A 72,089-nucleotide genomic window follows, 5' to 3' on the forward strand; every position below is an offset into this window, starting at 1 on the left:
CGACAGTAATGGCCCTATCCCTACTGTAGAGACCAACCGCACTGGACCATCCAGGGGTTTTTCAATCAAGGACTTTATGTTGTGCAAGCCTTTAGAATTTAACGGGTCGGAAGGACGAATGGGTTAGTGAAATGGTTAGAGAAAATAGAATCAGTGGTAAATATCAGCAACTGTCCCGAGGATTGTGTCGTTAAGTACGCCACCTGTACGTTCACAAGACCATGCCTTGACATGGTGGAACACCATAGTACAGACTCGAGGTCAGGCGGCGACAAACCGCATGACCTGGGGCAGAGCTTAAGGATCTTGTTTTGAAACATTTCTGCCAAAGAATGAATTGCAGAAACTGGAACATGAGTTGTGGAACCTAGAGATGCATGGGGCGGACCACTTGGGATATACCAACCGGTTTAATGAACTGTCACGATTAGTGCCGTGGTTGGTCACCCCAGAGTCAAAGAGGGTGGAACGTTATATTTGGGGACTTACTCCAGTAGTGAGGAGTATAGTTAACGCGGAGGGCACCAGACGTATGAGGTGCAGTGACACAGGCTGGTATTGTCACGTATGATTTCTTAAGGAGCGGATCGATAAAGACGACGGGAGAGTCGGCTGGGGGAAAGCGAGGTACGTATGACAATAGGATCCGAGAGAAACAGCAAGGTAAACGAGCTAGGCCCGCTGCCCAGAGCTATGCCATGACTAGTTCGGGCGGAAGGCAAGAACCGCAGAAGGGAACGTTTCCTAAATGTGGGAAATGTGGTTACCACCATAGTGGCGTGTGCAAGGAGGTGGTGTGCCACCGGTGTGGCAGGGTTGGACACTACGCACCAAATTGTAAGACAAATCTGAACAACCTGAACCGTCAACCGCAACCTATTCGTGCGCAACCATTTAGAACTCAACCAGCCCGACAGCAGAACCCGCAAGGAAACCAGATGGTGACCACTAGCCGTGCTTGCTACGAATGCGGCAGCACGGATCACTTCAAAAGGAACTGCCCGAAACTGAATCAGGGAGGAAACGGGAGACAACTCGCGGGTCAGCCATCGGCGTCCAATCCGGCGCGAGGCCGAGCATTTGTGATGGGAGCGAACGAGGCGCGCCAGGACCCCAGCGTAGTGACAGGTACCTTCCTCGTCTCTGATCATTACGCTTCTGTATTATTTGATACAGGCGCCGATAGAAGTTTTGTCTCCGTTAGATTCCTTTCGATAGCAAACCTTCCTATTGGTGAAACCATAGAACCTTACACCGTAGAGGTCGCTAACGGTAAAACCATGATAGTTAATCGGATTGTTCGGAATTGCCCTTTTATTCTAAGCAAACAATCCTTCCTGATTGACTTGTTACCGGTAGAATTGGGTAGTTTTGACGTGATAGTGGGAATGGATTGGTTGGCACGTAACAGGGTAGAAATAAATTGCGAAAAGAAAACCGTCAAGATCCGGGTGTCGGATGACGAGGAGGTATTAGTGCAGGGAGAAAAATCCGGCACCATGATACCATTTATATCCCACCTCAAGGTGTTGAAATATATACGTCAGGGATGTGTGGCGTATCTAGCGAGCATGACGGCCGCTGATTCTGAGGAAAAACGGGTGGACGATATTCCCGTGGTACGCGAATTTCCACAAGTTTTTCCAGAGGAACTTCCTGGATTACCGCCAACCCGACAGGTCGAATTCAGAATCGATCTGTTACCACAAGCTGGCCCTGTTGCTAAGGCCCCTTACAGACTTGCACCGTCCGAGATGCAAGAACTATCCAACCAGTTGCAGGAATTGTTGGATAAGGGGTTTATACGTCCCAGTTATTCCCCGTGGGGTGCACCTGTACTATTTGTGAAAAAGAAGGACGGAAGCCTTCGAATGTGCATTGACTATAGGGAATTGAACAAATTAACCATCAAAAATAGATATCCTCTTCCCCGAATCGATGATTTGTTCGACCAACTACAAGGTGCGAGCTATTTCTCAAAAATTGATCTTAGATCGGGATACCACCAAGTTAGAATTCAAGAGGAGGATATCCCAAAAACCGCGTTTCGGACTCGCTACGGCCACTACGAATTTTTAGTTATGCCTTTTGGGCTAACAAATGCGCCAGCGGTGTTCATGGATCTCATGAACCGAGTCTGTAAACCCTATCTCGACAAGTTCGTCATTGTATTTATTGACGATATTTTGATATACTCGAAGAGTAAAGAGGAGCACGAGCAACACTTAAAGTTAGTTTTAGAGCTCCTGGATCAGGAGAAGTTATATGCAAAATTCTCCAAGTGTAACTTCTGGTTACAAGAGGTGCAATTCCTCGGTCATGTTATAAACCACCAAGGAATACACGTTGATCCGAGTAAGGTTGAAGCTATTAAGAATTGGCAAGCGCCTAAATCTCCGAAAGAAATCCGCCAATTCTTAGGCTTAGCTGGATACTATCGTCGATTTATAGAGAACTTTTCCAGCATCGCCCAACCTTTAACCCTCCTGACTCAAAAGGATCGGAAATATGAATGGGGTGAAGAGCAGGAAACGGCTTTTCAAACGCTAAAACAAAGATTGTGCCAAGCGCCAATCTTAAGTCTCCCCGACGGAGACGATGGATTTGTTGTATATTGTGACGCATCCCGTAAAGGGTTAGGATGCGTGTTAATGCAAAATAAAAAGGTCATAGCCTATGCGTCTCGACAGTTAAAAGTTCATGAGAAAAACTACACTACTCATGACTTGGAACTGGGAGCAGTCATCTTTGCACTTAAAATCTGGAGACACTATCTCTACGGTACAAAGTGCACCATATTCACTGATCATAAAAGTTTGCAACACATATTCGATCAGAAAGAACTGAATATGAGGCAACGAAGATGGGTCGAGTTGCTGAGTGACTATGACTGTGTCATACGATATCACCCCGGCAAGGCTAACGTTGTAGCCGATGCCTTGAGTAGGAAAGATCGAGTTAAGCCACTACGCGTGCGAGCGTTGGGAATGGTAGTCCAATCGAGCCTTTCGGATTTGATTCGAGTCGCTCAACGCGAGGCGTTGAAAGAGGACCAATTGGATAAAGAAGGACTTTTCGGGAATGAGAAGAATTTCGAACGGCGTGTAGACGAAATTCTCTATTTCAAAAGTCGGATTTGGATTCCGACCCTCCATGACCTTCGTGAATTAATCATGGACGAAGCGCATAAATCGAAATATTCCATACATCCGGGATCGGATAAAATGTACAAGGATGTGAAAGAATTTTACTGGTGGCCAGGAATGAAAAAGGATATAGCCACATACGTCGGCAAGTGTACGACGTGTGCGAGGGTTAAGGCGGAGCACCAGAAACCTTCGGGAATGTTGCAACAACCGGAAATTCCGGAATGGAAGTGGGAGCAGATCACAATGGATTTTGTGACACACCTCCCCAAGACGCCCCGAGGTCATGATGCGATTTGGGTAATCGTGGATCGATTAACCAAATCGGCACATTTTATTCCAATTAGGAATACTTTTAACACTGAGAGACTTGCGCAAATTTATATAAATGAAATAGTGTCTCGTCATGGCATCCCCATCTCGATCATCTCCGATAGGGATAGCCATTTCACCTCCAAACTTTGGCAAGCTGTCCAAGAAGCATTGGGAACACGTATTGACCTAAGCACAGCTTACCACCCTCAGACCGATGGTCAGTCTGAGAGGACCATTCAAACTTTGGAGGATTTGCTTCGTGCTTGCGTACTGGACTTTAAGGGAAATTGGGATCAACATCTCCCACTCGTTGAATTTTCCTATAATAACAGTTATCACAGCAGTATAAAGGCAGCACCTTATGAAGCATTGTATGGGCGGAAGTACCGATCACCACTTTGCTGGTCTGAAGTGGGTGACTCGCAGGTCATTAGATCGGATCTGGTCCAGGAGACGACCAGCAAGATTCTTGAAATTAAGAACAACCTGAAAGCCGCGCGGGATCGGCAGAAGAGTTATGCTGATACCCGTCGAAAACCGTTGTCATTTGAGAAGGGTGAAAAGGTATACTTGAAAGTATCACCCTGGAAAGGAGTGGTAAGATTTGGAAAGGCGGGGAAGTTGGCCCCTAGATACATTGGACCATTCATTATTACTGCAAAGATCGGTCCGGTAGCTTACCGACTAAAACTGCCTGAGGAACTAAGTGCAGTTCATAACGTGTTTCATGTGTCGAATTTGAAAAGATGTCTGGCGGATGAGACATCGGTGTTACCCTTAGAGGGTGTTCAAATAAGTGATAGGCTCAACTTCGTAGAGGAGCCCATCGAAATAGTGGACGGTAAAATCAAGCAGCTTAGACACAATAAGATCTCGTTGGTCAAAGTTAGATGGAATTCGCAACGAGGCCCAGAATTTACTTGGGAACGAAAGGACGAATTTCGGAAGAAATACCCCCACCTATTTCCTCAAAAGGAAGTAGTTGACGCGTAAAATTTCGAGGATGAAATTTTTATAACGGGGGGAGAATGTAACGATTCCGGCAAATTCAGGTATACCCTAGCCGGAATATACTATTTACGTGTTATTTAATATTGATTATATGAGTTATAGCACGTTTATACGAATATATATGGTTCACAGTATGAATCATACTCAATTATATAGTGAATCATATTGGAATTACAATTAACCAATGAACGATTATTGAAACCCGAACGAATCGGGAATTACATTATAGACGAAGTATATAATGTTTAGTGATATTTACGAGGTATTAATGCCTCGGGATAAGTGAATTATAGCACAGAAAAAGGATTTCGATTTATTAGTACGTCGGTACGATAAACGAAACCTTTAACACCAAACCAAGCAAGAGACGATCAATCAAGCCGAAAAAGATGCGTAATTATTAATGATATGATGTTTTAATGTCATGGGTTAAGTTTTGAAATTTTTTAAATCAGTTTTATGAAAATTTTACTTTAACCCGAAAAACGACCATTTTAATTTCGTTTCAAGCCGAATTACGAGTTTAAACGAGAAACGAACTGAACCAGATTATCCACAACATTATCCGGATTGTGTAATCCAAATGTGTGGACAATATTTGAGATGTGGGCCCCCCACACACCCCCTTTAGGCCGGCCACCCACACCTCCTTTACACATTACATTTCCTTTTTTTTTCACATCAATTCTCTCAAACTCTCTCAACCTTCAAACATCCATCCATTTTCTTGATCTCTCCAACCAAAGATTTGAAGGTATAAAACATGTTTTTATGGTTGATTCTTGGTTTTGATTCTATAATATGGAGAAAAGGAGGTTTCATGTGAAAAATGGGTGAAAACCCGAGATGAAACCGATTCTTGTGTGATCAAAGGATGTATACAAGTTATACAAAGGATTTTGATCTAAGTAATTAGTTAAAAGAGTTTAGAATGAAATTTTACGGTTAAAATCTTGTGAAAATGAGTTTTCATGTGAAAGACGGGTGAAAACCCGAGATGAAACCGACTCTTGCATGATCAAGAGATGTATACATGTTATACAAGGGATCTTGGTCCAAGAAAGGAGTAAAAAGAGTCGAGAACGGATTTTTACGGTCAAAATCGTTGTTTTGATGTTTTAACCGACACTAGGAAAGAAATGGCTTGATTGTGGGTAGAACTTGCTTGGTGTGGTGTTGATGTGCTTGTAAGTGTTGTATCTAGCGGCTAGCAAAGGCTAGAAACCGAGATCCTTGCGATCTAAAGCTAGAAAACACAAAATAGTTCGGTTTTCGTGTGTTTATGAAAAATGGACAGATTGTTGTGTGCTTAGAGTTGGGTCACGAAATTTCACAGAGATGATCTACACATGAAAATATGAGATCTATGAATTTTTGGTAATTTTTGGATAAAAGATGAATATTTGGTGAATTTAATGCTCGGTTTTGGCCAAAACTAGTGAAAAATAGCAAAACATGATGAAAAATTCTGGAAAATTTAAGATAAGCTTTTTATAACATATAAAAGTCACCCACAAAATTTGAGCTCAGTTGGAAAAGTCTAAGTAGGCTTTTCGGTGAAACGAGTTCTAGGGCTTTCTAGCTCGGTTTTGGGTGAAAATGGCTTGAAAAATAAGTTTTAAATTCTGGAAAAATTCCAGGAAGTTATGAGGATGATAGAGATCATCCCAGAAAAATTTGGGATTTTTCTAAAGTGTTTTGGTATTTTTGATATATTTAGTGTTTTAATAAGATCTAAAAAAATAGATAAATAAATGTAAATATAGGAAAATAAATCTGGGAAAATTCCAGAAAGTTATGAGGATGATAGAGATCATCCCAGAAAAATTTGGGATTTTTCTAAAGTGTTTTGGTATTTTTGATATATTTAGTATTTTAATAAGATCTAAAAAATAGATAAATAAATGTAAATATAGGAAAATAAATCTGGGAAAATTCCAGAAAGTTATGAGGATGATAGAGATCATCCCAGAAAAATTTGGGATTTTTCTAAAGTGTTTTGGTATTTTTGATATATTTAGTGTTTTAATAAGATTTAAAAATAGATAAATAAATGTAAATATAAGAAAATAAATCTGGAAAATTTTTACAAAATTCCTTACTGTCAAATTAAGTTTTGTACAAAATTTCAAGACCCGAGACTAATCGGGTAATTATTTGTGCTAAAAAGAACATAAAAACAAGTTTTTAAAGCTTAAAACGTGTAAACCGGCAAGGTTCGCTTAAGCGAGCTGACTGGTACATGAAAACTCTAAAAATGGACTATTTCATAAATCTAAGTAAATTAAGTAAAAATAAATCATCCGAAAATAATTCGGATGATTTGGGTAATTTTACCCGATTATACCGTTTCCGGCACCGAAATACCGGAAACGGGCCCCACGGCCAAACGGGGTGTCAAACCGAGCTATAATTTCATCACTTTAACTAAATTGACTGTCAAACTCTAAGCAATGTCACAATCTGAGTCCTTAGAAGTGTCACGGGGTTAACATTGTCCCCGAATCGAGTACAGTACTGGGTTAACAATGTTCCCAGATGTACCGATTGATACGTATTTAAGTTATGGGAATTATATAGTAACGACTAGATATTATATTACAGATCCAGGCACGTAGCTGTTCCTTATATTACTCACCGACTCACAAAAAGGTGAGTTTTCACGAGCCCCTTTTAATGAATTGTTTTAATTATATTTTCCCGGGGCGGAAAACATGTCTTATTTAAAGTATTTAAGTACATACCGATCGTATGGAAATACTTGTACATTCATATATATATGGTCTGATGCACAGAATATATAAAATGTTTATCATGTGTTATTGTTCTGGGGTAACATAGTTCCCAGGGGTTATTATTGTTCTGGGGTAACATAGTTCCCAGGGGTTATTATTGTTCTGGGGTAACATAGTTCCCAGGGGTTATTATTGTTCTGGGGTAACATAGTTCCCAGGGGTTATCATTGTTCTGGGGTAACATAGTTCCCAGAAAGTTAATGGAAATGTCCTGGGGTAACATAGTTCCCAGCATGATTATATTGTTAATAAATGATTATTAAAATGATTTGTCAGTGTTTATTTAAATTAGTGAAACTCACCAACTATTCGTAGTTGACCCGTTTTCTTTACATGTTTTCTAGGTATGACCAAGTTGGAATGATTGATATGTGCTTAACTATCTGTGCTACCTGTTGGAAGCTTGCTGCTCTATGTTTTGTAATGAATTTATTAATGTTTTATTGGTAATATATGTGTGTAACACCTAGACAGTAACGCAACTCGCAACAATGTAATATGTTATAAATTAATGTAGTGGTATTTTCTTTATAAGCAATGCTGTTGATATCAGATGTGTCTGTTGCATCCCGTGTACGTTTCCGCTGCGGTTACGGGGTGTTACAAGTATACCTTAGGTTACTGGAATAAAAAACTTATTTATTGTTTCGATGAAGTGTTTCTTTTTATTTTTATTTATGAATAATTGTGTAATTGTTACGTTACGAAATGAAATAAATATAATTATTGACGCTTATATAGTGTTACGAGTTATGAGTGATATGTATGTTACACCCAGACGTGTTCCGCTTAAAACCGGGGTGTTACAAATGGCATATATGTAATGGTCCATATTTGTTGATTTTCTCTCTCGCATGTAAGTCACATATCAATTCACCCTATCATTTTAAAACATCCATAACTTCTCATACAATACTTATTTTTTTAAAAAATCACCATAATAACAAGCATTTTTAATCTTTAATATGAGTACTGTATTGTTGTAAAAAAATTTAAAAAAATTAGTGGGTTTTTATTGTCACACCCTAGTTGTAATTTTATTAGTTTACTTGGTTAAAACATAAATCTTTAAATTATAATATATAAATATATTATATAAGTAAAATACATCTTTAACAATATTATTAGTTTCTTAATTCGCTTAAAAGTAAAATATAATATATAAATTTAATTAAGTAAAATAAATTCATATAAGTATAAAAATTTACATTTTTATTAAATCGATAAATCTAAGATATTAAATACGCGGTATTATTTTTAAATATATTTACATACATATATGCTTATATGTATACACACACGAACGAAAACGTGAGAAAAGCGAGTATTATGAAGTCGGTTTTTTATTAAAATGGTTTTAATCAATTATTATTATTAACATTATAGTTATTAAGTTATTAAATAAAAGATAACAAAAAATATACTAAAAATCCGGGGTGCAGAGGGTCAAACCTGCGACCTCCACCACGTGAATCATGTGTTTAACCAGCTGGGCTAACCAGCACATGCGTTAGATCTTAGGATCAAATTAATATAAACAAAACAGAAAGGATCCCCAACTGCTAATGAACACTAAAAATTTAAATTGATCAATCCGTTTACAATGAATCAAATCAAGTTTAGGGCTTTTGATCTACATGTAAATGCGATTGTAACCATATCCTCAATTACCTCTTATGATGAACGGAAGTGGGTTAATGACGAACGACAGTGGGCGGCAATGAGAAGATCAAGAACAGCAATCAATTGAACACGAAGAAGCAATTAAGTTTAGGGTTATAATTGGCGACGGCTCGGGGTTAGTGGCTGCGAGTTTAATTGGGTTTATAACATCGTTTATGTAGTAAATCGAATTAGGGTTCTAGATAGGTTAATTTTGGGTGATTTGATCAATTTGGCTTTAATTGATCAATTATCCGTGTCATGGAGTCGGATATACGACGAATATGCTTATCTCCATATCGAATTCGATGTTTAAACACGTTTTGATTGTTAATTGGGGAATACGGGTCGCGTGATGGGTCATGGGTCGGGTTTTCGGGTTTTAAATTTGACGAATGTTACAGTATTCACAACTTTTTGAAAATTTCGTCCCGAAATTATAGAAAAACATAACATAAACAAAGAAGGTAATTGTCAAGAGAATTTTATTTATTTATTTATTTATTTATATATATATATATATATATATATATATATAACACAGATCTTCAGGTGACCCAAATAACGCTACAAACGGAAGGCATGATAAGGACACTTATATATAGGATGTACCAGCGGCATATCCACCATGCCCTTATCACATCGATATTTGTACCGTTACCCAAAATCACCCTAGGTTCTGAGTTATGAAACACAACCGCATTCACCATGAGTTCCATGCGAAGATTTCGATAATTATGTGTGCACTCATAAGTATTTAGATCGTCGCATGATGCACATGGTTCGTCATTTGATCAAGAAAACTCCTTTTTTTTAAAAAAAACATTGGTAAAAGTAAACTCCTTTTTTTGAAAACATTGGTTACATAATTTGATCAAGAGCAATGAACATATATATAAATATGGGAATAGATAGAGGAAAATTATACAAGTAACTTAAGGGAAATTTAACGAAATTGTATTTAAATAATTATGTGTGCATAACTCAAAAAAAGGAGTTGTCAAGAGAAATACATGTGAATCCCCTAAACTCCTTCTTTTTGAAAACATTGGTAAAAGAAAACTCCTTTTTTTTGTATTTAAATATAATCAATTGATCAAGAGCAATGAACATATATATAAATATGGGAAATATAATGATCATAAATAACTAGTAAATAATCTTAAGAATAATAATAATAATAAATAAATAAAATAAAATAAAAATTAACGAAATTGTTGAAGTTAACCATCGAAAGTGATAGCAACAAAATGAAATAAATAGATAGAGGAAAATTGTATAAGTAACTTACACATACGATGTAGAGAAAATACTTGTGACGATGACAAAATTCACGCAACAATCGGTTCACACAACAAACGAATCACATGACTTATGAATATAATAATAGTTGAGGGTTGAAACCAAGATTATAAAATCGATGGGATGAGATAAGAGTACCATGAGAATGTGGTGAGTTTGGAAGGTTTGGGTAGCCATGTATTAAAATATCGAAATAAAATTTGTACATGTGACTCCTATTAGATAACTATGTACAACACATGTTCATAGTTCCAATTTCCAAAATGTTTATAGGAATCGGTCATAGGTAGTTCATTATATAAATAAGGTGCTATTATATAACCATGCGCATAGCCATGCACATAGTCCCGATAAACAACCGGTCATAGACCACTTAAATCATGATAATAAATTGTGTAACAATAAATAGTGCAATATGCGACAAGATATGAATAAATGAGAGATTGAATACCATTATAAATAACCATAATTCTTATTCATAACCAAACTGGAGATTTAATGAAGTCAATACATTAGATTTAAATGAAAAGAACTAAATAAAATAAGCGTCTTTTGCGTAGCATGTCTTCATAAAGGGTTAGGCTTAGACTTGGGAACTGTTGATGTAACACACTTGTCCTTGAGTATCTTGGTTACTTGAGGTTGATTAGTTGATCGGGGTTTGGTTGACTTGAATTGGTTGAATGGGTTGGGCTTGAATTTCTTGGATGGGTTGAGCTTGGATTGGTTGAAGTTGATTTACTTGGTCTTGGTAAGCTTGATATTGAGCGGTTTGGGTTGGGTAGGATTGAATTTGGTTCATGTGTGCGAGTCTTGGGCATGTATTGCGATAATGGTTAGGGTCTCCACAATTGTAGCAATCTGTAATAGTTGAGGGTGATTGAGTAAACGGTTGAGCATAGGGTAAAGTTTGGGGTTGAGTAAGAGGTGAGGTAAATTGTTGCATCATGAGTTGGTTGCGTTCACGACATGTGGTAAAGAGGTGACCAAGTCAATTGCAATGGGTGCATTTTCGACACTTGAAGTTAGGCGAATGGTGAAAGTTACACGTATCACATAATGGGTGGGAACCTGTTTAGGGCTTCTTGGTGGGTTGGGTTTGCGATTGGGCCATGACATAGTTTTGGGAATTGGACTTTCTTTTATTGTTGCGGTAGTGGGGGAGAGTCGTTGTTGTTGTGCTTGAAGCATTCAGGCTTAGAAGACTTGGGTTTGGGAGATTCGGGCTTAGGTTCTTTGGTGGGCTCGGATGCAGACTTATCATTGGGCTTCTTGGAATTTTTCCGCATCAAGGTCCCGGCCTTAACGTGGTTTTCGGTGAGGGTATCGGTTATGGTGATGGCATCATGGAGGGTTTGAGGGTCACGACTTAGGACGGAATCTTGGATTTGCATAGGCAAACCCGAGATGTACTTGTAGATTGAACGTTCAACGGGAGTGACCATGTGAGGGATGAGAAGGCTCATTTCATGGAAACGATCGTTGTAGATGGCGTCATTTCCACTTTCTTGTTTCAAATTCCAAAACTTCTCTTCCAACTTCCGAAGCTCATGTTTCGGGAAAAACTTCTTAAGCATGAGTTTCTTGAGGTCATCCCATGGCAAGGCTATGGCAACCTCAGCGCCAAGCGTGCGCTTCTCACCGTTCCACCAATTGAGGGCATTCTTCTTGAGCATGCTCGAGGCGTAAGTGGTTTTCTTGTCCTCAGGACATTCACAATGGAGGATATGCTCTCCATTTCTTCGAACCATTGGAGGAGAATGGTAGCTACGTTAATACCGAAGTATTCTGGTGGGTTGGCACTCTTGAATTGTTTGAGGGGGTAAGCAATTGGGTTCGGAGTTGTGGATGATGAAGAATCATTAACAGTTTGCAATTGAGAGATATCGTTAGGAGGGCTTTCACGATACCTTTATCAATGCGGGACGACATGCTGTGGCCAGAGTTGCCGATGCGACGGCTACGGTTGAGGAGGCGAGAAGACATACTGCAGGGGTAGAAGGTTTAGAATTCGTAAGACTTGGGTGAATGTTGCAAGTATAATTAATTGACGAAATATAGTAATCGTACATTGAGGTTGGGATTGTGTTTGAGGTTGAGAATTTTCATTACTTACGAGACTTGATTATATAACAATTTATCATCTTAAACATTATAAGAAAAATAAATAAATAAATATATATAACAACATAACTTTGTAAGGCCCCGTTACCGGTAGCCCTACTTTCATGTTGAATTTACTCATAAACGCAGTTCTAAATATCAGAGTTAATTAAAACATTCGCGGAATATAAAAGCTTTTATAAAACATTTCATAACAAAACACCTCTTGTCTTAAAACAACATCTTGTCTTTCAAAATAAACAAGACATTAAACTTAAACGTTTTGAGTCTTCCGATGCCAGCCCCTTATTCAGTGCCACGTGTCTCCTCAAACGAGCTGCTTCATTTTACTCACCTGCGTGCATACTAAAAGTCAGCTACGCTGAGTGAGTTCTAGTTAATCACATAATCATACAATACCTTCTTACATTTCATACTTAACCTCTTAACTTTCTTACATACACACGTAAGTGCATATACTTTCATTCTTACCTTCATACTTCCTTTACATTCATAATCATACGTTTTAAAGAGCCTTTAGCCCTATAACCTCACAGATATTATAAGGGTCTGGTCCCTTACATCACAGATATTATAAGGGTCTGGTCCCTAACATCACAGATATTATTAGGGTCTGGTCCCTAACATCACAGATATTATTAGGGTCTGGTCCCTTTGATTCGTGTAACTGTACCGTACCTGTTCATACATACTTTCCTTGACAATACGTGCAATCTCCGAAGAGCGTTCACGTACCATCATCATAACATACATACATTATGCATACATCATATATTCATACATACATCCTATCTTTCATCATACTTATCAATCATATCTTAACTACCACCTGACGGTACATGCAATATCCGAAGATCGTTCACGCACCGTCAAACAATCATCATAGATAAATCATACAAGGCATACACTTACCACTTAAGATAAGTGTATTAACTATCACATCGAGTATGCGCACAGCCCCGAAAACATAACAAGGAAGTGGGGCTAGAAACTCACCTCAATGCGGTTGCGTTCACCGTTTACGGTTATTCCCTTCTTGAGCTGTGCCCGACTAACTGTATAATAATTATACGTTTCAGTAAATTATCACTACATATATCGCCTTTCTAGTTTAATTATTACCCTCAACGAACGGGGGTCCGTGGGCAGCGCCCCTGGCAGCGGGGTTCTAGGGGCGGCAGCCCCTAGCGGGGTCCAGGGGGCAGAGCCCCTGGCTGGGGTTAAGCACATTTTCCATTAGGGTTTTGAATCCTTAAATAATTTGCTACTTAAAGTCCAAGGGCTTCTTTGTAATTAAATCGTTCTTTTCTAAGTCCAGGGACTGTTATTGTCATTCAGTTAAACTTCTAATTCGTTGTTGGTTCATAGCGAATTGGATTATCCTAGCGAACTGGTTCTTATAACGAATTGAACCCTTAACAAACTGGACTCCTTAACGAATCAGTCCATATAGCGAATTGTACCTTCTAATTCGTTATTTCTTTTAACGAACTAATCATAACGAATTAAGGGTAATTCGTTACCCTTTTCCCTTAACGAATCAGAGACGAATCATAGACGAACTAGAGCTAGTTCGTTGTGCTCCCTAAAGCGAATCAACTAACGAATCACCTTCAATTCGTTAAGTACCCATAGCGAACTAGGGTTAGGTCAGGGAATGTCAGAACATTCCCTGACATTACTTATCCTCGTACCACTATTCCGGCGACGCCTTTCCGGCGCCGCCTTTGCCGGAAAGCCGCCGGAAAACCGCGAACACGTCGGTTAACTCGTTTTTCACCGTTTTTCGTCCCGTTCGATCCAGATCTGAGCTAGGGTGACCCCTAAGCTCATCATAGGTTCGGTTTATACCCGATTCCACCCGGATCTCGTGACTTAAACGGTTTAACGGTGTCGGCTCGTCGTTTAGTGACCATAACTAACGGATTTAAGCTCATACAACCAAAATACTATCATACCTTGGGTCGGGATCCGATTCTTCTTCTATATTTCGGCTAGAGAGAGGCTAGAGAGAGAGAGAGAGCTTAAGTGTGTGTGTTTGAGAGGTGTAAGGGATATGCGTAAATGAATTAAATGGAGGATTAAGGGTATATATATTTTTGATCATGGGCTTAAGCCCATGGTCTTTCCTTCATTCCTCCATAACCCAAGTCCATAACCCGTATCCATTTACCCAACACAAGTCCATCTCGTATTCTATTCAACTAAACCGATAACGACCCGCTATAAAATAAGCGAACTTTATTTTATTAATATAACCGAAAGTAGGATGTTACAAACTTGAATAAAAATAGATGGGTTAATTTGCCGGTTAGGGATTCATGAACCACCATGGGTCCTTCCAACAAATGAAAAATATCGAACATCAATTAAATAAAATCAATCGAAAATCGAATTTGAGGGGGAGTTGAGGTAAATGGTTGAAGTAGTTCGGGAACCACCCCATTGTACATACTTCATCCATCCGATCAACAAAACACAATACGGAAAAACCGAGTTTAGCCACGAATCACCGTGAATTCGGTTATAAATTTAAGGATGTGATCGTCACATGACCATGTTGATACAGAGTGAGGCATAGCCTTGGATTAAGTGTGTGCTTTTGCGTACATGAATATTTTTAAATCATTAAATAGTATTTTAGCTACTGTAATCAATAGTATAATTCAGGGTGCTAACACATAAAGGCATATCAAGTATAGGGACCCTAAGCATGCTACTAGGCCGTTAAATCTAACCACCTATCTTATAGCCTTCGGCTCTGATATCAATCTGTCACACCCCGACCAAAGGCGGAACATGCCGGGGCATAACTTATTGATTGGACCGTAGCTCAAAAGACACTAATTAAAGTGACAATAATTATTTCATTAATATCAAAACAAGTACACAATTATAATAATCAAAACGATTACATCATATTTATTGTTTGAATAAATAACCTAGGTTAAAAACTAATATCATCAATGTTGATCAATGTAAATTACTTGTACCTGTAGCATGTATAAAATAGAGTTTGTCAACACGAATGTTGGTGAGAATACATAAGTTTTAGTTAAGATATATATTAATAAAAAGCACAATTCAAATGTAAGTGATGAGTATTACAATTTTTATGGAAATGTAAACAACTAAATAGATGTGGACCCGTTCTTATTATACGATATCAAAGTATTTGGGTAAATGTATGATCATACTAGATGATGATAGATGAGGATGAGATACCAACCACCATACATAAAATAAACAATTAAGCACATAGAAAATAATCATAGAGCATGCAATAATCACACATAAACATATATTAAATTGTGTTATAATTAGATAAATAAAAAAAATGAGTAATTTAAATAGGGTATACATGTCACCCCGAAAATTTAAAAGATGAAAAAGGGGGATACGTAAACTCACTTCGATAGACAGACAACAATGATTTAGAAAATGAGAAGAAGGGAAAAGTCACACGCGAACGTTAAAGCCTAAGAGAATCGAGAGTAACGGATACGCTTAAGTCAAGATTCACTAGTTAAATAATATCAATATAATAATACATTTTTAAGGATTTTCATTATATAAAACAAATATTTTAATTTATGAAAAACATAACTCAATAAATAGTAGTTGTAATTTTATTAGTTTACTTGATTAAAACATAAATCTTAAAATTATAATATATAAAGATATTATATAAGTAAAATACATCTTTAACAGTATTATTAGTTTCTTAATTCACTTAAAATTACAATATAGTATATTAATTTAATTAAGTAAAATAAATTCGTATAGGTATAAAAATTTACGTTTTTATTAAATCGATAAATCTAAGATATTAAATACGCGGTATTATTTATAAATATAAATATATACATACATATATGCTTATATGTACATACACACGAACGAAAACGTGAGAAAAGCGAGTATTATGAAGTTGGTTTTTTTTATTAAAATGGTTTTAATCAATTATTATTATTAATATTATAGTTATTAAGTAATTAAATAGAAGATAACAAAAAATATACTAAAATCCGGGGTGCAGAGGGTCTAACCCGCGACCTCCACCCCCTGAATCATGTGTTTAACCAGCTGGGCTAGCCAGTACATGCGTTAGATCTTAGGACCAAATTAATATAAACAAAACAGAAAGGATCCCCAATTCCTAATGAACCCTAAAAACTTAAATTGATCAATCCGTTTACAATGAATCAAATCAAGTTTAGGGCTTTTGATCTACATGTAAATGCGATTGTAACCATATCTTCAATTACCTCTTCTGATGAACGGAGGTGGGGTAATGACGAATGACAGTGGACGGCAATGAGAAGATCAAGAACAACAATCAATTGAACACGAAGAAGAAATTAAGTTTAGGGTAATGATTGACGACGGCTCGGGGTTTGTGGCTGTGAGTTTAATTGGGTTTATAACATCGTTTATATAGTAAATCGAATTAGGGTTCTAGATAGGTTAATTTTGGGTGATTTGATCAATTTGGCTGTAATTGATCAATTATCCACGTCATGGAGTCGGATATATTACGAATATGCTTATTTCCATATTGAATTCGAAGTTTAAATGCGTTTTGATTGTTAATTTGGGAATACGAATTGCGCGATAGGTCATGGGTCGGGTTTTCGTCTTTTGAATTTGACGAATGTTACATTTATACATTGTGGTTTTTTAATTGAGTTTTCTATATTGTGTTATAGGTTATGGTCATTGTGTTTTACAAATGTTACACATATTAAAGATTTAATTTAAAACAAAAGGTACGTCATTGTACCTTTTGCTCATTATTGTGTCTTTATGTTAATCATATTGTCTATTGTTCGTTATTGTGTCATTATACTCATTATTGTGTTTTAGTCAATGTGTATTACATTCGTTGTGTATTATGTTAAGGTCAATATATATTATCTATTTACCATTGTGTTTAAAGTTTCAGATCACTGTTTAATAATATGAATTCACCATTGTGTAACATCCTACTTTCGGTTATAATAATAAATGAAATGTCATTTATTCAATAATGTGACATGCATCGGTTTAGATAATAAAATATAAGAGGGCGGGCTTGGACTTTAGAAGATGGAATAAGAGATGGAATTGGCCTTAGGTCCATGGGCTTAAGGGAGTATAAATACCCCTTAAACCCTAATCCTTTCCACTTTTATCAATCTCTACACCATCAAAAACACACACAAACACCATCCTATATCTCGAGCCAAGATCCGAAGGTGGAAACCTGAACCCATTGGTGCTAGAATGTTGTGACAAACCAAAACAACATCAAGACTAGACCGTGTTCGTAAACTGACTCGTTTAAGGTACGTTTATAATGAGAACTTGTTCGTTTAGGTTCGGATTTCGTTTAGAAATCATGGATCTGCTTGAGTATGGTAAAAAACAAATCTAATGCAACAAATCTTATTGAAATTCATTAGGAATTTGATAGATTAATCGAGGGTAAATGAGTCGTATGCATATGTGCATAAATCGCACAATGTAAAACATAGTATTTGGGTGATTGAGAGATTGGGGTTTGTAGGCGAGGTAAATCCGAGTTCAATGGTACCAAATTGGTGTTGTTTCGTTGAGAATCGAAGGTTTATTGCAGATCTGATGAAGGTTGACTGCGTATGTTCTTTTCAATTTTGACTTTGACCCCTTTTGTCAAAGTTTGGATAAGAACAGATGCTCATTCGTTATGATAAACGAATCACCGGTAATTTGTTACGCACTCATAACGAATGGGACTCAGTCGTGTGACTTAATAACGAATGCACCAATAATTCGTTATCTATCCATTCGCTAGGTTAAGATAACGAATCATGTCATTCGTTATATGCTCATTCGTTAGGACAGGATAACGAATCAGGATAACGAATTAGGTTGTGTTCAGATAACGAATTAGGCTTAATTCGACCCCAGCCAAGGGCTCTGCCCCTTGGACTCTGCTAGGGGCTGCCGCCCCTAGAACCTCGCTGCCAGGGGCGCTGCCCCCAGACCCTCGTTCGTTGAGGGTTATAATTAAACAAGAAACACGATATGGGTAGTGATAGTCAATTGATATGTGTAATTGTTATACAGTTAGCCGTGCACAACTAAAGAAAGGGATAACCATTAACGGCGAACGTAACCGAGTTCAGGTGAGTTTCTAGCCCCATTCCTTGTTATTTTTTCAGGGTTGTGTGCATACTCGATGTGATTAGTTAATGCACTTACCTTAAGTGGTAAGTGTATGACCTATATGATTTATGTATGAATGAATGCTTGACAGTGCGTGAACGATCTTTGGATATTGCAGGTACCGCCACGTGATAGTTTGCAGATATGATTGTTATATATGATGCATAAATTATGTATGTATGTATGAAAGTTATATGTATGTATGTATGTATGAAAGTTATATAATTATGAATATATAGAAAGGTATGGTATGGTTGTATGGAAGAAATGGAACCGAGCCCTAATAATTCTCAAGTCAGAAAGGGAACCGAGCCTAATAATTCTCGAGGCAGAAAGGGAACCGAGCCCTAATAATTCTTGGGGCAGAAAGGGAACTGTCACACCCTCAAAATCCACTAACGGAGTTTTACCGTCAGAGGGTGTGAACTGGCAGGATCGGATTCATTAGTTATAACCAAACCAAAGAAAAACGTTTAAATGAAAGTAAATGCGGAAGCGTAAAACCTTAATTCAAAAGTTGCGTCACGCAGGACGACTTAAAACCAAATGTAACTGTTAAAATTAAGTTTGCAGAATAAAAGTGTTTTCATTAATGCATGCTCCTAAACCGCGCGCCCGCCTCGGCTACCTGAGAATAACATACTAAAAGGGGTCAACACGAGGTTGGTGAGTTCACAAGTTATATAAGATAAATCGTTTAGCGTTTGAGTTCAGCGTTTTCGTTAAGTGTTTTGCGTAACCACGTTACGGCGTTTAAAAGTTTTGCGTAACCACGTTACGGCGTTTAAATGTTTTGCGTAACCACGTTACGGCGTTTAAGTGTGTAACCACGTTACAGCGTTTAAGTGTGTAACCACGTTACAGCGTTTAAGTGTGTAACCACGTTACAGCGTTTAAGTGTGTAACCACGTTACAGCGTTTAAGTGTTACCAGATAATGTTATGTCAAATTATATATCGATAGGTAGCTAATCTATACAACAAGTATTACTAAGTGGTTCGAGACCGAAGCTGACTGTTTATCAAGTGCCCGTCACCAGGTCAACCCAGACCATGGTAAGTGTTAGCCAAAAATTACACCCACTCAACCTCCAGTTGAGCTTAGCGTCGGGTGGGGTTTGTCAAACCCAGTAGTACTACTCAACAGTGACTCGCTATTCCAAATATTAACCGGTTCGATGCGTGGGACTTCAAGGGTTACGTGCCGCTTAGCCTCTACAAGTGATATATATAATTTATAACAAAATCTTAAATATGTGTTTATCTCAAAAATGCGTTTATCGGAGTATGTTATCTCCCCCAAGTGAAAAACGTTTGAAAACAGTTCAAAGAGCGGGGTAAGTGAACTCACTGTTTGCGAAGAATATTCCAAATTAGATCACCGAGTGATGCGCGTCGTAGAAAACTCTCTAGCGTTCTAAAATAACAAAGAGATTTTCTAAGTATCGGAACGTTTAACGAGTCTCTAGACTCGGCACATAATACCTATGCACGTATCATGTTTCGTGTTTCGTTTGTGAACCGTGTGTGATTTAAACAAGTACAATTGTGATACGATACACGAGTGAGCAATTACTTTCGTGTCATGTATTAATAACATACTTACAAGCAATTATTCCCGTAAGGGCATTTCGGTCAACAAACAAAGACTAACTAACCATTATTCCCCATAAGGGCAATTTGGTCAATTCATGGCAATCAAACTAGCAACTATTCCCCGCAAGGGTATTTTGGTCAAAATACAACAATTATATAAAAACTATCATATTTCATGCATTCCTACACAACTCAGCAGCTAGTTTCATTGTGACAGAATTTCTACTTGAAAGATTGTACTATTTCACCGATCATATCATCTCAATTAATTCACCAAAAATCACCACTGAAACATACATGTCTTAGGTTTCCAGAACATATTTTATATTATTTTTATTCCATATAGATTTCTCATAATGATCAAAACACTACAGTAAACTCATATCAGTCAGATTCATGCACAACAGAATGTTATTTGCAATTCCCGGTAAACGAAAAATCCAATAAATGCAAGACCACTTGGGTTTGGTTCCTAACTCAGTGAGTCAACTTCCAGAAGTGAAACCAACCCAATTGGCCTCGTAGTTCATGAGATATAGAATTTACAATATAACCTAACAGCAGGTCTAACAGCTCAGCTTTGCATCACGTTTTTGTAAAATCATAAAAGTATACTTCCACTTATCCAAAAATTACGAATTTATACTTTATAGAAACTAGACTCAACCTAGTTTACTGCAGTACTCACAATCTCAATCAATTTTCACGTTTACACTTCGTTACAGTCAGTTAAACATCGTATATATATTCTGTCCAGAATCTGTTCACATCAAAACTCAACATCATAACAATCTATGAACTATCATGCATCCATATAACCCTCTAGACACCATAACTACTATCCATGCATATAAATCACACCATACATACAAGATTAGGGTTTGTGTTTTAATTCAAATCAAGAACAACAATCAATCATGCAACAACATCAATCTAGTTATCAATCTATTATCCAACTAACAACTATCATATTGATCACATACATACATATAATCGGCTGAGTTAGGGTTTACATACAACCCATTAAACATCAAAATTACACAACAAGGAGGTAAGAGATGATCAAGTATACCTTCCTAGCACCTAGTTCTTGGATTAATCTCTTGATTGATGTGTGTGTGTGTGATGAAGGTGGACGGCAGCCGTGGATCAAGAGAGGGAGAGAGAGCCGATTTAGGGTTGTAGGTTAATAATAAGTTAGGGTTTGTTTATTAGTGATGTATTTATAATAATACAAGTTACACTCTAGTCCCTCTTCTTTCCAAGGGTTGTTTTTCTAGAACATTCCATCATACTTGCCCAATAAGTTAACATGACCATAGTTTTATCACATAGCACATAATCCTAACACATAATAATCACATAATTATTGTTTTTACGTTTATCGTTTATTTATCAATCGTTTGCGTCAACTCGTTTGCGTTTCGGTGCAAATCCCGAAAGACTACACATGTAGTAAGTGTTACGCGTCATTTAAACCCTAGTTTAAATGTAATGAAGTGTGCGTTATAGATTCAACGATCTTAAAGTTTGAATTGACGGAGTTGAGTTAACGGAGTTAACCTGGAATTGACGATTGTCACATCATTCCCTTGTTAAAGAATTTTCGTCCCGAAAATTTGAGTCAAGTCGTGATGAGAGTCTGAAAGAGTAAGAAGAAAAATTTCAGTTTGTCATATCATCCCCTAGTAAAAAGAAATTTCGTCCCAAAATTTAATTCATACCTCCGGTGATGTTTGACGATTTGCCGGGTTTCGCGGTTTTCGGTGTTTGGTTAGCCCTTCAAAAAGGTGGGGATACTTTTTCATCATTTGATCCTCGCGTTCCCACGTGAACTCCGGTCCACGTCTCGAGTTCCAACGAACCTTAACGATTGGAATTTTTGCTGTGTTTGAGTGTTTTGGTTTCCCAATCCAAAACTTCGACTGGTTCCTCAATGAACCGTAACTGTTCATCAACTTGCAGTTCCTCCAAAGGGACTACTTGGGTTTCATCAGATAGGCATTTCTTCAAATTTGATACGTGGAATACATCGTGTACGCCACTGAGTTCTGTTGGTAGGTCCAGTCGGTACGCCACCGGACCAATGCGCTCAGTTATCCGGTACGGACCAACATACCGTGGGTTGAGTTTGTTTCGCTTACCAAAGCGAACTACACCTTTCCAAGGTGAGACTTTGAGTAACACCCGATCGTTCACTTTAAATTCGAGAGGTTTTCGGCGCTTGTCGGCGTAACTCTTTTGGCGATCCCGTGCTGCTGCCATGTGATTTCGGATTTGAACAATCTTTTCCGAGGTTTCGAGTACCAGTTCTGGACCAGTGATTTGGCTGTCACCCACCTCTGCCCAGCAGAGTGGTGATCGACACTTCCGTCCGTACAGCGCTTCAAACGGCGCTGCCTTAATACTTGCGTGGTAGCTGTTATTATATGAAAACTCTACCAAGGGTAAGTGGGGTTCCCAACTTTTTCCGAAATCTAAAACGCATGCACGCAACATATCCTCCAGGGTCTGAATAGTCCGTTCACTTTGCCCATCCGTCTGAGGATGGTATGCTGTACTCATATCGAGACGTGTGCCCAGTGCGCTTTGCAGCGACTTCCAAAAGTGTGAGGTAAAACGAGAATCTCGATCGGAAATGATCGAGACAGGCACTCCGTGTCTAGACACCACTTCTTTCATGTATACTCGAGTCAGTCTTTCCATTTTGTCCGTTTCCTTAATCGCTAGGAAATGTGCCGATTTAGTCAACCGGTCAACGATCACCCAGATGGTATCGCATCCCGTCGGTGTCTTAGGCAAACCCGTAATAAAATCCATTGAGATGTGCTCCCATTTCCACATTGGGAGTTCCGGTTGTTGCAGTAGACCAGATGGTTTCTGGTATTCAATCTTGACTCTGGCACAAGTCAAGCATTTGCTCACGTAGGTGGCGATGTCGGCTTTCATGTTCGGCCACCAGTAAAGTTCCTTTAAATCATGATACATTTTATCTGAGCCAGGGTGGATAGAATATCGGGACTTGTGAGCTTCGTCCATCACTAGAGTTCTCAACTCTCCGTATCGTGGAACCCAAATCCGGTTCTCAAAATATCGGACCCCGTCCGATCTGGTTTCAAGTTGCTTGCTCATGCCCCGCATGAGTTCCGATGGAAGATTATCATCTTTCAAAGCTTCCAGTTGCGCATCGCGAATCTGATCGGGTAAGCTGGCATGAATCGTGAGTTGCAATGCTCTCACTCGTATGGGTTTATCTGTTTCTTTCCTGCTGAGGGCGTCGGCCACCACATTGGCCTTGCCAGGGTGGTACTTGATGGCACAATCATAATCTTTAAGCAGCTCGACCCAACGACGCTGTCGCATGTTCAGCTCTTTCTGATCGTAGATATGTTGGAGACTCTTGTGGTCGGTGTAAATGGTAAACTTGGTACCGTACAAGTAATGCCTCCATATCTTTAGAGCAAACACTACAGCTCCGAGTTCCAAATCGTGGGTCGTGTAGTTCTTCTCGTGAACCCGTAGTTGTCTAGAGGCGTAGGCTATAACCTTCTCGAGTTGCATCAGCACACAACCGAGACCTTGTATAGATGCGTCACAGTGTACCTCAAAGTTTTCCGTTCCCTCGGGGAGAGCTAAAATAGGGGCGCTACAAAGCTTGGTTTTCAACAGTTGAAAAGCGGTTTCTTGCGCGTCACCCCAGTTGTACTTAGTGCCCTTGTGAGTCAAAGCGGTGAGGGGTTGAGCAATCTTTGAAAATCCCTCGATGAAACGCCGATAGTAGCCGGCCAGTCCTAGGAATTGTCGCACTTCAGTCGGAGTCTTAGGTGCTTCCCAGTTTTTGATGGCCTCTACCTTACCGGGATCGACATGGATACCATTCTCGTTGATCACATGTCCTAAAAAGTGAACCTCGCGAAGCCAAAATTCACATTTCGAGAGTTTAGCATACAGTTGTTCCTTCTTCAGTAGTTCCAGGATTATCCTTAAGTGCTCTTCGTGGTCAGTCTCGTTCTTGGAGTAGACGAGAATATCATCAATGAAAACAATCACAAACTTGTCGAGGTACGCCTTGCATACTCGATTCATGAGATCCATAAATACGGCTGGCGCGTTGGTTAGGCCAAAAGGCATAACCGAGAACTCGTAGTGACCATACCGTGTTCTGAAAGCCGTTTTTGAAATATCTTCTTCGCGCACTCTCAGCTGGTGGTAACCGGATCGTAGATCGATCTTCGAGTAGTAACTCGATCCCTGAAGCTGGTCAAATAAATCATCAATTCGGGGTAAAGGATAACGGTTCTTGACCGTCACCTTGTTCAATTCCCGGTAGTCGATGCACATTCGGAAAGTCCCGTCTTTCTTTCGAACAAACAAGACAGGGGCTCCCCATGGCGATGAGCTAGGTCGGATAAAACCTTTATCCAACAAATCTTGCAACTGGGTGGACAACTCCTGAAGTTCCGCAGGTGCGAGCCGATACGGGGCTCGTGCTATGGGTGCTGCACCGGGTGTCAACTCGATCTGAAATTCGACTTGACGAATAGGAGGGAGTCCAGGTAAATCCTCCGGGAAAACTTCCGGAAAGTCTCCCACAACCGGTATGTCTTCAATTAGTTTCTCCTCCGCGGGTTTCTCAACAATCTGCGCCAAAACTGCCGGATGACCCTTTCGTAAATACTTCTGTGCTTTCATAAGGGTAATGACGCTGGTGGTCATGCCGCTTCTCTCGCCTCGGATCGAAATGATCTCGCCGGAAGGGGTGGTAATATGGACTATCTTATCATGGCATATAATCTCCGCTCGGTTCTCGGATAACCAGTCCATGCCGACAACGACATCGAAACTACTAAGCGTAAAAGGAATAAGGTCGATGTCAAAAACATGACCTGACAGTTTCAACTTACATCCCGCAAGTATATGAGTTGTTACTACAGTTTTACCATTAGTTAATTCAACAGGAAACTTAGCGTCTAACGGGGTTGGAGTAAGGTTTAAAAGTTGGCTAAAGGCTTTTGACACAAAACTCCTATCAGCTCCAGTGTCAAACAAAACAGAAGCAAAACAATCGTTTACAGGGAACTTACCAGACACCACATGCGGATCTCTGCGGGCTTGACCCGATCCAATCACAAACGCTCTTCCTTTGCCATTTCCTCCACCGTTACTGCCACTTCCATTGCCCCCATTGTTGTCATTATGATTCAGCTTGGGGCAATCCTTCCGGAAATGACCTTCCTGTCCACATTCAAAACATCCCTTAGTCGTCATCGGTGGCTTAGGAGCACCCTTCGCCGCAAGGTCTCCTCTACATTCTTTCGCTTGGTGACCTATCTTTCCGCATCTTTGACACTTGACACGGTCACACTGGCCAACATGATGATAGTTGCACCTGTTGCACTTTGGATACTTCCCAGCATATCCGCTCGAAACCTGCCCGCTACCGTTGTTGTTGGAGTTGTTGTTGTTGTGATTCTGAGTGTTGAAACTCCGAGTAAATTCGGGCTTACGGTAGTGGTGTTGCGGTGGGAGGTTTGAGGATGAAGATCTGGTGTTGTCAAACTTTCTCTTCCCGCTGTTCGGGTTGCTGTTGTTGTTACTGTTGCTGACGTGGTCATTACTCGGGTTGTCACGGGCTTTAGCAGTCGAACCCCTCGGTGGTAACGCACCCTGGGTCACAGCCTGATCCGTCAGTTTGTGAGCCAAACGGATCGCTTGTTGGATCGTGGCTGGTCTGGAAGACGTCACCATACCCTGAATCTGTGGTGCTAACCCATCAATGTACATCTCTATTCTCTTGCTCGGCGGATCCACCATCCGCGGACACAACACAGCCAACTCGTGCGAACGAGTAGTGTAGGCTTCAATCTCCGAACCTACCATCTTTAGTGACCAAAATTCTGATTCTAACTTCGAAATTTCTTCCCTCGGACAGTACTCTTCTCGCATCATGTTTTTGAACTCCTCCCAGTTCATCGCGTTAGCCAGTTCTAATCCAAGGATCTGGACGTTCGAATTCCACCAAGTGAGGGCGGAATCCTCAAGTGTCCCAGCAGAGTTCTAATGCTATTTCGGTTCGGGTCCTTGCTTCTTGGAGTTGCTCTTGCAAGTCTATCATCTCGGCTTGCATCTTCATCATAACCTTGGTTTGTTGCTCACTAGTCTCTTGCATTTCTTTCGTTGCCGCTGCCATGCGGGCAATCTCCTCCTGAGTCTCGGTTCCATCTTTACACAGTCTGGCAACATTTTCTCTAGTGTAGCGCATGTAACCCACATCACGCTCCAAACAAGAAACGACAGCTGCGAGAACTCGCTCTACAGGTTCGGGTATAGGTGGTAGAGTGTTAGGGTAAGCAGGGTGGTTCGGGTGAGGCAATGGGGAAACTTGTTCACGGTAGACCATACGTCTGATCATGTTGGGGTACCACTCCCAGCTAACGTCGTTGTCATACAAGCCTCCGGATAGGCGGTACCTCTTCGGTGCAGGAGCTTCGAGTTCCGGGACTACGTGGGGTGGCGAGGCAGTAGGTAACTGCGGTTCCTTCCCGTGAGCATGCGTCATCGAATCGGATGATGATGAGGGTGGCGTCGACATTTCTACAGGTAAGCCGTGTATATGCGCGCGTATGAGCGAAAGAGGTAAGAGATAAGATTACAAGACTACACAAACCTATGCAGTGCGTATTATTATAACTAATGGGTCGTCGCGGTTATAGTCTAGTATGCATGCAGTTTCTAGTTCGCTATAACCAATGGCTCTGATACCAATCTGTCACACCCTCAAAATCCACTAACGGAGTTTTACCGTCAGAGGGTGTGAACTGGCAGGATCGGATTCATTAGTTATAACCAAACCAAAGAAAAACGTTTAAATGAAAGTAAATGCGGAAGCGTAAAACCTTAATTCAAAAGTTGCGTCACGCAGGACGACTTAAAACCAAATGTAACTGTTAAAATTAAGTTTGCAGAATAAAAGTGTTTTCATTAATGCATGCTCCTAAACCGCGCGCCCGCCTCGGCTACCTGAGAATAACATACTAAAAGGGGTCAACACGAGGTTGGTGAGTTCACAAGTTATATAAGATAAATCGTTTAGCGTTTGAGTTCAGCGTTTTCGTTAAGTGTTTTGCGTAACCACGTTACGGCGTTTAAAAGTTTTGCGTAACCACGTTACGGCGTTTAAATGTTTTGCGTAACCACGTTACGGCGTTTAAGTGTGTAACCACGTTACAGCGTTTAAGTGTGTAACCACGTTACAGCGTTTAAGTGTGTAACCACGTTACAGCGTTTAAGTGTGTAACCACGTTACAGCGTTTAAGTGTTACCAGATAATGTTATGTCAAATTATATATCGATAGGTAGCTAATCTATACAACAAGTATTACTAAGTGGTTCGAGACCGAAGCTGACTGTTTATCAAGTGCCCGTCACCAGGTCAACCCAGACCATGGTAAGTGTTAGCCAAAAATTACACCCACTCAACCTCCAGTTGAGCTTAGCGTCGGGTGGGGTTTGTCAAACCCAGTAGTACTACTCAACAGTGACTCGCTATTCCAAATATTAACCGGTTCGATGCGTGGGACTTCAAGGGTTACGTGCCGCTTAGCCTCTACAAGTGATATATATAATTTATAACAAAATCTTAAATATGTGTTTATCTCAAAAATGCGTTTATCGGAGTATGTTATCTCCCCCAAGTGAAAAACGTTTGAAAACAGTTCAAAGAGCGGGGTAAGTGAACTCACTGTTTGCGAAGAATATTCCAAATTAGATCACCGAGTGATGCGCGTCGTAGAAAACTCTCTAGCGTTCTAAAATAACAAAGAGATTTTCTAAGTATCGGAACGTTTAACGAGTCTCTAGACTCGGCACATAATACCTATGCACGTATCATGTTTCGTGTTTCGTTTGTGAACCGTGTGTGATTTAAACAAGTACAATTGTGATACGATACACGAGTGAGCAATTACTTTCGTGTCATGTATTAATAACATACTTACAAGCAATTATTCCCGTAAGGGCATTTCGGTCAACAAACAAAGACTAACTAACCATTATTCCCCATAAGGGCAATTTGGTCAATTCATGGCAATCAAACTAGCAACTATTCCCCGCAAGGTTATTTTGGTCAAAATACAACAATTATATAAAAACTATCATATTTCATGCATTCCTACACAACTCAGCAGCTAGTTTCATTGTGACAGAATTTCTACTTGAAAGATTGTACTATTTCACCGATCATATCATCTCAATTAATTCACCAAAAATCACCACTGAAACATACATGTCTTAGGTTTCCAGAACATATTTTATATTATTTTTATTCCATATAGATTTCTCATAATGATCAAAACACTACAGTAAACTCATATCAGTCAGATTCATGCACAACAGAATGTTATTTGCAATTCCCGGTAAACGAAAAATCCAATAAATGCAAGACCACTTGGGTTTGGTTCCTAACTCAGTGAGTCAACTTCCAGAAGTGAAACCAACCCAATTGGCCTCGTAGTTCATGAGATATAGAATTTACAATATAACCTAACAGCAGGTCTAACAGCTCAGCTTTGCATCACGTTTTTGTAAAATCATAAAAGTATACTTCCACTTATCCAAAAATTACGAATTTATACTTTATAGAAACTAGACTCAACCTAGTTTACTGCAGTACTCACAATCTCAATCAATTTTCACGTTTACACTTCGTTACAGTCAGTTAAACATCGTATATATATTCTGTCCAGAATCTGTTCACATCAAAACTCAACATCATAACAATCTATGAACTATCATGCATCCATATAACCCTCTAGACACCATAACTACTATCCATGCATATAAATCACACCATACATACAAGATTAGGGTTTGTGTTTTAATTCAAATCAAGAACAACAATCAATCATGCAACAACATCAATCTAGTTATCAATCTATTATCCAACTAACAACTATCATATTGATCACATACATACATATAATCGGCTGAGTTAGGGTTTACATACAACCCATTAAACATCAAAATTACACAACAAGGAGGTAAGAGATGATCAAGTATACCTTCCTAGCACCTAGTTCTTGGATTAATCTCTTGATTGATGTGTGTGTGTGTGATGAAGGTGGACGGCAGCCGTGGATCAAGAGAGGGAGAGAGAGCCGATTTAGGGTTGTAGGTTAATAATAAGTTAGGGTTTGTTTATTAGTGATGTATTTATAATAATACAAGTTACACTCTAGTCCCTCTTCTTTCCAAGGGTTGTTTTTCTAGAACATTCCATCATACTTGCCCAATAAGTTAACATGACCATAGTTTTATCACATAGCACATAATCCTAACACATAATAATCACATAATTATTGTTTTTACGTTTATCGTTTATTTATCAATCGTTTGCGTCAACTCGTTTGCGTTTCGGTGCAAATCCCGAAAGACTACACATGTAGTAAGTGTTACGCGTCATTTAAACCCTAGTTTAAATGTAATGAAGTGTGCGTTATAGATTCAACGATCTTAAAGTTTGAATTGACGGAGTTGAGTTAACGGAGTTAACCTGGAATTGACGATTGTCACAGGAACCGAGCCCTAATAATACTCAAGGTAGAAAAGGGAACCGAGCCCTAATAATACTCGAGGTAGTATGGCGTAATGCTTTTTATAACATAAAATTATGTAAAGTAAGGTTTAATATAAGAGTATGTAAGAAAAGAAAGGAATAAAAGAAAGAAAAAAGGTATATAATAATATGTATGAAAGAAAGATAAACATGTTATATAATATGTATATTCGGATGCGTATGTATAAACATGTGAATGTATTGTATGTTACCTGGTTAACTAGAACTCGCTCAGCGTAGCTGACTTTTAGTATGCACACAGGTGAATAGGCTAAGACAGGCTTGAGCGAAGACACATGGCATGAAATTGAAGATACTAGCATCTCAAGGACATGTTATGATATTTTAAAGACTATGTTTTATTTTAATGACTATGACTGTTTGTTAAAGACAAGATTTGAAAGTTATGTAATATATTATGGGTGAAGTTTTTATATTCCACGAAAGTTTTATTTAACTCTGATGTTTAGAACTGTGTTTATGAGTAAATCCAACGTCCAAAGTAGGGCACCGGTAACGGGGCATTACACATGGTGTGTTGCGTTTTATGTTATTGTATAATACGCATTAATCATTGTGTTTTATGTTTTAAATATGGTTGTTATTTATTATTATCTTTACATATTAAAATTACACAACGGTGTTATTTTACAATTACAATTTTTAGATTTCATCACTTTTGAAAAAAAAACATAATGATAAGCGTACAAACACAATGATAAATAGAGAGACACAGAGATAAACATAGACATAATCATAAACAGAAAGACACCATGATGTATTTTTTTTATTTTATAAAACAAAGCCATACTTATATTAAATATAAAAAAGGTTTGTTATTATGGTGAATTATATTTTTTAAATGTCGTACGAAAAAGTTTTAAACGTTTCAAAATGATAGGGGAATTGACATGTGCTTTTAACATATGACTAGTGAAAATATGTGTTTTTCTATTGTGTTTTTTCTCCTTTGGTCTCCATTTGACACATGCCTTCTTTTTTTTGTTACCATTTGTAGTTAAACTCAACCTTGGTAGTTAATACCCATAATAATTCAAATTGAATATATCTTTACAATGTAAACTGTGTATCATATACATAATTTTTAACTTTTATTGCTAGAATTCTGCAAGATCAGGTTTTTATAGGTCTATTTGAAGTTCTTTTATGATAGAATAGATTCAAACAAAAAACTACGAACTAAAGCATTCTTTATTTATAATTTTTCTAAGAATAGTGCATTGAAAAAAAAAGACTTAAGGTTATTTTCTTGCTTTTTGGCTTATTTAATTTGTGTTAAAAACTAAAAAAATTTTAAAAAATAAAAAAAGTAATGGTTATTTTAAAACTACTATAAACACTATTGTACAACGATCATGTATTAACAATGTTTACCTATGCAGTATACGGGTATGAGGTATCAAACTAGTAAAAGATTAAAAAAACAAAAAATACATACGATCCGATTGGATTTAATCCGATTTTAACCATTTAAAACAAAACGAACTGGTTTCAAAATGAAACCTAGTTCGTACCCAGGAACACAAGGGCAAAATCGGAATCAAGAAATAAATCATTTCGCAAGATGATTGAATAGTTATGTGAATCACTCATTAATTTTAGACTAGACAGGTGCCCGCGCGATGCAGCGGGTGTTTGAATTTGTTAATCACGTACAAATATAAGTCTTTATGGTTCGGTTAAAACCTTGAAATCGTTTAAATCGGTCATTGGTTTGACTTACTTTTTTCTTTTTCTTTTTTACTTTCGGTTTGTTGGTCGGTTTCAAAATTTTCAAAACATAGTGAACGGTTGGTTCGCGGTTTATATCGGCAACCGGCCATATGAAACCAGAAAAGACTGTAAATTAACCTAATTGCAATATGATTCCTTTTGTAATCTTTGTTGTTATTATTTCACGTCCTAGATCTTCCATTAATATTTACCGTTTATGTGGTTAAAATTATCATTTTTTATTTATGATCATCTCAAGTATCATATTATGTTGGTTTTTAGTTAAAATTTATGGTACATTTAAATTATTAATTATTTTAAACTAAATTTAGTGAAACCAAACTGGAACCAGGCCTTTAGTAACGATTCGGTTTTAACTTTCAATGGTTGAGTTTGGTTTTGGACGACAAAAAATCAGTACTAATGGTTTGACTCACAAGTTTAACTTAAAAACCATCAAAACCGACACTGAACATTCCTACGTAACATATTAATTTATTTAAAATGATAAAATTACAACAATATCATATCCAAATTAAAGAGATTAAAATGCTCGTTTTTATGGTGCAATTTGTTTATAAAAATATTAACGTATGAAAAGGCTATAATCGTTTAAAAATCATGGGTGAGAAGTTAGTTTACAAGTTAAATTAAAAACATAATATGGTTAAAAATGAGGGAGCAAACTTGTAAGTTGAATGAATTATGTTTAAAAGACATGTTTACCCTTACTAACGCATGTACCTCATGCTTTAAGTGTTGTAAATTACTTAAAAATGGGTGTCTTAATTTGCACTTGTTTGATGTATTATATATAGTATAGATAATAAAAAAAATATAAAATATATGAAAATCAAAGACTGTAGAATAGAGATCATAATCTGAAAAGCCTAAATCAACCGATCAATCATGTCATCTTCAACGTTCTCTGGCGACGAAACAGCTCCGTTCTTCGGATTCCTCGGCACCGCTGCCGCCCTTGTCTTTTCCTGTAAGTCAATTCCATCTTCCAGATCCCTAATTAACCATTTCGGATTGTTATTGTTGTAGAAATCCGGTACTAGTGATTAAAACATGGCTATATGTGTAGGTATGGGGGCCGCGTACGGGACGGCCAAGAGTGGTGTCGGAGTGGCCTCAATGGGGGTGATGAGGCCCGAGTTGGTGATGAAGTCCATTGTTCCGGTGGTTATGGCAGGAGTCTTGGGGATTTACGGTCTCATTATTGCTGTCATTATTAGTACCGGGATTAACCCTAAGGCCAAGTCTTATTATTTGTTTGATGGATATGCTCATTTGTCTTCTGGTTTGGCTTGTGGCCTTGCCGGTCTTTCTGCGGGTATGGCTATTGGAATTGTCGGAGATGCTGGTGTTAGGTAATTCACTCTTCTCCCTCTCTTCTCTTACTCGATTCGTCCGATTTAGCGGCATTCAAACCTAAAATGTTTGAAAACATCTTTTGCTCATCACTCAAGACATTAGAGGGATTGGGGAATACTCGCGGGTGTTGGGTAAAGTGTATCAGTTGGGATGCTTGTTACCCACAACACAACCTGATTTTAAACTTATCTTAAAATCTACTTGAAATATAAGTATTCAACTACACATTTGGCAATTTTACAATTATAACATCTTTAAGTTTCTAAAAACTTAACATATTATTTATCATATTTTTTAAATTTGCCACCTGTCATAACTTTTTTAGCCCTCATTTACTTTTTCCGCTTTTCTTTCGTATGAAAGTCTAGAAACAAAAGAGGGGGAACATGCTATGTTTAAGATTGCCAAAGCCAGGGAGCGTAGAAGGCAAGATCTAGGACTGGTGAAGTTCATAAAGGATACAGATGGGCATGTACTGGTCAAGGAGCAGGACATCAAGCTAAGATGGCAAACCTACTTCCACAATCTTTTTAACAATGGGAGAGCTTACCAAGAAGAACATGACAACACAAACTTTCAACGACAACAATCGAATAACTGCTACTGTCGACGGATCACACGAGAAGAGGTGAAGGATGCACCTAGGAGGATGGGAAGGTCTAAGGCGGTTGGCCCAGACAACATACCCATCGAGGTGTGGAAGTGTCTGGGGGAGGAAGGAGTCATGTGGTTAACTACTCTGTTTAATAGTATTCTCAAATCGGGTAAGATGCCAGACTAGTGGAGGAGCAGCGTTGTAGTTCCTATCTATAAGAACAAAGGAGACGCCCAATGTTGTGGTAACTACCGAGGAATCAAACTACTAAGTCATACTATGAAGCTATGGGAAAGAGTGATTGAGGTTAGACTTAAACGAGAAACTCAGGTTACGGTCAACCAATTTGTCTTCATGCCGGGGCGTTCCACCACAGAGGCAATACACCTTATAAGAAGATTAATGGAAAAGTATAGGGAGAAGAAGCGTGATCTACATATGGTGTTTATTGACCTAGGAAAGGCCTACGACAGTGTGCCACGACAGGTGCTCTGGGAGTGCTTGGAGGGTAGAAGAGTGCCCAGGAAATACATAGAGATAATTATGGATATGTATACCAGGAGTGAAACAAGTGTCCGTGCGCCAGTGGGGGATACTGATTTCTTTCCTGTAGAGGTAGGTCTTCACCAGGGGTCAGCGTTGAGCCCGTTTCTTTTTGCAGTAGTCTTGGATGAGTTGTCAAAGTCGATTCAGGGGACTCTCATGTGGTGCATGATGTTCGCTGACGATATTGTGTTACTTGCTGAGAAAAAACAAGATCTAAACATGAGGCTTGAGGAGTGCCGAACAACCTTAGAGACAAAAGGTTTAAAGATTAGCCGATCTAAGACGGAGTACCTCCACTGTGATTTTGGTGGGATAAACGACAATGAAGACGCACAGATCACAATTGAAGGGCAGGTGGTCCCGCAGGTAACGAAGTTCAAGTATTTAGGATCATTTGTACCGAGCGATGGGGAATTAGACAGTGATGTGACCCACCGAGTTCAGGTAGGATGGTGTAGATGGAAAGCAGCCACAGGTATATTGTGCGACAAGAGTTTCCCGACTAAACTAAAGGGAAAATTCTATAGGGTGGCAGTTAGACCTGCAATGCTATATGGAACAGATTGTTGGGCGATCAAGAAGGCACAAGTGGGGAAGATGGAGGTAGCAGAAATGAGAACGCTACGTTGGATGTGTGGGCACACAAAGCTAGACCGAATAAGAAACGTTGTGTTTCGCGAGAGATTAGGGGTGGCGAACATAGCTGACAAGATAAGACAGTGGAGATTGAGATGGTTTGGACATGTAAAGAGAAGACAGACGACGAATCCTGTTAGATCCGTAGAAAACATTACTATAGAGGGGAGGAGGGGTAGAGGACGACCGAAATTGACTTGGGATGAGAGGATTAGGCATGATTTGATAGACCCAAACCTCTCCGAGGACATGGTTGAGGATAGGAATTCGTGGAGAAGTTGAATTAAAGTTAAAGATTTTTAAAGAGAATTGAATACCTTAGGGCTTAGACTTAACTTATTTAGGCCACATACCATAATGGTATTTCCCTTACATATATTATTATTATTATTATTATTATTATTATTATTATTATTATTATTATTATTATTAGCTTTTATATAGCTGTTAAACTGTGATCTTATTATGAATATTATTATAATTAGTAGTAGTTTTTATATAACTGTTAAACTTTGATTTCCTTTATTTTGTTTCATACACATGTACTTAGAGCCGAGGGTCTCTCTGGAAGCCACCTCTTTATTCCTTTGGATAGAGGTACGGTGTGCCTACATCCCACCCTCCCCAGACCCTACTTATAGCTTTGCTGTCGGTGGGATTTTACTGGGTATGATTGATTGATTGATTGATTTCTTTGCTTTCGTATCCCGCTTATATTTCTTCAACTAATTAATAAGTTTGTTTTCAGTTTCTCTTTTTCAATTTCTAAATCTTCATTGCTAACTATTTAATATTTAATTTAATATTATTCTTATTCAACCCGTGAATACACGGGTTTCTAGCCTGATTGTATAATATACTAATAAAGTAATATTATACGACTAATCCCATACCCGGCTCAATTATGTGAACTTTTCTAAAACAAATTCCCATACACTAATACCTGCCCCATTACGCATCCCCAATGTTTCGGGTTTAGCATCGGCTTTAGGTACTTTGACCTATACTGGGATGGGTAGTGATAATTGTTCCACCACAGCTTAAATGGGTTTGGGTTGAAAGTTGAAACAAGTTTCTAATATAGGCTGTAGCACGGTTGGGTTAAGGTTGACCTGCTAACACTTTTATGTCCAATTTTAGATAACAGATATAACTACTTAATGAGTCAACTATGAGTACAACAATAACAATAATAATATTGTTATAATAACTTAATATTAGACTAACAAGACTGGCCATGTTTTAAGCATTAATATGGACCTCGAGTAAATGACTCAAAATTGACACCGTTAGTTAACATAATAATCGTGTTGTAAATGCAGGGCTAATGCACAACAACCAAAGCTTTTTGTTGGAATGATCTTGATTCTCATTTTTGCTGAAGCTTTGGCCCTCTACGGTCTTATTGTTGGCATCATTCTTTCTTCTCGAGCGGGTCAGTCTAGAGTTGATTAGAAGAATTGTTTGTGGGTCCCATTTACCGCGATAAAGTGATTAGAGTTGTGGTTTGTTTGTTCTACTTGTAGACTAGATTTTAGTTTCCACCTTCAATAAAATCGCTTTTGTTGTGATTTTTTTGTTCTTTTTTTATGCAAGAAAAGAAGTGAAAAAAGAACACTTCAAACACGTTAAGATCTAATAATCATGGATTTGTGATTTATATGTATTGTACAATTTAATAATAACATGTTCACAATGTAGTTGAAGTTTGGTTTTGTTATAATAAACACTGTATCTGGGAAGTGTATTAAGCTGTAGACGTGCAAAAAAAAAACGGTTCCGGACCCGAACCTGTGTACCCGACCCGGAACCGGTTCCAGTTCGTATCCGGTGGACCTAATACCCGGTTTGGGTATTTATATACCCGAAATCCGTACCCGGTTCCACATATTATATCCCCAATCGATTCGTACCCGGTTCCTACCCGGTTCCATTTTGTAACAGGTTTTGGTTCCTACCCGGAATAACCGGTTCTGCCGGGTTTTTTTTAAAAAAAGTCAGTTGCAGGTCAAACTAGTCGTTGGAACCGGTTTCAACGGTAATATAGCCGTTGAAACCGGTTTTTGAGAGTATTATATCCGTTGTAAGCGGTTCCAACGGTAATATAGCCGTTGGAACCGGTTTTTGAGAGTATTATATCCGTTGTAATCGGTTCCAACGGTAATATAGCCGTTGGAACCGGTTTTTGATGCCCAAAACCTTTATATAAATTGTGTTTCAACCCTTGTTTCACCACCAAACTCAAAAACAATATAAAATACTTCTCGTTTAGCAAACCCGAACATCTGACTCAATAATATTATGGCACCCACCAAAAATACTAACAAGGCTAAAAAGAACGTTTTTATTGAACCAGTTCGTGCTCAAGATGACCCACAAGTTCTTGCGGTCGTCGACTATACCCGCAACAAAGACGTATGGAAGAATTGGGATTTGGTTATCACTATCGAATGTGATCAAAAGGTTCGTTGCAAACTTTGTGAAACTTTGTTAAAGCACGATTCCAACTCGACTTTGAGGAAGCATATCGAGAAGCCATATTGCAAGGCCTTGAAAGGCATTGGCGCAACCAACCAAGTTGACTTGGGTAAAGATGGCACACTATTTCGTTACAACACTAATCAAGTTCAAGATAGAATGGCAAAGTTCGTTATTCACGAGGTTTGCCGTTTAACCACATTGACGACCCGGATTTGACGTCGTTGATTCCATAAACTCTACAACCGCGATACACACATGTAAGTCGTGCTACCTAAGACGTCATTGTATCAAAAGTTCGTTATTCAACGAGGTTTGCCGTTTAACCACATTGACGACCCAGATTTGATGTCGTTGATTCCAGAAACTCTACAACCGCGATACACACATGTAAGTCGTGCTACCTTAGACGTCATTGTATCAAGTTGTGGGAGTGTGCAAACAAAGAGTTAATCGAGTTTTTTCATTCTTTACAAGCGATGGTTAGTTTAACTACCGATATTTGGTCGGCACCACACGGGTTACCCGAATCATACATATGTGTCACCGCTCATTGGGTTGATCCGTGACATGGCAATTGATGAAACACACCATCGCTTTTGAAAACTTCCCGTTCCCACATACCGCCGAAAAATTGTTTGAATTGGTTGATGAAGTTATAACGACTTACAACTTGAAAAATAAAAAAATTTCGATTTCGTTTGACAACGCATCAAACAATACAAAGACGGCCGAAAAAATTTATCATTAAATTATTCTTTAGACTTTACAAGATGTTTTCAAAAGTGGTAAAAGAAGACATCTTGAATATAAGAACTATTGCAAGTCGGTTGAAAGAAATTATTTGAGGCCGAATTGGGACGTTCCAACTCGTTGGAATTCAACTTGTCATATGCTCAAGTGTGCTTTTGCCCAACGCCAAACTCTAGTTTTCATAACAATCTTGTTGATGTACGCGAGGTCGATATGGTTCCCGAAAGTGTTTGGGTCAATGTCGGATTTTTGTTGGAGTATCTTGACGTGTTCAAAACCTCAACAACAAAGTTATCGGGAGTTTATTATCCTACTAGTTGTTGGGTTTTGCAATAATTGTACAACATGTCTTCTACTTTTAGAGAGTTTGAGGAGAAGAACAAACTATTCAAGAATAATGTTGCGGTAATGAATGAAAAGTTCTTAAAATATTTTGAAAACATACCGCCGGTCTTTACTTGTGCCGCTTTAAACCCCTATTGGAATGTTCATGGGGTTGAGACAACGATCGAGGAAATATTTGACAACATGGGTATGCACGAGATCGACTCGAAGTCGTCGACGAAAGCGAAGGAAAAGTTTAACGAAAACATTCAAGACTTTATGACCATTATTTTCAAATTTATGGTCCAAGCACAAGATCGTCTTTTGTGAGGCAAACAATGACTAGTAGGCCGTGCAAGGATAGACTTATAAACTTGATTAATGGGGTTCGTGAATCGGCATCTAAGAGGCACAGGGGAAACACACCAACTAGCAAACTTGGTCGGTATAGTAGAGCAAACTATGTTGAGGGCGCAACGGTCGACGAAATTCGCAATATTGATTTGTTGGCTTGTTGGAAAGGAAAACAAAACAAATTTCCTATTCTATCCGCCATGGCTCGTGATTTGCTTGCCGTACAAGCCTCAAAGGTTGCTTTTGAATCGGTTTTTTCTCTTAGTGAAGGGTATTATCAATGCGAAGAACAAAATTAACCCCCGAGTCTCTAGAGATTTGCATTTGCCTAAATGACCATTTGGATGCGGTGGATCGTGTACAACACAAGGCAACCTTCGAAGACGAGATACCAATAGAGCGTCCTATTTGTAATGAGGAGGCGGATGACGGGCTTTATTCCGATAATTCGGGTGGTGAAGAAGACGAGGGTGAAGACTAAGAAGACTTGTAATTTTTATTTGTTTTAGTAAAATCATTTGTAACACGATCAAAGTTCAAGTAATATTTAGTTTTGATTTGTTTAAAAACTAACTTTGTTTTGTTTATTACTAGTAAAGGTTTATTTCTTATTAGTCATGATTAATTTTTTGTTAATTTTTTAATAACGACGAACATTTTATTTATATAAAAAAAATATTACAAACTACATAATTAAAACATGACGATGCTAAACATAACAACTTAAACTAAATAACAATGTCCGTTGTTTTAATCCGGCGTTCTACAACGATTAAGCGTTGCTACCGGCGACGGTAGGTGCTTGAGTTGTAGAGCCGGACGACTCTCCCGCTTCCGCTTTATTGGCATCCAAACTTTTTTTCTCACGACAATACTTATTGGTATGCTTGCGTAAGGTGGAGTTAGACCTCGCTTTCAGAAACTTCGAGCAGTACTTGCACCGAGCCATCTCTTGTGAATCGGTCATGACACACAAATCGTAATGTATCCAAACATCGGGCCATTGTGTTGTTTCGATCACCATAACAACGTCGGCGTTAGTTGCCATTTTTTGTCGGTTTAAGCGTAATTGTGATTTAGAATGTGTTTTAGAGTTTTGAAAGTGGTTTAACAAAGTACACACAGCACCTTGCTATTTATAGTATGTGATAACATATTAATAGTAAAAAAACCGGTGCCAAACGATCAAAAACGGCTATTAAATTTGTAAGCCGGTTTAAATTAGATGCATAAATTTGTAAGCCGGTTTATTAATAAATGATATTATTATTATTATTATAATGATAATATTATATAGAAAAATTTCTTAAAAGAACCATTCAAAGAGAGAGAAAAATATTAAAATGACTAATTAATTTTTAATATTCTTAAAATGGACCAAGATATTTGTACCAGGACGACAAGATTTAAAAAGATTTGAATCTCGTCTGTTTCGTCTAAATTTAAAGTGAATCATGTCTTTCTCGTCCAAATTTTAAATAATTTCGTATTTGCATTCTAAATTTTGAGAATTTTATTTTTGTCCTTTTCTTAAACACTTTTTTCTCTCTCCTTCAACCTCTCTCTCATCATCATCATCATCATCATCATCATCATCATCTTGTTTTTATTCATCATCTCCGACGATTTCTAGTTTTCGACTTGCCCGAGGAGAAAGATTTTGATGACAACGGAGTGGCTTCATCGTCAATTTCGCCATCTTCATCATTGTTACAGAAATCATACTAATAATTATCGATCAGCGATGAGAAATCTTGGAACTTGACCGTTTTTTATTGATGGGTTTTCTTTTTATTGCCGGTGATGAAAAAGAAAAAGATGATGATGATGATGAAGATGAGGAAGAAAAAAAAAGAGAGGTTGAATGAGAAAGAAAAAAGTGTTAGAGAATATGACTTTTTTTTTATATTTGAACTCGAAAGACGTAATTATTTAAAATTTGAATGAAAAAGACGGAATTCACTTTAAATTTGGACGGATCAAACGAGATTCAAATCTTTTGAATCTCGCCGCTTCAGTCCAAATTTATTGGTTCATTTTATGAATATTGATGATTAATGAGTTAATTAAATTTTCTCTCTATTCAAATGGTTATTTAAAGAATTTTTTATTTAAATTTTTTCTCTAATAAAATGGGTTATTTAAAGAATTTTCCCTATTATTATTTTGTTATCATACGTTAAACATATTTAGTAATTCATAAAATTGAGTATATAAAAAAAGTGTTTTTACTAGTGAATCTACGTTTTTGACTCGTGCTTTATGTGTTTTTGTTTGATTACTATCTTTCTTTGCGATATAAACTATCCTAACTGTGGATTGAATTTCAGGGTTTGTAAATTTTTTTTTATCAAATCACCCCACGGGGTCTAGTTTTTCTATACAAAAACATCTGTCCGTTTTTTCACTTCTATTTCTAACATAAACCACCCCTCCTTTAAATACCAACACAATCTCCATATATAAAATGAATAGGCATAAATACCTTATATATATATATATATATATATATGGGTGGGATTTAGAGAGAACTTTTTTTAAAGAGAAAACTAGAGAACAAGTAAAAAATTATTTTTAATTATTTTTAAAAAAATATTTTGTGATTTCTTTTTCTTTCCTCCTTCTAATAAGATGATATTGTTCCTAAAAAAAACTTGTCGGTGTAGTACTGTAGTGCATATGTGCACTAATGCCTATTGCATATATACAATAGTGTTTTATTGTATATAATGCAATACAATTGCATTATCCAATACGCACTATTGAATATATGCAAATACAACACTAATAATTGATGCAAAACACATTATCGCATATATGTAATACAACACCAATGCACATATGCACTATATCGATTTTTTTTTAATTTTTGTATATAATATAACACTATTGCAAATATACAATACAAACAACTATATATATGCTATTCAACACTATTTAAAACATCAAAATGCACACTATTGTACATATGCATTATAAAAAAAGTCGGTGTATTGCATATATGCATTACTTGTTAATTTTTTATTTCATTTTTATATTTTTTTGTGGTGAAGAATAACAACATATAAGAAGGATGAAAGAAAAAAAAATTAAAATTTTTTTTAATTAAATTAAAAATATTTCATTATTAGTTCTCTAGTTCTCTCCATAAAAAGGAGTTTTCTCATGATCCTCTCCCTATATATATATATATATAGGGTTAGTATCATTTAATAACTCTAAAAAAATTACGAACTCTTAGGAACTCTAAACAACCAAACATTTTTTTATTTTATTTTACATATTAACATTATTTAAGAGTAGTTTTATCATCTTTTATATAAAAAATTTTATTGCATATATTAATCACATGTTTACATATGTGTAAAATTTATGTACTAACAAATTTAATCAATCAATCAATCAATCATACCCAGTGGAGTCCCACCAATAGCAAAGCTATAAGTAGGGTCTGGGGAGGGTGGGATGTAGGCACACCGTACCTCTATCCAATGGGATAAAGATGTTGCTTTCAGAGAGACTCTCAGCTCTAGAAAACATATGTATGAGGCAATATAAAAGGGAATCAAATTCCAACAACAATATAATTGATAATAGCACGTAGTAAAAATGATAATATATATATATATATATATATATATATATATATATATATATATATATATATATATATATATATATATATGAAAAGAAAATACCATAATGGTGTGTGACAAAAAATAAGGTAAATAGAAGTCCCTAAGGTATTGCTTTCTCCCTAAAGATCCTTAACTTTAATTCTACTTCTCTAAGAATTCATATCCTCAACCATGTCTTCGGAGAGATTTAGGTCTATCAGATCATGCCTAATCCTCTCATCACAAATCAATTTAGGTCGTCCTCTATCCCTCCTCCCCTCTATTGTAATGTTTTCTACAGATCTAACCGAATTCGTCGTCTATCTTCTCTTCACATGTCCAAACCATCTCAATCTCCACTCTCTTATCTTGTCTGATATGTTAGATAACCCTAATCTCTCTCGAAACACAACGTTTGTTATTCGGTCTAACCTTGTGTGCCCACACATCCAGCGTAACATTCTCATCTCTGCTACCTCCATCTTCCGCACTTGTGCCTTCTTGATGGCCCAACAATCTATTCCATATAGCATTACAGGTCTAATTGCTACCCTATAAAATTTTCCCTTTAGTTTAGTTGGGAAAATCTTGTCGCATAATATACTTGTGGCTGCTTTCTATCTACACCATCCTACCTGAACTCAATGGGTCACATCACTGTCTAATTCCCTGTCGCTCTGGACAAATGATCCTAGATACTTGAACTTCGTTACCTGCGGAACCACTTGCCCTTCAATGGTGATCTGGGCGTCCTCATTGTCATTTACTCCACCAAAATCACAGTGGAGGTACTCAGTCTTAGAGCGACTAATCCTCAAACCTTTTGTCTCCAAGGTTGTTCGCCACTCCTCTAGCCTCCTGTTTAGGTCTTGTTTCTCTCAGCAAGTAACACAATATCGTCTGCGAACATCATGCACCACGGGAGCGTCCCCTGAATCAACTTTGACAACTCATCCAATACTATGAAAAAGAAACGGACTCAACGCTGACCCCTAGTGCAGGCCTACCTCTACGGGGAAGAAATCAGTATCCCCCTCGGGCGCACAGACACTTGTTGCACTCCTGGTATACATATCCGTAATTATTTCTATATATTTCCTCGGGACTCCTCTACCCTCCAAGCACTCCCAAAGTACTTGTTGTGGCACGCTATCGTAGGCCTTTTCTAGGTCAATAAACATCATATGCATGTCACGCTTCTTCTCCCTGTACTTTGCCATCAATCTTCTTATAAGGTGTATTGGTTCACCGTAACCTGAGTTTCCCGTCTAATTCTAACCTCAATCACTCTTTCCCATAGTTTCATAGTATGGCTTAGTAGTTTGATTCCTCTGTAGTTACCACAACATTGGGTGTCGCCTTTGTTCTTATAGATAGGAACTACAACGCTGCTCCTCCACTAGTCTGGCATCTTACCAGATTTGAGGATAATATTGAACAAAATAGTTAACCACATGACTCCTTCCTCTCCCAGACACTTCCACACCTTGATGGGTATGTTGTCTGGGCCAACCGCCTTAGCCCTTCCCATCCTCCTAAGTGCAGTTTGCACCTCTTCCCGTGTGACCCGTCGGTAGTAGCAGTTTTTCGGTTGTTGTCGTTGTAAGGTTGTGTTGTCATATTCTTCTTGGTAAGCTCTCTCATTGTTAAAAAGATTGTGAAAGTAGGTTTGCCATCTTAGCTTGATGTCCTACTCCTTGACTAGTACATGCCCATCTGTATCCTTTATGAACTTCACAGGCCCTAGATCTTGCCTTCTACGCTCCCTGGCTTTGGCAATCTTAAACATAGCATGTCCCCCCTCTTTTGTTTCTAAACGTTTATACATCCGTTTATAAGCCGTGTTCTTTGCTTCTACCACTGCCTTCTTCGCCTCTCTCTTGGCCGTTTTGTAGGTCTCCCTCAATTCCACTTGCTCCTCCTCATTCGTGCACCTCATAAGCTCCCTAAAACATCGTTGTTTGTCCCTTGTCTTGTCTTGTATGGCTTCATTCTACCACCAAGACTCCTTATGCCCACCTGCCTTTCCTGTTGTGACCCTGAGAGTCTCCTTTGCTACTTGAATTATCTTTGTCGCCATAGCTTCCCATGTATGAGTTGAGTCCCCATTTATTCGAGCCAGTGTCTGCAGTATGAGTTTATCCTTAAACAATGGGAGATTTTTGTCCTTCAAATTTCCCCATCGAATTTTAGGTGTACATTTCCTCTGCCGAACAGTCAGCTTATTTCTGAAGCCTATATCTGCCACCAGCAGTCGATGTTGAGCCACAACCGTCTCCCCAGGTATGACTTTGCAGTCCTTCCACCAACGTCGGTCTCCTTGCCTCATCAAAAGGTAGTCAATTTGCGTGTCGCGTCCGCCACTACTAAAAGTGATCAAATGTGAATCTTTTTTCTTAAAATACGAATTTGTAATACCTAAGTCATGGGCCACCGCAAACTCTAGAAGATCTGCTCCGGTCTCATTTTTATTACCAAAACCAAAACCCCCATGTACGGCTTGAAAACCATCGTTAACCTTACCAATGTGTCCATTAAAATCACCTCCTATACAAATCCTCTCACCCCTAGGTATGCCCCCTACCACTGCGTCTAGGCAATACCAAAATTCACTCTTTTCCTAATCCCCTAGGCCTACATGGGGCGCGTAGGCACAAACTACTACCACTACTTCCTCTCCTAGTACTAATCTCAACGCCATAATCCTGTCATTATGTCTTATCACCTCCACCACACTAGTGTGTAGTTCCTTAGCCACTAGAAACCCCACTCCATTCCTAGATCCATCAGACCCCGAGTACCACAACTTATACCCATTACACTCCGCCCCTCGATGCCCTTTCCACTTAGTCTCCTGGAGACATGCTATCTAAACCTTACGTCTTTTAAGCATATCTACCAATTCTAGCAACTTACTATTTAGTGTTCCTACATTCCAAGAAGCCAAACGCAATATATACTCCCTATCTTTACCCTTACCTACACCCCTCGTTTCAGGACATGGTCTCAAGTAACAGTAATGGTTCCTACGCTCTATGATTGCAACTAATCACACAACACAAACAATAGAACACCCAATCAAAATAACAATAATAATATTAATAATAGTAACTATAATGATATGATAGTAATATAACAATAACTATAATAATATAATAGTGATATAATAGTAACTATAATAATATAATAGTAATAATAATGGGTAGGAAGTTGACCGTTGTGTGATGACAATTCACAATTCTAAATCGGGGAAAAACAAGGTGGTCAGCTTAACTTCATAAATTAAAGCAGGCCCAGATGAAGCAAAACCCAGATCCAAATCCAGATGCGAAAAACCTCGAAGAGAGTATGAATAGCGTGATTCAGTTCGAAGAATGTGTGATTGTGTCGATGAGATGTTGAGATTTGGTTGATGTTGATTCTTCCGCCGCTGATCGGAGATGTTGGATTTTCCGGCCAAGTTCCTGGTTCCCTGTTGCCGCCTGCAAGTGGTATCACTATGGATAAACTTGAACATTCGTCGTCGCCTTCCGTCTTACGTTCACCAGTGACTCGCTACCTTGTTATTCAAACGGTGCCGTAGTGGTGGCTTGTGAAGAACCTGCAATGAAGACAAGATAGGAGTAGAGGAGAGTACTTACCCGGTGACGGAAACTCTTCAGGCGGCACCGCCGGAGAGGACAGTAGCGTTGGAATGTTCCTTTCGTTAAGAACGTTAACTTATGATGGGATAATAAATGATGGGATCACATATGTGTAAAACAAGACATAGATATGCATAAAAACTATTTTTCAAAATTGTAATCGTAATATAGATATAAAAAAAATGATAAAGCTACTCTTAAATAACATTAACATACAAAAAAATTTATATAAAACGTTAGTTTTTAAGGGTTCCTTTAAGTTCTTAAATAATTTAACAGTTCTGTAATGATACCCATTATATATATATACTAGTTTTATCCCCCCGTATAACGGGGGTTGTTTTATATTATTTGTTTTAATATTTTTATTTTTTTTAATTTATATTTTTTATTGTATGAAAGTTAATAATATACTTATGGTTTGATGATAAATTGTTTTACAAATAAATGAGATGTTATAACCCGGTTTAAAAGCTATATGGTTTTGATGAGACCCAATACCCGTTTATTTTTGTTACTATAAAATTGGTTTATTTAATTATAAATAATATTTATGAAAGTTAATAATATACTTATGGTTTGATGAGACCCAAGACCCGTTTATTATTTTTTACTATCAAATTGGTTTTTTAATTTTAATAATATATATATCTTTTTTTAAAATAAATAAGATATTAATTTTTATTATATCCTATTTTATAGGATTTTTACATCAATAATTTGCTGAGAATAATTTTTTATTTAATGAGATGTTATAACCCGTTTAAGGAATATCTGGGTTTGGTAGACCCATAACCATGAATTCGGGTCAAATGCATGAGAAGCCTCCATTTAAAAATCAAGCAAATGTGGTGACTCCAAAAAAAGGAGGAGCGACCACATTGCGACACATAAGATTTTTATGTCTTCATTTATATATATATATATATATATATATATATATATATATATATATATATATATATATACCTTTAAAAAAAAGTAATAAAGTAGTTCAACATGCTAACCCAACCTTGTGACCTGAAACTAACGTTACACTTTAAACATATATACCCATAAATTCATGTTATGTTAAAAATTCACATTCCTAGAATCATGCAAACGTGTAAAAAAGAACACTTTTCTTATATACAAAATGATCAAAATTGAGAAAATGAGAAGCGTTTTTGTTTAAGTGTGAAGCTAAACCAAAAATATAAAAATAAAAATAAAAATATTGTATGACTTTAATGATTTTAACCAAATCTGATGACAAATTTTCCATACACGTAGGTTCACATGGGAACTGATTTTTAGTGATCATGTGTCCGAATTAAACTCAAACTGCATAAATAAATAGAACTTGAAACGCGAGCTGAGTTTGAGCCTAGATGGAGCTCGAGCACAATTCGGCTCGTTTAGATCTCTTAAGCTTGTTTCACAACAATATTTTCTTTTTAACTGTTGGGCTTCCAATAATAAAAAAAAAGTATTTGATTTTTTAGAATAGTATATTTTTAATATCACAAGGTAATATTATTAAAAAATATAAGAGTAAAAAGTGTATTAATGCATTAACAATTTAATGAATGGATTTTAAATGTTAATTTTTGAGATATGATTCCGAATCTGGGATTATTAACTTCGTAACGGTCACCATTTAAAAAATATACCAAAGGTTTTTAGGTTTCGCAATGAATTTGTTTTGTCATTGTTACTATTTTATTATCTTAACTAGGATAGAACCCGTGTAGTATACAGGGATATGTATTGAATATTCTGAAATTACGAATAATTTATGATTAATAAATACAAATTATATTTAACAATGTCTCATTTACATAAATTGAATGTGACTCAATTGTAGAACACTTACTTTAATAGTGAGAGGTAGGGGTTCAAACCTCACTATCACCTCACCAATTTATATTAGAGATATGAGGGATGACATTGGCTTGCCAGGGTTCGAGTCCTGATCTCAGCCGTTTTTACCGGCTCCTCACTGTCGTGCCGTTTGGCGGGAGATATGAGGGAACAACCACTATCAACATACCAAGGTCTGATGATATTCCTCCATAGCTGTTCCTACACGATGTGCGAGATTAATTAGTTTTTGGTACATAGTCCATAGTAGTGCCGGGTAAGCCTGAATTATCTAAGCGTGTCACAAGTTGCCATGACATGTCTTCCTGATTATCTAAGATTGAGCATGAAGTTTTTGATGGCTTGGACACCAGAGTTTGGGCAACCATTTATATTTGGGTTTTAAAACTTTGTCATTAGCATAAACGGTTGACTTTGTCTCCGGTTTGCGGACGGGAAACACATTTGACTTTGACTTCCAAGAAGATTTTGATCCAGAAGCCGACTTAGGTTTCGGGACCGAAATCGAGTTTCCATCACGCTTTTGAAATATGGTAGGCTTGGTCTGATGAGAGCTAAGCCTATCAACCTTGTTTCTTTTCTAATCACCGTTTGAGAGATTTGCCTCATAATACCTTGATTTATTAAAATTAAACTTATAGAAGGTATTTCGAGGCATATTTATGATATCCATAATATGGGACATAAGGACGGTGTGGACAGTTTCTAGCAATGTGACCAGGAATACCACAACTAAAACATGTTTACCTTTTAACATAAAAATTATTATGGTCAGTTCCTGGTCTTGTTCTGTTGTGCGAGCCGGTTTGTCCCTCTTTGTACTTAGCATTTGATTTATCACAATTATTAGTACATGAACTTCCTTTTTTAACAAACGTAGGTGATACAGATTTATGCAAACTTTTAATTTTATCAGAATTATTCGAAACCAGACCATCCTTTTTAAAAGTTTTAACAAAATCAACCACACGATTGTCTTTGCTCTTAAAGACAGAGTCCACACAAACATTAGTAGCAACAGAATTCAAAACAAGCAAATTTAAAGAAACATTAGAATTAATGTCTTTATTATTCAAAACAGGTAAATCATCATCCTCATCAGTCTAATCCTCAACAATTACTTCATCTGCAAGTGAAGTAAACACATTAGTATCATTGACCCTTGAGATTGATTTAGTAGCTTTTACTGAACCAAGAGCACCTTTGCCATTTGCAGTTGGCTTACCATACTACATAAACTTTTCCATTTCCTCCTCTTCTTTGGTAAGAGGAAGTCTAGTGTAGTTGCCATTATATGGAGGGGGAACCACACTGTACCCAATACCCTTACCCTTGTTTTTTTTCCATTTTAGTTGTTTTTCAATCATGGACTCAACAACAGCACTAGAGACATCGACTTTCTTAAAATTTAATTCAGCATTTTCAAATTTATTAGTTAACTTAGCAATCTCCAACTTAGAGGCTTCTAATTCGATGGTTAGTTCAGCAATTTTCTGTTTAGCATCTATGTGATGACAACATTTTATGCTAAAGTCGGATTGAAGTTTAGAGAAATCATTTTGTTGTGCCTCTAGTTTTTCTTTTTTCTTTTAAAGCCCTTTCGAATTTCTTAAGAGTGAAGTTTTCATGTTTTATTCCCTCCATTTCTCTAATCAGATTACAATTGTGAGATTTATATAAATCTACCTTATTAACACAAGATTTAGAACATAATTCAGAACTTACCTCGGATGAGCTGGAAGAGGTGAAGGCCATGAAGGCAAATTAAAGATTCTTAACTTGTTCCTCAGCATCGTTTTCTTCTTCAGAAACATCAATCCGGGAAAAATTGGCAGTCTGATTGCTAATGTTAAGAGCTGCCATCTGGTCATTCTAAGAAAACTGTTGAGCTACCAATCCCCGCTCGCTCTCAATTGTACCAACTGCATCATCTCCTCTTGCATTATTCACGGAACCAATGCTCTTTCTCTGTTTCCCTCCTTGGTTGGATTCGTGCACTCACGAGCAAAGTGACCCGGCTCGTGACAGTTATAGCACCTTAGAGTATCCTTGTTGAATCCCACATTCTGGTTAGTTGGCACATTCAAGTTATTTCTGCTTGTTCTGTTGGTTAACTTCTTAGCTCTAAATACTTCCATGGCTATTTTCCAAGAGATATCCATTTCCTCCACATCATCAGGATGAATTTGATTTGAATTTGATTTAGCTCAGTAGCTACAACTGGTTGAACCAGATCTCCAGCAAGAAGAGCATTGTAGCCGTTCATGAAACCTGCCATCAAGGAAATGTTTTCTTCAATCTCCTTTGAAATAGTAGGAACCTGAGTGTGAGACTGACTGGAAGATCCAACAATTGATCGAGGTTTAATTGCAGGTGAAGGCTGTTGAAAGAACACAAGAGTAGGCTATGGTGGTGGCTGAGTGAATTGACCTTGAGTAGACTTAAACATAGAGAAATTGTTCTGAGATTGTTGTGGCTGAGAATACTGACCCTGAGAAGACTTGAACATAGAGAAGTTATCTTGTGAGATGAGGGCATTATTTGAAGCAACATTGTAACCAGCCGTATTGTAGGAATTTGCATGATTTATGGCACGTTGCTTATCATCCATGTCACAGGATTTAATAATTGCCATCACCTCTGATAAAGTTAGCCTGGACAAATCTTTTGTCTTCTTGATAACAGCAACATTCATGTCCCAGCTCTATGGCAGGGGAGTTGATCAGCTTGTTGTTAGTTTCAACAAAAGTCAAGTTTATGTTTGCAGGTCGCATTTCGGTGACCAATGATATAAATCTTTGAAGCTGTGTCTCCAAAGATTCTCCCAACACATGATTGAACATGTTAAACTTTTGTCATAACATATCTTGTTGGCTTCTTCTCATATCCTCATTTCCCTCATCCACCTCAATGAGGGCTTCCCATAGTGCATTAGCAGACTGTAGCTCTCTGAAACCCAAGGCAATTTCAGGTGAAAGTGCCATTGTTAAGGTAGCAAGAGCCTTTTTATCCTATTCCATTTTCTCAAAATCTGCCTCGACATACATTTCGACAGGCTTCACGAGTACCTCATCAGAATTTTCTCTTTGATAAGTAATAATTTGAGGACCCCGGACGATGCTCCTCCAAATCTTGGCATCTTTCATTTTCACACATTTCTAAAATCTAAACTTCCACTCCGCGAACCCCTTATGAGACAGTACACAGGGTACACAAGTAGCAGTTCCCATGATGGAGTCCAACTCTTGGTGTAGAGCAACATTTGATAATGTATTAGTTAATTGGTCCTTTTTAAACTAAAGTCAAGTAAATAGTCCAAGAACAATCTGGCCCAATGAGACAGAGGCCCAGGTGCAGAAAACCAAACCCAAAGCCCAACAAACTGAGCCCAAACAAGTCAACTGAGAACCCTGAAAGTCAACCATAGAACATTGAAAGTTAACCGATAACCCTGAAAGTCAACCTAGAACACCCAAAACTTCCCGAGAACGCTAATTATTATCCAAGAACACGTGAACAATAGGCGAGAACACCCAAAACTTCATGAGAACACTGATTGTTGGCTGAGAACGATAAGGTATGCCCGAGAACCCAACAAGGATCATTGAGATCGATTTAAACAACCCGAGAACCCTTATATATGGTCGAGAATGATAAGGTATGCCCGAGAACCCAGTAAAATCCCCGAGAACTGTCTAAGATGCCTGAGAACTCACTAAAGAACTCGAAAATGATCAAAGGCTCCCCAAGAAATCACACGAGCTTGACTGGGTGATTAAGTTGAATCCCGAAGACAGTGGGATTTGAATTTAAAGGCAGAAATCAGATCAAATCCTTCCCAAAATTATCTCAACAACCCCAATGAACACGAAGAACGACTGTTCTTCAATTTCTAGAAATCTTCAAGATAATATCAACCAAATATTACCCTTTAAATCAATGATATCACCTTAACCGAGCCTAGAACAGATCTATAGAATCTGATACCAATTGTAAGTCCCGTAATAGGATCTTTCAGTGTGATATCATGTAAACCCATTGTTAAGCAGAATCTGACAACGAATTGATTCAGTGTAAAACTAATAAACACAATAAGAACACGATAATGCTTCAAAACACACGTTTATAACGTCGGGTGCTTAAGCCCTTTGTAAATGATTACAAGAAGATTACACGTCTCTCGTTTCTCTCTCTCTCTCTCTCTCTCTCTCTCGTGAACAACCAACCCAAAACAGCCAACATACATCATATATATACACATGCTAACCCTAAGCCCAAACATATAATAAGCCCACCGAAATCCCTGATTTTGGTTTACATAGTGTAGACCGAAACTAAGCCCAATCACATAAGTGTAAACCACTAAATGTAGCCCAACAATATATGCTCAAATGTGCTAATTGATTATCTGATTCAAGGTCTTGAGTGATTTATTTGTGATTTGGTGTGATAATGTGTTATTTTCTAAGATGAAAAATGCGCTTAAATGAATATGTGTGACTTAGGTATCTATGATGCTTAAATATGAATTTGTGTTTAAGTTTCATGACAGTTTGATGAGCATGATTAAATCTGATTTGAAATGTTTTATCTGCATACTTGTCTGATAACTTGCTCATGATTGATGGTTTGAAATGATTATGTGCTTAGGGAAAGTTAAACTATGCATGTTTTATCTTAATTAGAACTCCATGTTAGCCTACTTGTGTTTATGCAATAATGTGTCCTTCTGATTGTTTTTGAATACGTGACCAGTTTGTCTTTATCAAAATTACTTTTGTGATTAAAACTTATGAGATTGAGTGAATTTTCAATAAAGTTTTTCAAAAGTAAAATAATTTTTGATTAAAGAGAAAACTTGATGTGTATGAGACATGATAAGGTTATTCTATTCAAGATTTGAAGAAGCTTTAAAGGTTTTCAATGAAAATTGATCCAACATTTTGGGAAATGCTAGTAAATTGGTTATTTACACTAATCATATGGATTTAATAGGCTGAAAAGACTATTAGTGCAGTCATTGATATGTATGATAGCTGAGAAACCTATCAAGGACAAATCAATTTCAAATCATTACTACGGATCTAGTTCTGTGATATGTTAGAGGTGAATCAATAACGAATGAACTGGTGAAAAGACTAAAATGCCCTTTTACATTAATATGAATAAATTACAAGATACACAAAAGCCGAGATGACAAAACAATGCACTAACAAACTCCCCCTCGTCTCATGCTCTTTGTCTTTGATCATTTGAACCTCTTCGTCCTCCAATCCGCACAACTATGAACTCCGAACGCGTTGCAAACACGCACGACACGTTGGAATTGCATAGCACGTTCAAAATCTTTAGCATCAGCAAATCGGATTTCATTCTTGAACAACACGTCATTATCCGACTCTGATAAGTTAACAAACCACATCGGATCAATAACCCGTATGAACTCCGTCTTCAACCCTGTACGAAGTACGATGACGGCTTCACCGGTGCGGTTGTCATAGTACCACCGGTTGAATGTATTGTAAAGACTTTGGGGGAAAGTCTTCACATGTACACGTTTCATTATCCTCGGCGGCTTTACTTTCAGCACAAGCTTCCTCTAACTTGTTCTCAGATCGATCTCATCGATAAACTTTCTTGTTGGAACATGTGGCTTAAAAAAATTGAAACCATGATTAACCTCAAACAATAGATGTTGATGGAATCATCCTACCATTTGATTGCCACCACGTATCACGAACGGCCAGTTGGATGTCGTCACCGCTTTCAATGTCGTAATTTGGTGAACCGTTGAATGCCGTTACGTCAAAAAACAGATGTTTATGGAACCATCCTGCCATTATGATGCATACATTAAGTTCGGAATCATAAAGCTACGACACAATATCACCTTTGATAGTCTCATCACTTTAAATGTCGTCATTTGGTGATCCGTTGCACGTTCTTTGACCTCCTTTTGGTTTTCTTTATCCGCATACCGATAAACGTCAATAAGTTTAGAAAGACGAGCTTTGTTGTGTACCTCAAACATGCCCTTGAAAGTAGGATCTTTCAAATATGTTGAATCCTTCAAACCTTTAGAAACTTTCTCTTTCTTCTTCTTTTTCTTCTTAAGATGCTCTTTAGCTACTTGTAGATGTTCATTGGTGAAGAACGGAATACCCTGATCAACATTGGTACGTGTGTATAGATCAAGATACTCCTTAGCTGCCACATCTTCTACCTCAACGTCTTCATTAAAAAACGACGTATCCCTGATCATCATCTATCACTGCTTCCACATCCTCCTCATTCTCCAACGCATCTAATTCTTCATTACTCAGACCGAGCAATAACGAGATTTAATCTCGGGATAAGGCATAGTCAATGAACTCTCCTTCCTCGATCTCATCTGCGTTAGCCGTACTCATGACAACACCACGCTTGTTGTCCATAAATAAAATGGTGTTTGCTTTGATCGACCCAATTGTCTTAACGTTAGTAGTATCTTGATACACTACCAACTGCCGATCATTACCCTTAGTTTCAACACCACTAGCAGATGTACTAGCATATTGTTTTCGCTCACTACCACCCATGCCTGCATCATGGTCTTTCTCGTCATCGTTGTCCTTCAATTTCTTCAACATATCGTCTATACACGTGAGTTGAAGGATAACGTTTTCCTGCTATTTCGGCTTCCCCCCTGAGCAGTAACAATGGCGCGAAGCTCACGATTCTCTTTTTGGCAGTAAGAGATGTGGCTCACAATTCTGTGTTGATCCATCCTCATTTGATTTTGCAATTAACGGTCAGCGGCCGTTTGACTTTCCTGGAGATGTATTAAACCTAACAACATATCCATTTGTTGTGGAACAGTCAAATAATGAAATGTAGGAGGCACTGGTTGCACTGGACCTTGAGGATGACTAAACCTCATAAAAGATAAAGCCGAAGGCTGCATTGTCATCGTAGTTGTTGCATGAGTTGTAGCAATCATAGTGATAGGAGAGGTCGGCATAGGAGACAACATCGACTGAGGAATCGAAGCGAATCTTGGATCAGATGATGCCGTCGTCATAAGTGTAATAGCCGGGGTACTAAAAGCAGTAGATACCACCAGTACTTGTTGAGGAACTGATGACCTTAGTTTCAAAGGACCAATGTCTACACCACTACCCTGTGAACTCTCCTCTTCTTGGGTTATTCTTTCATGGGAGGTTTATTCTTTCTTTACGTTGAGCAGCCTCAGAAATTGCTTCCTTAACCGATGTACCACCACCATCTCCCCCATTTCCTCTGTCACCACCATCATCAATGTCATTTTTTACACCTCGTCCATCTTCACGTTCAAATAAGAATCATTGTGGATCCAACGATCATTAGATGAACATTCATAATTAGGTCTCACCAAGTGACCAATCAACCGTTTAAACCTTGGCTTGTCCTCAATAGTTTGTTTACGATACATCTTCATACGCTTCATCGTATCCTCAGCCATGTGTTCCAAAACCATCACATCACTCATCAATGTCTGGTCAATAACTAGATCAGGAACCAGATCATTGATAATCAGCTGCAAGAAATGCGGATACATTAAGAACTTGTTCTTGCGATGTCGAACCAAGCAGTTCTACTTTAGATAATAAAAAATCAACTCAGAGAAGTTGAACGGCTTGTCAGTATCAGTGCAACAAAATGCAGACTGCAACATGTTTCTGCACTCATCGTATCCTCCTTTATGTCCACCAAGGCAATGAATAATAACGTGAAGCAGGTACTTGTATTGTTCGCCCAAGTACGCTTTATTATGAACGATCAAGATCGCCTTTGTAGAATAACCGTTGAAATAAGCCTCAGATCAGCATCTTTTCAAATTCACATGGATGATATATCGTCTAGCAAACTCTAGAACTCGACGTATCACATCAGTATCAATCTTGATAGTCTTTTTCTGTACCTCAGCTACTATGTGCTTCTCAGCATCAACGTATCGAGCACTGTCCAAAAACGGACGAATAACGCTGAAATGTACTGGGACATCAACAGATATAGCATAACGCACGAAACCAAGAACGTCCCCGTACATATCACGCCCCACAAAATCATCTTGTAGAAATACATAGATGTTGTGTTTTTTTTATCATAGGCCAGCTCAGCTACGGTTGGTGAAACTTGTGGTGCATGAGCTTGTGGTTCCTGTGGAGCTTGAGCCTATGGTGCTTGCAGTTCATCTTGAATGACTGGGTATTCCTTTTCCGGTATTTCAACCATATGTTCATCTGCCATATCTGGAATTAGAAACCCGAACATTAGTAAACCCGAACATTATAAACATTTCTAAATTTCCCTAAACTTAGTGAAATATAACACTATGTTCAAACTAGCATAGCTTATTCGTTATGACGAATGAGTCCATTCATTATAATGAATGACACAATTCATTATTAAACACATAATGAATAGCTGAATAACGATAGACTAAGTAACAAATAAGTCCATTCGTTGCATATATAAGACGAATGAAGTGTCATTCGTTATAAAGTTATACGAATATACTTATTTGTTATCAAAGTATGACGAATGAATTCATTCGGCCACTGTAGACATGAATGAACCTTCATTCGTTATTTATAACGCATAAACATGATAAATATCAAAGTTTGACTCTCTAAAGGTCAAAATTGAGTTCATCAAAACCAGTCAAACATGCAGTTCAAAATTGTAATTTGATTGAAAACACGATGATTCGATGTAATACTTATATCACTAAACTCGTATCATCATCGTCAAACAAACCTAATTAACATTTATATCAATTTAGCATGTTAAACTTGTTCATTTGATTAAAACACATAATCAAATTATTGATGTCCTAATTAACCCCTCAAACATTCATTAATTTTGACAAAAATCATATCGTTTTAATCGTCTTTACCTTATCAACACAAATTGGTCAATGAAAACTGATTTAGAGATGGTTGAAATTTTAAAAAAATTTGGCCCATTTAGGAAGTGAGTAAATCGAGGAAGATGAATGACCCATTCGTCTTCATCTAAGGTATATATAATGTTAGATTTACCCGAATCCCTAGAAACACGAATGAGCTCATTCGTTTGTTCAAAACTAACGAATAGCCTTTCATCCATGTAGTCATTCGTTAACAAAAGTTAACGAATCCACGACCATAACGAATAGCAAGCTATTCGTCTTTAGTTCGTTATTTCAAGCATAGCGAATGAAGTCATTAGTTATCCGACCAGCGGAAGCGAATGAACTATAACAAATGGTTATATTCGTTATCATTTTTCATTGCGAATGACCTTCATTCATTATTAGTTAAGTTAACGAATAAGTTCCATTCTTTACAACAGTGTAACGAATGGATGTTAAATAAAGAATGGTACAATAATCATAACCATTTGGCTCATTCGTTAAACATCCTTAACGAATGGATAATAATAATAACGTATGGGTTCATTCATTAAACATACTTAACGAATGGCCACATATACATAATGAATGGACTGATGAAAAGACTAAAATGCACGTTTACTTTAATATGAATAAATTACAAGATAAACAAAAGCCGAGACGACAGAACCATGCACTAGCGGTAGCTTTCCATGATGTCTAAAAGCTAAGGTGATATAAACTAAATGAATATGCTAAGCTTAATGTGGAGATACATTGTTGAGATATGCATGTTTCAAGATAAATGTCTCCAAGGTGATATAAACGAAAGCAATACATATTTTTGTGGGTTGATCCGAGAATCATATTGACCAAATCGCCCTTCCACCATAGTTTTATATTTTAACGTTGTTATGACTAATGTTAAGTCAGTCATTGGTATTGTTGTCCACTTAAACTTTAACAACAATTTTTTCTGAAATTTCAGTGATATGATTAAAGCTTTTCAATTAAGCACGAATCATAAGTGGCCCCCATCTTTCAGACACAGTTGAAATATCTCATACTATGAAGAATATCATGTATGCCATGTTTCTTTACTAAAAAATGATTAGCTGTGACTCATGCAAAAATAACAAATAGAAATAAAAGCAGAACTTTCAAATTTTCCTTTAACATCGGTATTACTACACACATATAAGGTTCCATTTTAACAAAATAAAAAGATAAAATAAGTTGAAATTGTACGGGACTTAACCTCTAGGTCGATACATGACCTTTTATAGTATACACGGATAAGGTCCAAGACTTGTACGAAACAAAGCAAAATAAAGCAGAATACTTAGGCCTTAACCCTTAGATCAGTATTCCTACACGCGTAGAGAGTCCAAGACTTAAGCAAAAATAAAGAAAATAAACTTGAATTTCTGTGCAAAATGAAAAAGAAAAATAAGTTGATTTTCATAGCAAAATAAACGCATGCACACACAACATTCTATAAACATTTTGAGACATAAAACAGACATTAACCATGCTAAAAGATGTTAATCCACTTGATTCAGCTAGCGATTAAGTTTAGATCACTTAATTTTTGTTACTAGCTTGTTTTAAAGCCTACAAATGCACAAATAGAAACAAACACACAACCTTGTAAGCTTAGTTCTTACTGGATTTGGGATTAGATGATCAATTTAATATCATCATCCCTTTTTGCTTCAAAACTCATTTTTGAGGAGCACGATTTTTCAATGTTTTTGGATTTTTGAAATATTTGAATGTTTTTTGGATTTTATTTGTACAAACTAAAAGCACAATATTTTTGTATTTTCTTTTCTCCCCCCAAAACCAAAATATTAAAGAAAATAAAACAAAACAAAATCTATACAAACCAAAAGTGATTATCCGAGCTTAAGGATATCAACAAGAGTTTTTAAACCATCTAGACCAACCAAAAATTTAAATCTCGTTTTATCAAATGCTTTGGTAAAAAGGTCCGCCTTCTGATAATCCGTGTGCACCTTCTCTATGTGAATTAATTTCTTTTCATAGCAGTCACGAATAAAATGATATCAAATATCAATATGTTTCATTTAGAGTGGTGCAGGGGGTTCTTCCTGATACAAATAGAACAGAGTAATCAATAAATACGGGAGTAGTAAGAAACTTCAAACCGTAATCCCGCAAGTGTTGCTGGATGCATAAAATTTGTGAACAACAACTCGAGGATGCTACATATTCGATTTATGTGGATGAAGTGGATACCATTTTCTTCTTCTTACACTGCTAGGAAACAAGCCGGCTTCCTAGAAATTGACAACCCGCTGTAGTTGACTTGAAGTTGATCTTGCATCCTCCATAATTCGAATCGGAAAAAGCAATAAGATCAAAACTGTAATCCTTGGGATACCATAACCCGATTTCAGGATTACCCCTCGGATATTGAAATATACACTTCACCGCTGCCAGATGAGTCATTCGGGGACTCGCTTGATACATGGCACATAAACAAACAACAAACATAATATCAGGACATGACACATTTTGAAACATTAAAGAACCTATCATATCTCGGTAAAGGGTCAGATCAACGGTATCCTCCAATTCGTCCGGATCAACGGTATCCTCCAATTCACGGAAAGAAGAGTAGAAGAGACTTTTCTGGCAGTTATCTTGAATCCGCTCAAGATGTTGTTCACATATTTTGTTCGATGAATGTATTCCTTCTTTAGACTCTTTAACCTGCAACCCTAGAAAGAAATTCTTCTCCCCCATCGAGCTCAGTTGGGCCAAATATGATGTCGTCGACATAAATTTGGACTAGGAGCATATCTTCTCCGACAGACTTGTAGAAAAGAGTACAATCCATGAATCCTTGTTTGAAGCCACTATCATCCGCAAGATGGTCAACAAGCGTGCCATACCAAGCTCTCGGGGCTTGGTGTAATTATAAAGAGCCTTGTTTGAACAACAAAAACGGCCTGGATAGTCAGGAACTTAATAAACCAGGAGGCTATTTCACGAACACCTCTTCATGAAGTTCCCCATTAAGAAACACATTCTTAATGTCCATGTAACATCCCGAAAATTAACATACCAGTTTTGTCTATTTAGGACGTTGAAGGACCTATTAGTCATTTAGCTAAAACAAAAAATATAAAACTCTCTTGAAGTGACACATGTCCGATGACTAATATGATAAAATCTACATGTGTCTGATGACTAATTTAGTGAAATTGACACATGTCCAATGACTAATTAAATAGATTGACATGTGTCGCCACATGTCACATGAAAGGACATATGTCATCACAAGAATGGATGGTGGAAAGAGACGGTCCGACCGGCGGTTTAAGAAACAACTAAAAATAGTGCTCATGGGTTGCTCATTTGTGACATCCCGAATACCAAACCACAATCGAAATTTGTACCACCGAGTTGGAGTCCTGACGCCACTCTATATTTTCGACATTTCATACCCCAACACCCTACGTATAGTTGAAATACTCCTTGTTCGTCCTTAAGCGTTATACCCATTTTAAGGTAAGAGTTATGTTTAAGATATTTTACTTCATAGCTTAGATCCTAGTCGAGAGTATAGCCTTAACCTTGAAAAATTTATAGATATATTTATGCTTTTTATATATAAAGGTTTAAAAAAATAATAAATGTTTCTTTATTATTAAGAAATATAAAGGTTTTACATGCAAAGGTTATTGCTAATTTATTTTCTTCTAAACGAAGAAAGATTATTTTTGATACAAAAGATATTATAAATAATTAAACAGAAAAGCATGACCGGCATGTAGTACTCGGAAGGGTGGCAACATCAGTAGTCGAGTTTCTTGTCTAAGGAAAGTAATTCGTATAACTCCCAATCAACTGCGGGACCCGTTTACTTTCTTGGAGAGCTTGATGAGAGTGTTTGGACCTATTAGGCCAAAAAACGCCACACCAAATGTCACACGAACTAAAGTAAGCATTTAAAAATAAAAATGACATTTTTTCAAGGTTTAAAGCTACATATTCGAGTAAAGGTCTAAAGCTAGATCAGTTGATCTAGATATTCATACAAAGATATTCTCGTAACTACAAGTTCGAGATAACACGCACAACATAAATCACTAAAGAATATTTTGATCATAACAAAGGTGTATACATAGATTTTAAAACTAACGCGAAGGTTTTAAGAAATTTATATATGATTTAAAAATAAAAACACATGGCTCGAATGATTTTCAAAACGTTTGATGCTTAAGGTATTTTGACGACATAACATTCATGCCATAAGTGCATGTATAACTGGATCCAAGTTTATACACATGCTAAAAATGAAAGGCCGTAACATGGCTAGTAAAAAGACTAAGTTTTAGGCATACGTAATACTACGGTCAATCTGGGAGTAAAAGACTAGTGTGCTCCGTGGTTGTACACTCAGGTGAAACAGTCCCGTTGAGTGTGTAGATATACTAAAACAAATTATGATTGAACAGGTTTTAAATTCTTACCAATATAAACATACTATGTGTCTGTTAATGTTATTCACCAGCTTTTAGCTAATGTATTATTTTAATCATTTTCAGGTAATCAGTAGTAAGTGATAAGGAAAGTAGAGTAACTGGGAGACAACTTATTATGTATATAGAAAGATCTGTGGGCTCATTTAGTTAAACTCCTTATAAAACATGATTATATTAAAATAAATGTTTTATATCATCAAGGGTATTTAAATCCTTGTTTATATAAAGAATTATTTTGTCAAAAGAATTTTCCGCTGCAACAAAATAAACTCTGATATATTTTCAAAACCAATACAAAATATAGGTCATACGTCTAGACCCCTATGGTCGGGTGTAACAGGTAGGTATTAGAGCCAATAGTTTTAGCGATTTAGAGATTTGTAAAATATATAAGCTTTAACCAAAGTTATTAAGAATAATGTAGATATGTGTCTCGTAAATGTTTAGACATAGTAACTAGCACCTACTTATTTTCTCCCCTATAGAATGCCAAAGAAATGAAATGCACGAGCTTCGTTCTTAAAACCCGTGAAGCAGCAGAGATACCAGACGTTATTACCTGTACGTTTCCTATAAATAATACGTATGCTAGGGGTTTATTTGATTCTGGCGCCAACCAAAGTTTTATAGATTATAAATTTAGTAGCATATTAAATAAGCCCTTAGTAAAGTTAGACAAACCTACGAAGTCGAAATGGCAAAAGGAAAACTAGTCAAGATATCTGAAGTATTAGAAGATGGTGAAATTACCTTGGCAAGGCATATCAATCCTGTGCGCTTATTGCCTGTGGCACTAGCGGGATTTGATGTAGTGCTCGTTAATGATTGGTTAGTTAATAATCAAGCTCGTATCATTGCCATAAAAAGATTATATAAATTGATACACCAAAAGGAGAAAGGATTCAAATTGAAGGAGACAAAAGTGTTGGTCATGCTAGTATCATCTCGATGATTAAAGCTAAAAAATGTTTAAGAAAAGGATGTTTAGCATTCATGGCATATGTGATATAAGAGCCAAAGGAGAAATAGATCGAGGATGTGCCAGTGGTGAAGGATTAGTAGATGAATTTCTAGAGGAACTACCAAGAATCCCTCCAGATAGAGAACTGGAGTTTAGAATTGACCTGTTATCGGGAATGGCTCCAATTGCTAAATCACCATATAGGTTGGCACCAACGAAAATGCAAGAATTAAAGAAACAGTTGAATGAACTTTTGGAGAAAGGATTCATTCGACCAAGTTTTTCACCATGGAGATCTCCAATATTGTTCGTGAAGAAGAAGACAGATCGATGAGAATGCGCATCGATTACCGAGCCTTGAACTAACTAACTATTAAAAATCGATACCCGCTACTAAGATTTGATGATTTGTTTGATCAACTATAAGGAGCGAGTTTCTCATCGAAGATTAATTTAAGTTCAAGTTATCATCAACTGAAGGTACAAAAAGAAGATATACCCAAAACAACTTTTAGAACAAGGTATGGACATTATGAGTTCACGACTATGCCGTTTAATCTTACTAATGCTCCAACCGCATTCATGGATATGATGAACGTAATTTGTAAACCCTATTTAGATAAATATGTAATCGTATTCATCGACGATATATTTATTTATTCTAAATCAGAGGAGGATTACAAAGTTCACCTTTGGATTTTACTTGCACTACTTAGAAATGATAAATTGTATGCTAATTTATCCAAATGTGAATTTTGGCTCCACGAAGTACAATTTCTTGGACATGTGGTCAATGCTAAAGGCATAGAAGTTGATCCAACAAAGCTAGAAGTTAAAACTAAACTGGAGATTCCAAAAACGCCAACCGAAGTTAGAAGTTACTTAGGTTTGGCATGTTATTATAGAAGATTCATAGAGAATATCTCCTGGATAACTGCCCCATTAACCTCATTAACTCGTTAGAATGTCAGATACGAGTGGGGACCCAAGCAACAAAAAGCAGAAATTCTAAGGCAAAAGCTTAAAAATGCACCTGTACTGCCTTTGCAGAGGGTACAGAAAACTTTGTGGTATATTGTGATGAATCTCACACAGGATTGGGTTGTGTTCTTATGCAAGGAAACATGGCTTATAGCATATGCTTCAAGACAACTAAAAGTACACGAAAAGAATTATACAACTCACAATTTAGAATTAGGTGCCATAATATTCGCGCTGAAATTATGGAGGCACTACCTCTATGGAGTTAATTCATCGTGCACACTGATCATAAAAGCTTAAAATGTATCTTTGATCATAAAGAACTTAATATGCATCAAAGAAGATGGATGGAAACCCTAAACGTTTATAACTGTGATATAGTCGATTATGAGGGTAAAGCTAATGTAGTAGCTATCCATTATTTCTGACAGATATAGCCGTTTCACGTCCCATTTTTGGAAAAGTTTCCAAAAGGAGATGGGTACGCGCTTAAACTTAAGCACGACTTATCATCCACAAACTGATGGACAAAGTGAATGAAAAAATTCAAACATTGGAACACATGCTACGAGCTTGAGTGATTGATTTTGGAGGTAGCTGGGGTATCCATTTACCCATAATGGAATTCTCCTACAACAATAGTTATCCCACAAGTATTCAAGCCGAACCATTCGAGATGTTATACGGGCGTAAATATAGAACACCGGTGTGTTCGTCAGAAATTGGAGAAAATCAAATTTTAGGTCCTGAAATAGTTCAAAATATGACTTATAGAGTGATACATATCCGAGAACGTTTAAAAGCAGCAAGAGATAGATAGATAGGTTATGCTGATGTTTGTCGGAGACCATTAGAATTTCAGGAAGCTGACAAGGTCTTACTAAAGGTGTCACCTTGGAAAGGCGTAGTTCGTTTTAGCATGAAAGGAAACTTGAGTCCTCGTTTCGTTGGACCATTCAAGGTTCACGGAAAGATCGGACTAGTCGCCTATTGAGTGGAACTACCAGAAGAGATGAAAGGAGTACAACAATGTATTTCACGTGTCAAAACTATGCAAGTGTTTGGCCGATGAATCTCTTACTGCCTTTAAAAGATGTACATATAAACGAAAGTATAAAATTTGTAGACCAACCAATCCAATTTGAGGATAGCCAAATCAAATTCCTCAAATAGAATAGATTAACACTCGTTAAAGTTCGATGGAATACTAGGCGTGGTCCAGAGTATACATGGGAACTTGAATTAGAAATGCGAAAGAAGTACCCACAATTATTCAATCAATCTCGAGGACGAGATTAATTCAAAGGTGGAGAGGATGTAACATCACGAAAATTTACATACCAATTTTGTCAATTTAATTGAGGGACCTATTAGTCATTTAGCTAAACAAAAAATATCAAACTCTCTTGAAGCGACACATGCCCGATGAGTAATAGGATGAAATCGACATGTGTTTGATGACTAATCTAGTGAAACTGACACATGTCCAATGACTAATGAAATAGATTGACACGTGTCGCCAGATGTCACATGTAAGGACATATGTCATCACAAGAACGAACGGTGGCAAGAGTCGGTACGACCGGCGGTATAAGAAACAACTATAAATAGCGGTCATGGGTTGCTCATTTGTGTCATCCTGAACACCAAACCACTATCACTTCCTCTAAGTTTATACCACTGAGTTGGACTCCCGAAGCCACACTAGATTTTCGACGTTTCATACCCCAACACCCTATGTATAGTCGAAATACTCCTCGTTCGTCCTTAAGCGTTGTACCTATTTTAAGGTAAGAGCTATGTTTAAGATATTTTACTTCATTGCTTAGATCCTAGTCGAGGGTTATAACCTAAACCTTGGAAACTTTATAGATATATTTATGCTTTTTATATATAAAGGTTTAAAAAAAATAATAATAAATGTTTCTTTACTATTAAGAAATATAAAATATAATAATTAAATTTTATTTAAAAGATATTTATAAATAATTAAACAGAAAATCATGATGGGCATGTAGTAAATCAGCAAAGAAATTTTGATCACAACAAAGGTGAGTACATTGACTTTAAAACTAACGCGAAGGCGTTAAGCAATTTATATATAATTTAAAAATTGAAACACATGGCTTGAATGGTTTTCAAAACGTTTAATGGGTAATCTAACAACATAGCATTCAGGACATCAGTGCACATATAGTTGGATCCAAGTTTATACACGTGTTACGGTTGAAAGTCCGTAACATGGCTAGTAAAGAGACTTAGTTTTAGGTATACGTAAAACTGCAGTCAATCTGAGTAAAAATACTAGTGTGCTCTATGGTTGTACACTCGGGTGAAACAATCCCGTTGAGTGTGTAGATATACTAATAACAATTACGATTGAACGGGTTTTAGATTCTTGCCAACATAAAAATACTTTGTGTCTGTTAATGTTATTCACCAGGTTTTAGTTGATGTATTATTTTAATCATTTTCAAGTAATCAGTAGTAGGTGATAAGGACCGTAGAGTAACTCGGAGATAGCTCACTGGATATATAGAAGGATTTGTGGGCTCATTTGGTTAAACTCCTTATAAAACATGATTATGTTAAAATAAATGTTTTTTTTTATTATCAAGGGTATTTAAATCCCTGTTTATATAAAGAATTATTTTGTCTAAAGAATTTTCTGCTGCAATATAGTAAACTCTGATATATTTTCAAAACCAATACCAACTATTGGTCATACGTCTAGGCCCCAATGGCCGGGTGTGACATTCCATTTGATATACTTTAATTTTTTTGAAGGCGGCATAGGCTAAAATATGCGTATAGCTTTTAGTCTTGCAATAGGAGCATGCACTTCGGTGTAATCTGCGCCTTCTTGCTGATGAAACTCTTGCACGACCAAACACACTTTATTCCTTATTATGACCCCATGATCATCCTTTTTACATTTAAAAATCCATTTAGTCAGATAGGCTTCTTAACCCTATCAGGTTTATCGATGAGATTCCATACACCCAGTCAAATAAACTGTTGCAGTTCCTCTTGCATTGCTTCGACCAATGATGAATCTTCAAGCGCCATATGAACACTTGTCGGTTCCATCTGATAAAGAAAGCAAGTGTATTTGGCAATACTCATGATTCCTGATGAATGCATATCAGCATAAGCACGAAATACTTTAGAATCACCTAAATTATCTTATATGCATATTGAACATGAGCATGCATAGGCTAAAAATATGTGTATAGCTTTCAGTCTTTAAATAGGAGCAAACACTTCAGAGAAATCTACGCCTTCTTGCTGATGAAACCCTTGCACGACCAAACGTGCTTTATTCCTTACGATGACCCCATGATCATCCTTTTTACATTTAAAAATCCATTTAGTCGGGATAAGCTTCTTAACCTTATCAGATTTATCGATGAGATTCCATACACCCTGTCGAATAAACTGTTGCAATTCCTTTTGCATTGCTTCGACCAATGATGAATCTTCAAGCGCCATATGAATTTTTGGTTCCATTTGAGAAAGAAAGCAAGTGTATTTGGCAATACTAATTATTCCTGATGAATGCATATCAGCATAAGCATGCATATTCTAAAATTGAACATGAAACCTGTAACGATTCCGGCAAATTCAGGTATACCCTAGCCGGAATATACTATTTACGTGTTATTTAATATTGATTATATGAGTTATAGCACGTTTATACGAATATATATGGTACACAGTATGAATCATACTCAATTATATAGTGAATCGTATTGGAATTACAATTAATCAATGATCGGTTATTAAAACCCGAACGAATCGGGAATTACATTATAGACGAAGTATATAATGTTTAGTGATATTTACGAGGTATTAATGCTTCGGGATAAGTAAATTATAGCACAGAAAAAGGATTTCGATTTATTAGTACGTCGGTACGATAAACGAAACCTTTAACACCAAACCAAGCATGAGACGATCAATCAAGCCGAAAAAGATGCTTAATTATTAATAATATGATGTTTTAATGTCATGGGTTAAGTTTTTAAAGTTTTTAAATCAGTTTTAGGTAAATTTTATTTTTAACCCGAAAAACAACCATTTTAGGCTTGTTTTAAGCCGAATTACGAGTTTAAACGAGAAACGAACTGAACCAGATTATCCACAACATTATCCGGATTGCGTAATCCGAATATGTGGCTTAGAATGGATTTGTGGGACCCACCCCCCACCCATATGGTGGACCGATCGGTCCCTTTACATCCATAATCAATTCATTTTTCTTTTTTCTACACATCAAAACTCTCTCAACTCTCTAAACCCTTCAAAGTTCATCCAAAAACCCAAGTTCTAACCAAGATTTGAAGGTATAACATATGTTTTTAAGCTTGAATTTTGTTTTCTAACTTCATGATCTTGAGAAAAGGAGGTTTCAAATGTAAAAATGGGTGAAAACCCGAGTTGAAACCGATTCTCGCATGATCAAGTGATGTATACAAGTTATACAAAGGATCTTGATCCAAGTGATGAGTTAAAAGAGTTTATAACGAATTTTTACGGTTAAAATCTTGTTAAAATGAGTTTCCAAGTGAAAGATGGGTGAAAACCCGAGATGAAACCGACTTTTGCATGATCAAGAGATGTATACATGTTATATAAGGGATCTTGGTCCAAGAAATGAGTAAAAAGAGCCGAGAACGGATTTTTACGGTTAAAACCTTTGTTTTTATATAAAAACCGACACTTTGAAAGAAATGGTTTGATTGTTGGTATAGTTTGCTTGGTATAGTGTTATTGTGCTTGTAAGTGTTGTATCTAGCGGCTAGCAAAGGCTAGAAACCGAGATCCTTGCGATCTAAAGCTAGAAAACACAAGATAGTTCGGTTTTCGGGTGTTTATGAAATTTGGACAGATTTTCGTGTGCTTAGAGTCGGGTCACGAAATTTCACAGAGATGATCTACACATGAAAATATGAGATCTGTGAATTTTTGGTAATTTTTGGATAAAAGATGAATATTTGGTGAATTTAATGCTCGGTTTTGGCCAAAAATAGTGAAAAATAGCAAAACATGATGAAAAATTCCGGAAAATTTAAGATAAGCTTTTTATAACATATAAAAGTCACCCACAAAATTTGAGCTCAGTTGGAAAAGTCTAAGTAGGCTTTTCGGTTGAAACGAGTTCTAGGGCTTTCTAGCTCGGTTTTGGGTGAAAATGGCTTGAAAAATAAGTTTTAAAATCTGGAAAAATTCCAGAAAGTTATGAGGTTGATAGAGATCATCCCAGAAAAATTTGGGATTTTTCTAAAGTGTTTTGGTATTTTTGATATATTTAGTGTTTTAATAAGATTTAAAAATAGATAAATAAATGTAAATATAGGAAAATAAATCTGGAAAAATTCCAGGAAGTTATGAGGATGATAGAGATCATCCCAGAAAAATTTGGGATTTTTCTAAAGTGTTTTGGTATTTTTGATATATTTAGTGTTTTAATAAGATTTAAAAATAGATAAATAAATGTAAATATAGGAAAATAAATCTGGAAAAATTTTACAAAATTCCTTACTGTCAAATAAAGTTTTGTGCAAAATTTCAAGACCCGAGACTAATCGGGTAATTATTTGTACTAAAAAGAACATAAAAAACAAGTTTTTAAAGCTTAAAACGTGTAAACCGGCAAAGTTCGCATAAGCGAGCTGACTGGTACACGAAAACTTTAAAAATGGACTATTTTCATAAATCTAAGTAAATTAGGTAAAAATAAATCATCCGAAAATAATTCGGATGATTTGGGTAATTTTACCCGATTTTTACCGTTTTCGGCACCGAAATGACGGAAACGGGCCCCACGGCCAAACGGGGTGTCAAACCGAGCTATAATTTCATCACTTTAACTAAATTGACTGTCAGACTCTAAGCAATGTCACAATCCGAGTCCTTAGGAGTGTCACGGGGTTAACATTGTCCCCGGATCGAGTACAGTACTGGGTTAACGATTGTCCCCAGATGTACCGATTAATACGGATTTAGTTTTATGGGAATTATATAGTAACGGCTAGATATTATATTACAGATCCAGGCACGTAGCTGTTCCTTGTATTACTCACCGACTCACAAAAGGTGAGTTTTCACGAGCCCCTTTTAATGAATTGTTTTAATTATATTTTCCCGGGGCGGAAAACATGTCTTATTTAAGTATTTAAGTACATACCGATCGTATGGAAATACTTGTACATTTATATATTATATGGTCTGATGCACAGAATATACAAAATGTTTATCATGTGTTATTGTTCTGGGGTAACATAGTTCCCAGGGGTTATTATTGTTCTGGGGTAACATAGTTCCCAGGGGTTATTATTGTTTCTGGGGTAACATAGTTCCCAGGGGTTATTATTGTTCTGGGGTAACATAGTTCCCAGGGGTTATTATTGTTCTGGGGTAACATAGTTCCCAGGGGTTATTATTGTTCTGGGGTAGACGTAGTTCCCAGGGGTTATTTTTGTTCTGGGGTAACATAGTTCCCAGAAAGTTAATGGAAATGTCCTGGGGTAACATAGTTCCCAGCATGATTATATTGTTAATAAATGATTATTAAAATGATTTGTCAGTGTTTATTTAAATTAGTGAAACTCACCAACTATTCGTAGTTGACCCGTTTTCTTTACATGTTTTCTAGGTATGCCCAAGTTGGAATGATTGATATGTGCTTAACTATCTGTGCTACCTGTTGGAAGCTTGCTGCTCTATGTTTTGTAATGAATTTACTAATGTCTTATCGGTAAAATATGTGTGTAACACCTAGACAGTAATGAAACTCGCAACAATGTAAGTATGTTATAAATTAATGTAGTGGTATTTTCTTTATAAGCAATGCTGTTGATATCAGATGTGTCTGTTGCATCCCGTGTACGTTTTCCGCTGCGGTTACGGGGTGTTACAGAACTTGGTATCAGAGCCATTGGTTATAAAGAATTAGGATGTCTGAAAAAAGATACCTAAAATATAACCAGTAGCTCAAGTATTATAGGATCTGAATATCAAATAATAATATATTGTGACGAGATCGGGATGAACTTGGATGGACAAGTAGGTTATTATGGTCCGGAACATAATAACAGACTTGTCTGCACGAGGGAATTCAGGGGAAGTCACGGGGGACTTAAATAGGTAAAATTGGCAACATATGTGTAAATGTATAATAATATTATTATGTGGCAAAATTGTATAAGTAAGTGCATGATTAATTTAATTATGAATTACACTATGAAAAAGGGACTATATGTTTGTTAACTTGTGTGCAGGTAAAAATGGCAAGAACACCTAGTGTGTCGACGGAAGAGGACCCGGAAGAGGTCAGTACCGGGGCCTCTGGAAGCCCAAGTGTAGCACCCAGCTCCGAGCCTTCGGAGGCTAGTCATAGTACTTCTAGACAGACCACCCCAGCTAGGAGTGCTAGTTTACCCTCCCCTGCTAGGGTTACCAGGTCTCCTACCCCGCCCGCACCACAGACCGCCCCGATTCCCCCCAGACACGGTCCCCGCCTCACGGCGCGGATCAGTGCCCCGTATGTTCCGCCCACTGTTACCCCACCCAGATCCACATACCACAGGGGCGAGTCTTCCAGCCCCCAACCCGAGCCTGCAACCCTACCTGTGTGGGGTCTGCCAAGGCAGGAGCGGGACTTGGCGGCTTGGCTACGTGTTCTCACCGAGCAGTGTGAACGAGCACTCTGCCGCCCTGGTCGTGGGGGTACAGAGGCGGGGCGTACCTCGGGGACAGCATACTGGACCACCAGTATGCTATTAACCAGTTAAAAAGGGAGTGCTCATACTCCCACTGGTTGAATCGACCAGATGGAAACCCGAATGCGGGTTATGGTGGCGGTGTTGGTGGTGCTGGCTGGCGGTGTTGGTGGGGTTAGTTTACCACCATGTGTAGATGTGTTGGATGGTAGAATCTTGAACCGCTTTTTGATACTCTGTGTAAGTAGTTAGTGGTGATACTAACACGGAGTGAATCTTGGTTAGTTATGATACAACCACTGGCCCCTAGGGTGGGTCTCTTGTAGGGCATATCACTATAGATACTTTTGGGTATCATTCAAGCACTGACCCCTTTACGGGTTATGTCGAGATGATACCGACATAGGGCCCTTGTAATAAAATTAGTTATGTTAATGTTGACTGAAAGTATGTAAACTGATGTTTGTGTAATATGAAATCAATGTTTACTAATGAATGAAATATGTATTGTGTTTTATGTTTTGAGATGGTATTGATTATATATATTTCTTTGATGATTGTGTAGAATGGCACCGAAACGATCAACGAAAATATCGGAAGTAGATGTGAGCCGTTTGATTGCTCAACAGTTGGAGGCGGCGATACCGGATATAGTATCGCGCATCGCCGCCAGTATTAATAACTCAACCAATCCAACCCCTTCCGAGCAATCAAACGCCCATAAATGATGGCGGGGAACATAATGCTAATCCTCCACCTACTGATAACACGATTCCGAGTAATGACGCACCGCCTACGGTGGTCGCAACAGACAGTAATGGCCCTATACCTACCGTAGAGGACCAACCGCACTGGACCATCCAGGGGTTGTTCAATCAAGGACTTTATGTTATGCAAGCCTTTAGAATTTAACGGGTCGGAAGGACCGAATGGGTTAGTGAAATGGTTAGAGAAAATAGAGTCAGTGGTAAATATCAGCAACTGTCCCCGAGGATTGTGTCGTTAAGTACGCCACCTGTACGTTCACAGACCATGCCTTGACATGGTGGAACACCATAGTACAGACTCTGAGGTCAGGTGCGGCGACAAACCGCATGACCTGGGCAGAGCTTAAGGATCTTGTTTTGAAACATTTCTGCCCAAAGAATGAATTGCAGAAACTGGAACATGAGTTGTGGAACCTAGAGATGCATGGGGCGGACCACTTGGGATATACCAACCGGTTTAATGAGACTGTCACGATTAGTGCCGTGGTTGGTCACCCCAGAGTCAAAGAGGGTGGAACGTTATATTTGGGGACTTACTCCAGTAGTGAGGAGTATAGTTAACGCGGGAGG

At 37.5% G+C, this 72,089-nt stretch overlaps 1 protein-coding gene across 1 annotated transcript; it reads left to right on the top strand.

The window, feature by feature from the left end:
- The first annotated feature begins 32,327 nt into the window (after positions 1–32,327).
- LOC143598672 (V-type proton ATPase 16 kDa proteolipid subunit-like) lies at positions 32,328–36,214 on the top strand. Its single transcript, XM_077076829.1, has 3 exons — positions 32,328–32,477; positions 32,577–32,862; positions 35,966–36,214. Exons 1-3 carry the CDS (start codon positions 32,396–32,398, stop codon positions 36,096–36,098), a joined length of 501 nt encoding a protein of 166 aa, XP_076932944.1. The 5' UTR covers positions 32,328–32,395; the 3' UTR covers positions 36,099–36,214.
- The last annotated feature ends 35,875 nt before the right edge of the window (positions 36,215–72,089 follow it).

This window comes from Bidens hawaiensis, unplaced genomic scaffold (assembly GCF_021521415.1).
Source record: "Bidens hawaiensis isolate Kalapana, Puna unplaced genomic scaffold, B.hawaiensis_p1.1 tig00050683_1, whole genome shotgun sequence".
In the NCBI taxonomy this organism is placed as follows: Eukaryota; Viridiplantae; Streptophyta; class Magnoliopsida; order Asterales; family Asteraceae; genus Bidens; species Bidens hawaiensis.

What these genes read in the sequence shown, in the direction of transcription:
- LOC143598672 (XM_077076829.1), top strand. Translation starts at nt 32,396, where the DNA reads ATGTCATCTTCAACGTTCTCTGGCGACGAAACAGCTCCGTTCTTCGGA. An exon ending in TGCCGCCCTTGTCTTTTCCT is followed by an intron (nt 32,478 to 32,576) that starts GTAAGTCAATTC and finishes CTATATGTGTAG; the next exon opens with GTATGGGGGCCGCGTACGGG. An exon ending in GTCGGAGATGCTGGTGTTAG is followed by an intron (nt 32,863 to 35,965) that starts GTAATTCACTCT and finishes TTGTAAATGCAG; the next exon opens with GGCTAATGCACAACAACCAA.